Here is a 72,089-nt window from a genome sequence, read left to right on the forward strand (position 1 = left end):
TTGGACACCTATCACTTAGTGTTCATGAATTGATTCTCATGAATCAATCCGATTTTACTCTGTAGTTGTGTGATATGATCTTACTTTTTCCATCGTATTGAGTACTATATTCTCTAAGATTAACTCGAGATTTATCTCCGATAGGTAAGATATAAAAAGTAATCACAGAGCTCTTCATCTAATTCTTTGTGATTCCACAATAACTTCTTCTACTACCATATAGTTACGTTATTATGAGGTGATTGATATTTCTAGGCTGTTCTTCGGGAATATAAGACCAGATTATCAATTGGTTCTTGTTCCCCTTGATTTATCAAAAGACGAAACAACAACTTCATAGGTACTTCTGTGGGAGACAAATTTATTTATCAGAATAGACTTATCTGTGGGAGACAGATTTGTTTATAAGTCATCGACTTTGGGTCGTAGAAACTCTTAGTTGTGGGTGAGATCAGCTAAGGGAAACAAGTGCGTAGAGTCCTGCTGGGATTCAGAGGCGTAAGGAACACGACGGTACCTTAATAGGTGTGAGACTTGGTTAGGGATCAACTACATTCTAGTCTGATGTTAACTTGTAGTGGGCTAGTGTCTGTAGCGGCTTAATACAGTGTGGTGTTCAAATCTGGACTAGGTCCCGGGGTTTTTCTGCATTTTTCGGTTTCCTCGTTAACAAAACTTCTGGTGTCTGTGTTATTTCTTTTCCGCATTATGTTTTTTTATATAATTTAAATATCACAGGTTGTGCATAGTTCAATCAATTGGTAAATCGAACCTTTGGTTATTGATATAAATCGATTGACTCTTGGGCATTGGTGTTTGGTACCGTCCAAGTTATTTCTCATATCAATCGGGCTCACAGATTTCTATCTGTTCGATTGCAGATTGTATTGAGAAATTAAGATATAACTCTTTGATATATTTCTTGATTGAGCTTTCTTTATAAGTTGGTGCTCTCGGAATTATGTTGGAGTTAGTCCATATAGATTGCCGAACGAATTATTGGGTGTGGTTGTTATACCCCCGTTTTTTCAGAAAATATATTGTACGGAATCAAAATCATGATTCAAGTTTTATCATTCGAAAATAGCCTGGAACAGTGATATGTGTCATTGATGTTATTCGGGAGTGTTTTGAATCGATTTAGAGAGAAATATAGAACTATTATAGATTCGGATACAAGACAATGTTATCAGTCTTACAAACTGGGAAACTGTTATAAGTCTGAAGTCGTATTACATATACTCGTACACGTAGCGGAGTAGCTATATATCGACTTTCATATTAGTGGTAAGCATATTATGCACACCATGTAAAAATCTGTTCAACTCGTGAACCAGATCGGTACGGATACTCGTATGAAAACCATTTAGGAACTGTGGTCATTGAAACGAGTAAGTATCCAAACCAGTACACGTAACAAAATAGTTATGTGCTCCCGAACTCGGTTGTGTATCCAAACTGGTACACGTACCAAAATAATTCTGTGGACTCCATAATCAGTCATAGTCTTCAGGTTTCCAAACCGATAGGCATACCTAAATAGTTCTGTTAACTCCGGAACTTGGTTTGGCTTGTTAGCTTACAAACCGGTACATGTACTGTGACTGAACCGACTCACGAACGACAATGGTAATTGTACTTTGTACACCTACTAACCATGTCAATTATTTTCAAGTGCAATTAAATTATTTCTACGAGATAATTAGCATCTGATCAATTCTCTAAAGCACTAGACTTATTTGATCACATGATTGTGACTCAAGGTTAATGTCTTACGTGTTTATGAAAATGAATGTTAAGCTTTTAAGTTCAAATCGTCTAGTTTCGGCTAACCACCTTGAACATAGTCTTTATACACGGTTAGGTTATAGTTTCACCTAACCAGAGTGTATATCTTGTTTATGTAAATCAGATTCAAAGATTCATCTAACAGTGGATATTGTTTGTTTGGTTCCAAAGCTATATTAGCTTAAACCTAAAGAAACATATGCTTTGAATGTCTATAAAAGGGGAACTTCAAGCAACTGGGATTTTGAATCCCGACACTACTTTGGTGTGTCCTAGTTGTTACTAGAGTCGTCCTCTTCCTAACCCTTTTAGGGTTTAGCGACTACAAAGACTTCATAGGGATTCGTGAAGCCAGGTCCAGTTATCTTTCCTTGATAACTCGAGTATCCTGATCTTGATCGATTGTTGAGATGCTCATTCGATCAAGATAGATAGGAATCATTAAAGTTCTCTTCGTCTCAAACTTTGTTGATTCCACAAATTTTATACTTGTGAGGTGAATAATAATCTAGGCTGCACTCCGGGTTGCATAAGTCCGGATTTTGAGGTTAGCTATCGATTTCCATATCACCTTGATCGAAATCTTTTTGATTGTAAAGGAAATCATATATATAGGATTAATCAGTGGGAGGCAGATTGATTCAAAGTAATTGAATTGAAGCAGCTCTTAGTTGGCGTGACGTCAGCTAAGGGAATCAATTGCGCGGAGTACTGCTGGGATTCAAGAGGCTAAGGAGCGCGACTGTGCCTTAATCAGTGAGAGACTCGATTAGGGATCAACTACATTCTACTCCGAAGTTAATTGGTAGTTGGCTAGTGTCTATAGCGGCTTAATACAGTTTGGTGTTCACGCTGGACTAGGTCCCAAAGTTTTTCTGCATTTGCGTTTTTCTTGTTAACAAAATTTCTGGTGTCTGTGTTATTTCTTTTTCTGCATTATATTGTTTATTTTTATAATTGAATCATCACATGTTGTGCGTTAATCAATCATAGTAGATACATCTGACCTAGTTTGTTAGATACGACTTGATTAATTCTTGGACATTGGTCTTTGGTACCGTCCAAGTAATCTCTTTGTGATTAGGTTCACAGATTTGATTATGTAAACGTTCTAATCGCAAAAGAGATATATAACTCTAGATACTATTCCTTGATTGAGTTTAACTCTCCGAGTTATATTGAGTTTGTCCATACAGGTTGCTTAAGAAAAAAATTGGTGGTATATTTTGGTACCAAGCATTTTCACCATGTGATATTCTTGCGAATTGTTTGGAAGACCTATCTACATTGGGTTACCATTAGCTGGTATTACTTGGTAAAAGAAACAATATTGTATTTGGGATACGAATTTTAGTTTGTATATTAGTGAAGTAAGGACTGACATAGTGACATTATATTATTCCAAACAAAAGGAAACCATTTGGTTATCAATCGTCATCAGTTGGATCATGTTGTTCCTTGTTTTTAATCTTCACATCTCCATCTTCACCACGATTCCTTCTGTACTTTTTCTTAGGTGTGGCATCATTCTCTAGTCTGTTACCAGTACATGGCACAGATGAACTTTTAGATGCTTTAAACAACCCAATTCACCAAATAACAAGAGCTGTAGTGGAAAACAGTAACATGAAAGCAAATTATGACATCCACATGCAATACATAGAAAATCCACTTGTCAGTAATTTGCAAATTCACTGGTTTGACTTCAACATGATCCTGATCCATGTTTTCAGTCTGCATCACCTCCATGACCCCTTCTATTTTTTCCCTTGGGCGTAGCATCTTCTAGCCCAAACAACCTGATTTTACAGATAAGCAAGAACTGTCGTTAAAAAAAAAGGTAACAGAAAAGGCCTTTTATGACGTGCTCATGCGAACAAACAAAAAAGGTAAACCAAAGCAGATCAGGTCTCACTTATCACTACGTTGCTCCTCAGGTGCAACTCCTAAGCAACCTTGTTCCATGTTTTTAGTCTTTGCCACATCTTACACCCCGATTCCTTCTGTTATTCGTCTTGGGCTTAACATCGCTTTCTAGCGTGATATCACTAGATGGCATAGATGAATCTTTAGATGGACTGATATACAAATAAAAAGAGCTAATGTGAAAACAACAGCAAAGTAGAAAACACATATTTATGACTTGTGAAACAAACAAAAAAGGTACTATAAACAGCTTAGGTCTCGCAGATCATGATCCGTCTGTTCAGTCTTTGCATCCCCATCTTCATCATGGCTCCTTTTTCTTTTCTTTTTTTACTTAACATTGCTTTCTTGCCCAATATCAGTACATGGCATAGAGGAACATTTAGGTGGTTCAGATGTCCTGATTTTACAAACAAAAACGACAAGGAAAAGGTGTATTTACACTACTAATACTTGAGAAAACTTTCATGGAGACGGGAGACTTATCATTTGTAATGTACTAATGTGCAGTTTTTGTTTTCCATAAGAAAAATAGAAATGCATAAGAAGTATCTCACTGTTCTTCTTTGCTGACTTGATAATGGCTATCCTGGTTCAATATTTGTAACGTGTCAGGCTCACTGCTGCCACTCCCTTTCTTGCTTTACTTAGCTAATTGCATCTGAGGATTACAGTTAGCTTCTTCTTTGCTCTCAGTGGTGGCTTTTTTCTTGGATAACTCAGAAATAGGAACAATATAATTCATCTTCACTCCCGGAAACCTCTTGACAACTCAGATGTCGATAATGAAGAGATTGTTGTAAAGGATCTTTTTTTTTCGTGGTAATTGAGGAGACAGATGATGACGAGAAACTTGCAAATAGGAAAGGAAACCGGCAACGTCTTAAGAAAAGTACCAAGCAAGCGACTCAGATATCGATGATGAGGAGATTGTTGTCAAGGGTCATTTTTCTTAACAACAATCTCTTCATCATCGATATCTGAGTCGCTTACTTGGTACTTCGCTTAAGACGTTTGCAGGTTTCTCGTCATCATCCGTCTCCTCAATTACCACTGCATCAAATGAAACATAAGGCAAATAAAATTTGTAATCAGATCATAAAACATATATATTTTTTCGGAAAATAAAAATTATAACCCGAAGACACACATTCTTATTCGGTTTTTGCAAGGAAAAGTAATAAACATCAGCTGATGAAGGAAGCACCTCAAATAACCTAACTAATGCACGAAAACATATCCTTGATATGCTACCTAAAATACCTACCCAAAATCAAAGGTTATGAGAAAGTATACGCAATATAAGAAAAATGATCACTTGTGAATATATGACTGAGTCATGATTGAACATGCTTAAAAAAAAAAGAAGTCAAATGGCTTTAAAGTTTCATTTTTTTATAAAACTGCAGTGTGTTCATATGTCTGTGTTAGGATTGTTCCTATTCTAACTGGGTGAGGGTAGCACAAGGATACCTATGGACGGTCTTATGAAAAGCGCATCATATAGCAATTCAAACACTATGTAGAACTCATTATACACAGCATTTATTCACAACTGTACTATCAAAGAAACCGAAGAAAGCCCAATTTAAAACCCACAATCCTTTCTAATAGGTTAGTAACATTACGGCCTTTTGATGGTGGCGACATATCAATATCACTATTATCAATAAAGTCATGAAAATCATCTTCCTCTACACTATCAGCAGACTGATCAGCCTCGTTATCAGTTTCAACAATATCTTCCCCATAAGAACCACTTATAAACAAAGGGGTTAAGCCAAACAACAGTTGAAGCAAATAACAAATAACACAAACAAAACATTAACAGAATATATGGTTTATCTATACACTCATGACAAAATGGATATGCATCACTATTGTCACCTTCACTGCTACCACTCCCACAATAGAACCCGAGGGCCAAGAACTGAGAAAGTCACTTCATCTTCTAAGTGTTCACATTAACAAAGAGAAGTGTAGTTCAGTGCAATGTAGGTAATGAAAGTCACAATACGAACATACTAAAACTGGACTTTTGTCACTTACATTGCACTGAACTACACTTCTCTTTGTTAATGTTCCTGCCGTACCCAAAGTTGCCTGCTTAATCAAGTTATAAGTTAAGCGATCAACCAAATAGCTTTGTTTTTCATTGTAAAATTGAATTGCAATGAGACGAACTCAATTGTATATTGGTTCAAAATAAGATAAATTTTGAGCAATAGAATGAAGAAAAAACAATGTATCCTGAGTAATTTTGAATCTTTCCTGGGTGACTATCAAGACGGTGAAGATTTGAAGGGTTTCCGTGGTTTGATTCCAATACCTGAGATAGACAACAAGAGATTCGAATAATCTGCTTATACGTACTTATTACTTACAGGAAACAGAAAAAATAAAAATGAAAATGATCTACAAATTAATTACCCCCAAAAGACATTATTTCTTAAGTTCAGTTCAGAAATCGCCTTCTGTGATGATCGATTGGTTGCAGACTGAAAAAGTCCCAACCTTAGAGACGACTCTTTCTCTCCCGCTGAAACCCTGATTGGACAAGGCGCTGGACTAGTCTTTAAAGACCCAAGAAAAAAAGAAAGCAAGGTTTCCGTCTAAGCGGTGCCTTGGGTACAGGTACAGCTGAAAAATATGAAAACCTGTTTGGCATACTCAAAAACGCGTACAAGACAATTTTCCTATCTAGGTGGGTTTATAAGGGGTATCCTAATAATGGGTAGATTACTAAGTTATTCTTAATTAATTTAAATTACTTTGAGAAAAATATGGTTTGGTCTTTTTTAGGTGGTCTCATGTCTATTTGGTCCTTTCAAAAATCACCTTTTCCATTTGGTCCATAATTATTTAAAAATATTAAAATATCTAAATTACCCTTTCTCTCTCTTATTTTCTTTCCTCCTCACGTGAATCATTTTTCTGGTTTTCTCTGTCTTTTTTATTTTCTCTACTAATTTCTCTCTCCTCTTAACCTTAATAGATAAAAGTTTAAAAATTAAATATCTCTCAAAATATAAGTCAAAAATTAATAAATTTTATATATTCGGAAAGCCCCCGACGATAGCTTTCCAACGAGTACCATTGTCGCTATGTTTCAGAGTTTTTAATTTTTTTCGGTATAATAATAGTTCATATTCGAGAATGAACACTATTTTATAACATGGTAGTTCATTCTAGTTCTAGCAGTTCATTTCGTAGAATGAACTCGTATACACTAGCAATTTATTTTGTAGAATAAACTCATAGTAATTGTTCAATTTGAAGAATGAAGTCGCAATGGTAGTTCATTATTATAGTTCATACTGAAGAATGAGCTCGTGATAAATGATCTTAATTTCGAATGAACTCATAATAGTTGTTCGTATTGTAGGATTGATAATTCATGTTGTAAAATGAACTCGTAATAATAATTAAGAACGGTAGTTTATATTGTAGAATGAACTCGTAATAGTTGTTCATTATGGTATAAAATGAACTCGTAAACGGTAGTTCATATTGTAGAATGAACCTGTGATAGGTGTTCATATTGTATAATGAACTCGTAATAGTAGTTCATTATACCAGTTCATTTTGTAGAATGATGTCGTAAGGTAGTTCATTTTGTAGAATGAACTCGTATGTTATTTAATCCAATGAGTTCACTTTTTGGAATGATCTAACTAGCATGATAGTTCATTAAAGTAGTTGATTTTGTAGAATGAACTCGTATAATAGTTCATTAAAGTAGTTCATTTTGTAGAATGAACTCGTATAATAATTCATTTTAGGAAAATGTACAAAACAGTCCTAGTATTAGGAACCGATTCACAAAAGCATCCTACTGTTACAAACTATTAACAAAATGATCATACTTCCGTTAAAAAGGGAGTTAAGTGGTGACTCACAGTTAAATATGTTAATGAAATTACCTATATGTCCTTCATATTATCCTTCCACACACATTTTTAACTTTTGCCTTCATTATAATTTTTTTTGACGGTGGTGTTATTTGTTGGTGGTGGTGGTGCCACTTACATATCGTTACACGGCATTCAGTATCGTAAAACCACATTCAGGTTCGTTACACCGCATTCAGGATCGTTACACCTCATTCACCCAAAGGGTTCACCGCTTCCCCTCTGGGGTTTAACAGGTATTCTTAAGCTTCCACCACCACCACCACCGCTTCATCACCACCACTTCAACCAATTAGTTAACTAGGAAGGGTATTTTGAGGGAGGTATATTTGGAAAAGATAACACCGTTTAATTCAAAAGTGTCAAATCGGATGGAAAAAGACCATTTTGTAAATGGATTACAAAAGTATGATCATTTTGTGACCGAAATACAAAAAGTATGACCATTCTGTAATTGACTTTTCATTTTATAGCTAAAAAATAAGGCAAAAACTAAAAGCTCCGAAACATAGCGACAATGGTACTCGTTGGAAAGCTATCGTCGAGGGCTTTCCGAATATATAAAATTTATCATTTTTGGACATATGGTTCAAAAGATATTTAAGTTTTAAGTTTTAATTTATTTATTTTTATTAAGAGCGAGAAAAAAGAGAAAAAAAGGTTATTTTTGCCACTATCAAAGGACCGTGACATCATTAATGACGTCATCCCGCGTGGGTATTGTCCACCCTAGGACCAAACAATAATTTTTTGGACCAAATAACAATTTATACTTTTAAAAAGGACCAAACAGACAGTTGACTGGGTCAACTGGACCAAACTAACTCTAATATATTATTCTTATGACCAATCGTTATTTTATTTCCTGCTTACTTAAATACTTTTAGCCTAAATTTAAAAATCTTAACTAACCAAAATCCAAAATCATTTTCGTTCATAACCTAATTTAATCATTAATCAATTTTTTTTTGATTTTATTTTTCGTCGATGATTAATTGTTGATTTATAAATCTTTGATATTGGAAACCATAAGTATAAATGAGGGAAAAATCAGAAAATAATTCTTCTTGGAGATAGACTGAAGGAAGATTATAAGACTAATTTGTTGCGGTTAAAGAGTGATAGAAACTGTCTCAAGGTTTGAGAAAAGCGATCCAGGAGAGCTCTAAGGAGAAAGGAATTGAACTTGTATAGAAACAAATAGAGAAAATAACTTTGACCCAGTAAACGAGTAAACTAATCGTAACCTGTCTCCAGAAAAAGATGACGATCAAACTGATTGATCTTGTTAAAACAAGACGACCACAAACCTTACCATAATAAACCTCCAAAAAAGACCCCTTTGAAAAATAGCCTCTGATGGTGATAATTCATAATTGTCGATCCAGCAGAAACCTAAAGGAAATTCAATCAAACTAAGGTAACATTATAAGCCCAATCTCTCGCGAAAAAAAGCAAATCAAAACGATCTTTACAAACCCAACCAATCACTAAGAAAAACAAACCAGACAACCCCAAGAAGCACAAAGTTCTTCTTGGGAAAAAACAATATTTGAGAGCACTCTCTCTCATCCTTTTAAATAGTTATTTGAAATTACACTTTGCAGTTGATTATTGTTTGAGTTTGATTATGGTGTTAGAATTAGAGTAGAAATTCATTTTCTCTTTTAAGGTTTGGAGAAGAAGAAGAAGAAGTAGAGGGAAAAAAAAGAAAAAACTAGGGTTTGTGATTTTCTTAGCAAAAATGAAACTTTATAGTGATGATGAAGACTCTAGTAGTGATTAAAAAGTGGGTGCATCAGATAATCTTGATTTCGATCCTACCGATTTGGATTATTTGTTGAATGAAGAAGAGCATGTCAATCAAAGCATGCTTGGGGATATTATTGTAGCACAAGAACAATATCGTCGGAAAGCATAAGGTGATAATGCTTCCAATGGGAAGGTATGCGTTCTAGCAATGTACAAACATGTATTTTCAATCTCCCAAAAAAGGAAAAAAAAATGAAAATGTTAACCCAGAATCGGTTTATTCGATGGAACCACATAAACCGATTCTATGTAAAATCCCCAAATTGGGAACAACAATTGGTCGTTGGTCATCACCATACAAACCGATTGTAGTACACTTGTGCGATTGGTAGGTGACAAAAATCGGTTTTTGTTGGTGATGTACATATTCGGATTCCTTCACTAGGATATTCACGTAAAGTACACAAAATATGTAATCGGATTATTTACGTATATATGTAATCTGATTGTGAAGACGAAATGTTTCAGTAAAATGAGGACATAAATCGGATTACATCTTACGCAATGTGAACCGATTGTGAACTTTGGGAATTTTCCTCTGAAATCATCAAGTCCTTAATCGGTTTGTATAATTGTACATATAAACCGATTCTTAGCAATCAGTTTACTCGACTGTGACACATAAACCAATTCTGAAGATCAGTTGTCATATATCGATTGTTAACTTGTCGATATATGTTGTACATTGTTGCGGTGTTCGATGAAGATCAGCTGAACCCATATCTTTGTTGGGTCCTGATACCTCTTCCCGTTATCACACTGATTTGGGATGGAAAGATAGGAACGATGCGAAGCAAAGGTTTGTGGACAAGGGAATCGAGATCAAATGTGCATTATTTTTAGGTTGTCATTCAAGTTGTGATCGTTTGGAACTTGTGTGCGAGAGAGTTGGAAAGCAGGAAAGTCACTGCGCAAAGGACAGACCGTACGTCAAGAAGACGACTAGGAAATACATGACTAAATCAAAGAAGTCTGGATGCTCGTTCAAGATTATAGTCAGTAGACCCAACAATGTACACAAGCTCTATAAAGTGATGAATGGTTGTCATGATCATGATGATCAGGAATCTCTTATTGGACACGCTGTCGTTTGTGGGTTGAAACCACATCAATTGGAAACGGTAAGGTCAATGAAAGCGTGTAAACCAAGTGATATCCTAAGGAAGATTAAGGAGGAGTATAAGAATAATTTGTCCATCTTTGAGGCAAATTTACGCGGCAAGAGCAGCCTTTAGAATGAGGGAATGGGATGATAGAGCGGTTATGGAACAATCTTAGTGGTTAGCCGATTAACACGGATACACAATGAGGAAGCAAGTATTGGGAGGAAAAGTGACTCGTATTTTCTTGGCGCATCCGGAGATGATCAAGTTGGCTCAATGCTTCTATCAAGTTTTGATAATAGACTGTAGTACAAGGCCAACAAATACAACATGACGTTGTTAAACATTGCTTGTCACACTTCCGATAAGCAAACTTTCACGGTGGTATGGGGGTTTATGGATCGGGAGAATGACGTGAGTTTTACTTGGATGCTAGATACCTTGAAGGAGATATACCGTGGTGATCAAACTTCAAGGATCATAGTAACGGATAAGGACCAAGCACTAATGAATGTCATAGGGGTAGTTTTCCCGGATGCTAAGCATTTTCTTTGCACATGGAACATATAATGCAATATTAGAAGTAATTGTAGGGGTCATATCCAAAATCCAAAGCCACAAAAAGGTACCGCTCGTGAGAAGGCCGAAGATGAGCGTCTTCAAAAACTAACTCCGGAACAATGAGGAGAGGAGAAGAATAAAAACAAAAAAAAATATGAAGAGAATGGGTTACTATGAAAGGATTTTCAATATCATTCAATGTCCTTGGACGGTCCGAATCTTATTTGGAGAGTTTTATTGGGCTATGGAAGAAGGATTATGTGCGGTTTATTGCATGAAGAAATTATTGGATCCGTACAAAGAACAATTTGTGTATGCGTACACGTACTAACATAGGCAGTACCAGAATGAGGCGACAAGTATCGCGGAAGGATCTCATGGACGTTTGAAGAGCTTGCTCCGAGGGAGCCAAACCAGTGTGGTTACAGTACAAGAAGACAACCATGAATACACCAAGGATGATATCGTCAAGATAACTACGCAAATGGAAAAGAGTAGGATGAAAATCATCACAAGCTACAAGGATTACCATTGGTTGATTAAAGGTTTAAATTGCAGGGTGTCTCACTGCACAATCATTTCTATGATGAAGGATTACAAATATTATGTGGATAGCGAGATGGGGAGAAGAAATATTGTATCTTCATGTATGACGATGACGGCCTTGGGATTTCCGTGTCATCACATGATTGCGAATTATGAACAAGGAATTTCGTTTGATATCATTGATCCATTTTGGAAGCAACTAAGTTTCAAACCACCCCCAACAGAAGCTCCACTCGAATCCTTTGTGGACACGAATATTGGAAGAGAAATAATCGAGAAATTCGCAAAGAATGATGGTTTGGCACAACAAGTTTTGATGCACGACTTGAAACTCGCCGCTAAACCCCATACGGTACCGGTTGGAAAACCAACAGTGCTACCGCCGACGGGTTAGACAACCTACAAATATGGATAGGAATGAAAAAAATGAAAGAGTTTAAGGTGGAAATAAGTATCCAAAGAAACCCGGCGATGAGTAACAAAGGAAACCTTTCTCAACATGAGTATGGAGACGCTAAATATGAAGAGGTGTCGGTTCCAAAGAAAGGGGGTCGACCAAAGAAGGGGTGAAAGTCGGACAAGTAGCGCACAAGTCAAGACAAATGATCCAATCTTTCCTTCTCAAATGGAGCATGAAGAGGCACCGGCTAAGAGGAAAAAGGTTCAACCAAAGTAGGGAGAAAGCGGGACAAGTAGCACACATATTGTCCTTTCAAATGATCCAATCGCTCCTTCACAACATGGGGATCCAATCGATCCTTCTCAAGAAAGTCAAGCGCCTACAATACACGAGGATCCAAACGATCTCATCGTTCATTCTCAAGAGAGACAACCGAGTACAACACGAGTGTTAAGGATACATGCATGGAAAGTACAAGTAAGATAAATGGGTTTTATGGTGACTCGAAGGGACGCTCTTGGTGATGGGAGAAAGCCAAGGGATGAACGTGGTAGACCCCACCGAACGTGTTACACCGTATTCGAGGAGTATTATTCAAAACTTTCTGAAATCATTAAGCCCTACGTGTTATCTACCGACGACGTGGATATGGATAAGAATTTTAGTTATCACGTTGCGTCGGAACAAATGGGCCATATAAGTTTGGCGGACGATGAGAACCTAAACCCAATGCCAATATTTTAGAAAGATGATGGTCTTACGCATACAAGATGACAAGGAAATTTACATTTCAATGATGAAGGAGGGAACAAGAAAAGACAAAGAAGTGAAATTTTATGAAATGGTTGCTACTGTATAAGGGCCAAAGGGGAATGGACCAATTACCCGAGATTATTGGATGAGCATGCCTTTATGTGGTCATCTCTTGGCAGAAACGTGGGTTGCATTGTTCATCTATTTGGTCAGGGAACATATTTTACATACGCACCAAAATACACTATTTGGGATGAATCGCTTAAGGATCGAAGAATTATTTTATTCAACCATAATAAAATACATTATATCGGTCTTAGGTTACGTAGAGATTATCCATTACCACAGGTGTGTAGGTTTCATGATGACTCAGAGGTCACCAAGGAATGGCTGAAAAAATACGAGCCCTACATGAAGCGATGGAAAGAGTTGGTGGATCCGGATCAAGTGAAGGGTCTCCAAGTGTGCGAATAAGTATTTTCCTTTTGTAAACAACATGAACTATCAGATGCTTATATTTATCGCTTTTGTATATTGCATGTTGTAAATTGAACCAAGCTTAATGAATGAAAATGATTTGTATTTTTTGGTCACGTTTAATTCATGAAATTTGTAATACAATCGGTCTGCTTATATGTCATTAAAGTTCGATTCTGAAGCTCGTATGCTGCATCTTTTTCAGAATCAGTTTGTATAGCATGCACTAAAACCCGATTCTGAATTCAATCGGGAATCGGCTTACGCTGTTGTCTCTATAAACCGATTCTGAAGAAATCGTTCCTGGGATTTCATTCAGAATCTATCTAGGTAGTTGAAAATGTCATCCGATTTTGGCTTAAATAAGTTACAGAAAAATATCCAACTTTTAATTCTACAATCGGATTACATATACTCTAACATGCTCCGGTTGTGGTCAATTTATACTTTGCAAAAACTCTTAACTTACTACATTGCGACGATAAACTAACACGGTACGAGACTACCACATTGATCTTGTAATTGCACAAAACGAAATTTCTCTATTTATTAGTGCGAGATTCAACTATCAAAGCGGCTTCGAAATGATAAAAAGGCTCTCATCTCCATTTGGTATAAGCATCTTGTGCTGCAAACCTGTCGCCTCTGTGCCTAGCGAGAAAATCGTTGTACTTGCAAAACAATTTCTTAACGTGAATTGTCCTCTAAAAAACGTAATCGGGTCGATAATGATAGCGTGGTTTCTTATACTTACCGTCCATCTTTGGAACGAAAGGACCCGCCGCAAATTGTTAGAGCACTGCTCGGTCGAACTCGCAAGTGATGTTATCTCAAGCTTGTTTGTCAAGTTTAGTTTATCAAAACTATATACTCGATTTCTAGTCTACTTATAGCTATGTCTCGGCTTAGGGTAGAAGCGTGTAGTTGAACATTAGACTTCACGGCGTTCACCAATTGAAGAAGAAGATTTACTGAAGAGCTTAAAGGAACTCCATCAACAAAAGGTACGTGGAGACTAAAACTTATCTATCACTTAGAAGTCTATTATATTCTATCTTCTAAAGAGACTAAGTCGTATATCTATATAGACTTTTACATTATACACATTTGAAATTTCGAGCGAGTTTATCTCCGTTATATATATCTCAAAATACATGTTGGAAGCTTTCTAGCGTTATCTAAACTTCATCATCTACTTGACGAGTTTAGTTGTAGAATATTTATTTGTTGGAAACTAAATATTAAGTCAAGATGATCATGTGAAAATTACCTTGAACATATTACATGATTTTTGTGTGAGACAATCATTTGATGTTAACTTGGGAAGTTTCGTATTGATCGATTAATCACTTGAAAATTACTTGCAGCTAGTGGTATGTGTAAGATAAGTTTCGTATTGATCGATTAATCACTTGAAAATTACTTGCAGCTAGTGGTATGTGTAAGATCACTATTGTCATCTTCTAAGGATGTTTCAATGATTAAATGAGAGTTTTAGAACTACTACCAATATCTGGATATAACACAGCATGCGTGCCTTGTATGTGAACTGTGAATACTAGTTCAGGTGTGGAACTCTTGTTTGCAAACGGGTTTAACTGTCAAAGGTCCGAAACTGTTGTTTGCGAATAGTGTTTGCGAACGACTAGACTAGGCTTAAGTCTGGAATTGTGGTTCGTGTACTCTGTTTGCGAACACAGTGGTTCGGTTCTAAAATCGGTAAGTATGACAATTCATACTCATGAACTCTGGTTCATTTACGAACTAACGTCCCTGTAACTTTAACGAAATAAGGTATGTGAACTTGTTTTGAAAACCGTGGCATTATGTTCATGAATTGGTTCTTGTATAAGTACTTTGTACAACTACAAACCAAACCGAATATGTTTCAAATTGTTCATGGATATTTCTATGAGATAGTGAACATTTGAACAACTCTCTTAAAGCACATTTAGATTCATTTGATTAACTATCATAATTGATTTATCATCATGTTTGATCTAGAAGTGTTAAATAAATATGGCTAAACTGTAAGTGTTCATGTGGCTAACTTCGATTAACTGTTATTAAGCCAACGGTTATACACGTTTAGGTAAGGTTCATCCATATCTAAATATAAGTATATTTCATTTGTGTGTATCAAGCTAATACCATCTAACGGTGGAGATTGATTACTTATTTTCTAAGCAGACTTAGCTTGAATCTTAAATCAGGAGTTCATTTAACGGTGAATATCAATTGCTTTGTTACTAAGCTATCTTATCTTTGATTGTAAGCAACCCTGATTTGAAAGACTATATAAGGGAGAACTATAGCATCTGGGGAATCTAATCCCGACACTCTCGTGTGTCCTACTTGCAAACTAGATTCGATTCTCCATTAACCTAGGTTTTCCAAAACCATTATTAGGTTAACGACTTGAAGACTTCATTTGGGATTCGTGAAGCCAGATCCAACTATTTTCTTTGTAGTTGTGTATTCTGATCTTACTTTTTCTATCGTGTTGAGTTTAATCTTCTCTAAGATTTTCTCGAAACTTATCTCCGATAGGTAAGATATAAAAATTAATCATAACAGTTCTTCGTCTCAGACTCTTGTGATTCCGCAATAACTTCTTTTGTTAATAATTTAGGTTATTGTGAGGTGACTAAATATCACAGGTTGTGTGTAGTTCAATCATAGTTGATATATCTGACCATGTTTGTTGGATAAGACTTGATTGGCACTCAGACATTGGTCTTTGGTACCATCCGAGTCATTCTCTTAACAATCAGTCTCACTGATTTTTATCTAGTTGATTTACTGATTGTGTTAAGAAGAAGATAAAGCTTTTTGATATCTTTTTTGATTGAGTCTCGCTTTTAAGTTGATGCTCTCGGAATTATATTGGAGTTTAGTCCATACAGATTGTCGAACGAAATATTGGGTGTGGTTGTTATACCCCCGCGTTTTCAATTGGTATCAAAGCAGACAAACACGTTAAGACCTCATGAGCATGTGTTTATAGCAAAAATCTGACTATATGGACAGAAGTGTTATCTCTATAAACGTACCGCCAGTCTTGGATGGCTCGAATTATTTATGGTGAAAAATTGTTATGCGTGCATTTCTACAAGCGCGTGATTTTCAATCATGAGTTCGTGTTGTAAGTGGACAAGATCCTCCAATGGTTACAGTAGACGATGTAACTGTTGCAAAGGATATAGGTAGATATAGTGAAACCGAGATTAGTGCTGCGAAGCAAAATTCAGACGGGTTAAACGCTATTATCCATGCCATTACCCCAGATCTTCAGCACTATGTGACTACGTGCACTAGGTATAAAGATGCTTGGGATATCTTAGCAACCGTATTTGAAGGGAATACCTCTGAGAAAGAATCTAGGCTTCAAAACCTAAATTTTGACTGGGAAAACCTTTGTATGGCTGATGATGATTCATTTGATGAGTTTAGCCACAAAGTATCTGAAATTGTTAATGCATAATTTGCATTGGGTAAGACTATTCCTGAAAAGGACATTGTGATGAAAATTCTCAGATCTCTACCAGTTAGATACGATTCTAAGAAACATGACATCGTTGAGGGAAATAACCTTGAAACACTTTCCAGGAATACTCTTGTTGGAAAGTTAAAGATATTTGATCATGAACATATATCCAAAGCTGGAAAGGATATTGCGTTCAAAGCACAAAAGAACACTAATCTACTTGATAAAAGTAAAAGTGTTGGCAACTCTGTGAATGGTCCTATTTAGACTGAATCATCAGATGAAGATCTTGACAACTCAGTTTCTCTGATCACAAGACAGTTTAGAGATCTTCTTTTGAAGAGAATTAAACGCTTCTTTAGAGACAAACCTAGATCACCAGTTAAGCCTCATGACCGTGTTCCTCCTAAAAACAGGGATACTGTCGACACTGATGATGAGGATATGCCACAGTGCTTCAAGTGTAAAGGTTTTGGTCATTTTTCTAATGAGTGTCCAAATCATAGAAAATACACTGGCAACAAAGATCTTGCTGCAACTCTTGATGAAACATCTGATCACTATGATTTTACAGAAGATGAAAAATCAAGTGTAGCACTCCTTGGTGAAAATATTAATTTTGATAATTCTAGCAATACTCATATCGACCTTGACATTTTTCCTGGAAATACATCATCGACTACATTAGAGGGTGAAATGGATTTTTCTCTGTCTAATGAATACTCTACCTCTTATGTTTCAGGTACATCGCTTTGTCTAGTGGCATGTTCGGCCATGGTTCCTGAACCATCCTCCACATTGACATGTCCTTACTGTACTTTTAAGGGTCGTGAACTCTATAAGTGTTTCAAGTACAAACATAAAGTAAGGTATGTCAACAAACTGCAACGGAGAGACAATCGATTAGCAAACAAACTCAAACTTGTTATTAAATCAAATTCATCTGAGGTATGTAAATTTAACTCCTCTCCTAAGAAGTTGATTTCTAAGGAAAAGGTTAGATTACTACAGAAAGGAACTAGGTCTAAACGACCTATAAAGAGGGATGTTGATAATTCCGTGCAGGAACCTTGTGGTGAACAGATTATTGTTCACCCTAACACAGTCTTACTGTGTTGAAAGTATGTCTTGTCTCATGTGCCCGTATATTGAAAAGAGACAAGAGTTGTGCACAATCGGGCTCTAGGGTCAGAAACTATTCTAGTTTGTATCTTGAATATTATTACTTGAATTTTCATATGTTCTATTCATATTTTTATAAAATTCAAGTAACGGTATTGAAAAGATTTCATCCTATTTAAATAAAAAGGCTAAAATCGACATTTCACCCTATATATTGTAAATGATCTTGTTCGATCTACTGCAATTATGTTCTAGATTGATTGGTCGTCTTTGTATGCAACTGTAATTTTGTTGTTGTAAGATGACTTTTGTTATGTGACGATGTACAACATATGTAACTTTCGTCCACACATCTAATTTACATGTGTAACTTTTCTCTGCACGTCCAATTAGCTTGTGTACTTGATTCCGGGTTTTTCCAGGTCCGAGTTTGTTTATTTTTTTCAATGGTGAAATTATCCTTTGGCCCTTTTTTAGGTGGTCCCAAGACAGTTTGGTCCAGCGGGAAAAGGCGTTTCCTATTTGGTCCATAATTATTTGAAAATATAAAATGGACAAAATTACCCTTCCATTTTATTTTAGCATTAGTTTCCGTAATTTCTTTATTTCCTTAATTATTTGAGTTCATTCTATTTGATGAACTATCAGGTGTTTGGTAATGCTTTTGGTAGATTCGAGTCATTCACCACAAAAAAATCATTACTATGAACAAAAAATAGAGTTCATTCTTCAAATGAACACCCAGTTAAAGTTTATTATTATGAACAAAAATTAGAGTTCATTCGTCAAAATGAACACCTATCAAAAACAAACTATTTCAAACCTAGAACAGGGTTCATTCTTTAAAATGAACACTCAATCAAGAGTTCATAATTTCAAATGAACACCCAGTCAAAGTTCATTATTCTGAACAAAAATCAGAGTTCATTATTCCAAATGAACACCCAATCAAAGTTCATTATTAACAAGTATCAGAGTTCATTTGTCAAAATGAACACCTATCAAAAGCAAACTAATTCAAACCTAAAACAGGGTTCATTCTTTAAAATGAACACACACAAAAAAACAGAGTTCATTCTTTCAAATGAACACCTACACTAGTAGAAAAGTGACATTTAGTAACAGTTCAAACTTTTATAAAGTAACAGTTCGTAAAATGAATGTTACTAAATGTTAGATAGTTAAATAACAGTAACACTTTTCGTAAGAACTGTTACATAATGTCATCCAGGTTGTATACTGTAACTGTTTTTATAGTAAGTGTTACTATATACCCATGTTACTGTAACATATTTCGTATGTCGACATTTCCATTACAGTTCTTTAAACCAACTGTTATTATATACCTTTGTTACCGTAACATATTTAATATGTCACCGTAGTTGGCATTATCGTAACGTTTTTTAAACTAAATGTTACTATATATCTATGTTACTGCAACATGTTTAATATGTTACCATAGTTGACATTATCGTGACATTTATGTAAATCATTTATTTGTATAACTAGTTTTTGGGTATCCGGTTCAAAAAAATAACTACTTATGGAAATTTAACATATTGATTAATTTCTAAGCACGAGAGCTAGCCACGGCTCATATTGATGGTAACCTAAGGTTTGAGAAAAAATCGAATATAATACAAAATAATAAACAAGTTGTAAAAATATGTAGGAATATTAAAAATATAAATTGTGTTGTAGTTGCGTGGTGTGACGACGAAGGTGGTGGAGGTATAGTTTACTGTCTAATGAGAGTAAATATTTTATTTGGATAACATTAAACAAAAGGAAAACATGGAAGAGTGATTCAAGGGTTATAATTAATGCAATAGGTCTCAAGGTCGAATCTTGTGAAGTGTACTTTTATAGAATTTATATTTCATGTCCAAGAAGACCAACTCATGGTAGTGGACGCGGCGGACATGGTGGTGACGGTTGTGGAGATGCTAGTGTTGATGGTTGTGGCAGTGCTGGTGGTGGAGGTAGTGGTGGCGCTAGTGGAGGAGGTGATGGTAGTCAGTAAAAACTGTCAGTTTTTATGGCAGTTTCAATAAAAACTGTTACGGTTACTCAAACAATAGCAACAGTTTGTTCCCAAACATGTTACAATAAACTGCTAACGGTAACTGTTTTATGTAAAATAGTTACAGTAGAAATTATTCAGTAACATATATTTTATAAAGTGTTACTGAAAACTACCAACAGTAATAGTTTTAGAATTTATGAGTCATTTTTCAATAGCCTTTCCGTAACAGGTTTTATAAACTTTCCGTAACAGGGGCTTTAGTAACACCGCAGAAAAACTAAAATTGTTCCGGAAATAATACAGTAACAGTTTTTAACTGTTACGGATCATCATTTTTCTACTAGTGCTAACAATTCAAGATCTAAAACAGATTTTATTCTTTAACATGAACACACAAAAAAAATCTATAAAAATTGAAAAGTTCATTTGAAAGCAAAGAACAAATATCAGAGAAACGTAAATTTTCATCATCTTCAACAACAACAACAACAAAAAAGAAAAAATATTCGTCATCTTCATCATAGATCTACTTTATCTTCTTCTTCATCTTCATAAAAAAACCTTAAAAAATGGAAGAAGAAGAAGAAGAATTGTTTTCACCATCATCCTCACCATCATCGTCATCTTCGTCTTCATCATCATCTTCTTCATCAACAAAAGAGGGAAGAAGAAAAAAGAGAGAAAAAGTAAATCCGGAAGAAAAGAAAAAAAATAAAAGAGAAAAAACAAATCTAAAAATGATTTCATTCTCTCTTAATAATTGAGTATATATATGGTCCAAAAAGGTATTTTTTCCACTACTAAAAGACAATTACATCATCCATAATGTCATCCCGCGTGGGTATTGTCCACCCTAGGACCAAACAATAATTTCTGGGACCAAATAGTAATATACATTTAAAAAAGGACCAAATAGACAGTTGACTAGGTCAATAGGACCAAACTCATTATATTATATTATTCTTAGGACTATATAGTAGTTTCTACTTTTTTCAATTATCATGTGTAAATTTCGTCTGCACATCTAATTAGGATGTGTAACTGTCATCTAAACATCCAATTAGCATGTATAACTCGCATTGCACATCTATATAGCTCGTGTACCTGATTCCGAATTTTTCCAACTTTGAGTGTGTTTTTTCTGTTTATCAAATTGAATTGAGCTATTCAGATTTTTTCTTCATTGAAATCACCTATTAAAAAAAAAGGATCTAAAAACAACAACAATCCTCTAGTATCAAAAATCAACCCTACAAAATCAAACAAATTGATGAACCTACAACAAACCACAACAACAACAATAGAAACAAACAATAATATCATAAAAGTACCTGGATTGATTCGAAGAAAATCATGTTGTTATTCTTCTCAATAAAATCATTAAACTTCATGAAATCTATCAGGAAACATACAAGTTTTCATTAGTTGAAATTAAATCGAAAATTAAGAATAGATGAAATTTAATTCAAATCAATGAGTAGTAGATCATGGTGATTCGTTGATATCAAATCTCAAATTAGTTTTTAGATCGTATCTAGAATATGAGATTTACGATGATTTTGACGAAGGACAAATCTGAAACTTTTGTTCATGATTCTTCAAATTTTTTTGCAATGAAACAGACAGTGTGAGTAGATGATTGTAAATCTAAGCTTTGAGTTCGATTCAGATAAGCTAATTGAATTTTTTTTTAAAGATTAGGTTTTCAAAACCCTAAAATACTTTTATGAATTTTGTTTTCGAAATCGATAAAGTATAATCTCTATGCAGAAGAATCATGACAAAAAGGAAGACGGAACTTATCTTTATGCGTTGACCTGACAATGCAAAGAAAACAAATAAAATGAGGAAGATGTTCAGATTTTTTGCTAAAATAACATATATATAGCGGGGCTAATTTTGGTATTTAAAATTTTGATGACGTCAACGATCTAGGAAAATTCAAAAATAAGCTCCAAAATTGAAAATTTTGGGCCTAAGAGTAACAAGGTTTTAAAAGCACAGTGTCAGGAGTGAAAGATCCATTTTGTGGGGTTTTGTTGTTTAAGACTCGTATATCATGGGGTTTACAATAGTTTCCGCTTTTTTTTTTAGGAATCGGTTCTAGTTCTATATACAGTTAAACCTCGATAAATGAATGACCTCGGGACCAAGAAAGAATATTCGTTTAGCGGGGTTATTCATTTATCAATAAATGAATATTTATTCATTTAGACAATATTTTCTTAATTAAGAAGTTAAATTGTATAAGAGAAGATGTACGAATGTAGCTAGAGGGGAAAAACAATTGCAAAATATTTCCGTCATTGTAAGATTTTGTTCGAAGATATAGATGTTCCCGAACTAGAAAATGGCCAATTAGAAGAAGATATCCAAGGATTAACTGGTGTCATTTTTTATTTACGTTATAGAAATTTGATGGACGTCGAACACGTTTTCAACTATCCTAACGAGAATGATGCAGTTATGGAATATCCAACAGACGGAGAAATTGTTGAGTCAATAATGAATGACGAAAATGATATTGAACCAGATGATAGTAGCATCGTACCAAATGTTTCATCTCAAGATGCCTTTCAAGCGATGGTCACTTTAAAAAATTACTTGATACAACTAGAGAAAAATATTCCAGAAATTGTGCAAGCATTGCATAAAATTAAGGATGTGATGCATTTTGGTTTGGGTGAAAAAAAAATCATTTAACCATATATGAATTTTTTTGAGTTTATTTCTACATATATTTTTATTTAAAATTTACTAATTATGTATTTTGTTATATATATATATATGTATATTATGGAAATTTAGTGATTATTTATTTATATTTTTATACGGCCTTTAAGGATTCAATTATTTTTATTCATTAATGCATTAAGCGAGGTTATTCATTTATCACTTTGGCCCAAATCGAGATCAGAGAAAATTATTCATTTGGCGAGGTTATTCATTTATCGAACATTCGTTTATCAAGGTTTGACTGTAGCTTATTATCCGAACCAGAACAGAGTGCTTACGCCCCTTGTTTTCACCGGGGGTTTGCCTCCTCTTTTTTTTTTTTTCCTTCTTCATTTGTGTGCCCATATAAAGAGAAAATGCTCTGCATTTTACTTTTTTTCCCGATTACTTTCTTTTACTGCATGAAAGTTGTGTTTGAAGGGTAAATACCTACTTTTGTCTTAGTACTTAGTTGCTTCCAGTGAAGGCAAGCATATATCACCTAAACTTCTTAATATAAAAACTTCATGGTGATTTCTCGTTCTTTCAGACTATATACTAGTACAGAGTTGATGCTGCATAAACTTGCTTCAGTTTTATCTTTGATTATATATCAAACTAAAAGTAGGAAAAACAAACACCAACTACAAGTTAACTCCAATAATATAAAAGATACAAAAGTTGCTTGACCGTTATGACTAACGGATCGATGACGTTGCTGTCTTCCAAACAATGTAACGTTACATATCACAATCCCTTGTTAGCTAAGTCTACCATTACTAAGGTTATAATGGCCATGCTGCTCTTGTTGCTGTTGTTGATAGTGATATGAAATTGAGTTACTAGTTTCACCACCTTCTCTTCCGCGTCTGTATTCTTCATCTATCTCCTCTTTTGCCGACTTTGAAATTTCTCCAAGTTGACGATGATGATCCAGTGGCCTTTGAGACGATACAAACTGTCCTGCTTGGTCACAGTAGCCGCCCGATGAGGAAGGAGATGTTGTCGGTACAACAGAAGGTAGCTTTGAGAGTAGTGCTTGTAAAGCACTCATCGAAGGAGTTATCTTCAATGGCGGAGTATTACTCATGAAATGATCATGATTGTTATGAAAATATTCCATTGGTGTTGGATGAGGAGAAAGATAAGGCCAAGTGTTTGGTGCACCATATGGAATCGGTAAAGATGATGATGGATGTGGTAAGAGTACACCAGGAATGCTCTCGAGATAACAAAACTTCTTCCTTAAAAGAATAATGTAGTTTGGGTCTTCCATAACCTTAATCAATTCAAATTTCAGACATTAGAATAAGATAAAATAATAAGTTTCCAACTATGGAGAGACGGAGAGAGAGAGACCTTATGAACAGCACCTAACTGCACAACACCTTCTCTAACAGCAATCAAAGCAATAGTCTACGTACGCAAGATTTTGAGTAGCAAAATTTTAGAAGAGGAATTTCAAATATAGTAATATATTATTACAAAATAAAGTAGAAGTGATAGCTAGATTATGTACTACCTTTATACCAGATTGAAACTGAGCTTCCCATGTCCTTGGAAACTGAAAATTTTCAATAAAAAGGCAAGCATATATATATTTCATCAGCAAGACAAGTGAAACAGCAACTGCCTACCTAGCTACCTAGAGAGAGGGAGAAAACTAGTCATGACTTACAGAGTCTCCAGTGTTGTGCCATGCAGACATGTAATTGATTTCTTGTTCACTTGGATCCTTATATATCCATTTATGGTTACGATCTGCAGCTACTTTCCCAATCAATCTGCCGAAATTTAACAGAACCCAAATAAAATTGTTTGCTACGTTTGAAACTCATGATCTCATTTTGGAAAAAAAAAAGCTAGTACACACAATTACCCTTCTCCATAGTTGTAAATTTCATGGGACATCTTAAAGAACAGCTCAGGTTGTAAGCCTTTAAAGGGCTGAAATTCACAGTTGCCGTTATATGCCGACGAATCACCCGAATCGGCTTCGGCCATTGAAGCTGCAAAATTGCAGAATCCGTCTTCCCATACTAATATCCTATTATATATTAATTTGGACATTAATAAATAAAGTTCACAATCATATAGAAAAAGTTTGAGGGTTTACAATCATATAAATATACTTGTAAAAAGGACTACAAAATATTTTAAAAAAACATAAAATGATTAGAGTACTAGTAGTGTTGGAATAAACTAGTACCAGTTTCTTCTGTTTCCTCTAGACCTGTCATAAGCTCCTTCTTGCAAATCCCATCTGTTTTAAGAAGATTAAAAGAAAGTATTAAAAAAATTAAACTCCAACCTTTAAATTCATGCATATGAGGGACTTATTATATATTCATTGATTCTGTTTCATGTTTTGTCTATATAAAATGTTTATGTTCTTTTTTTAACTCACTTTGGTGGTGGGAAGTTTCTAGGTAAGATTCTCCAAAAGACAGCATAAACCCATTGAGAACTTTCATGAATGCATAAACTTCTTAGTGTGTGTTGAAGAAGATGAGTTACTGCTAATGGGTTTATCTGTTCTTCCATCTCACTATCTCTTTGGAGGAGATAAAAAATATTATGACCCAATTACCATCTATGTCTTCTTATTCTACTACTGCATTTATAGTTCCATCTCTCTCTCCCTCGCTCTCTCTGAGTATGCAGAACAGTATTTAATCATGCTTTAAATTTTACAATTATACCTCCTGAGTCCTGAGATACCATTTTTTTTTTCTTCTCCTGTTCCCAAGTAGGGTCTTTTCCCCACCACTCAGAACTGTCCATCTCTCGCTGTTTTTCCTCTTTCTTCATTATCCCATGTTTTAGCTATAAAACCTTGTCATTCTACATCTTCATCATATATAGTCATATTGCATTCTGATTATAATGATCGTATCAAAAATGCATTAAGGTTGATTAGTTTGGTTTAATGGTTAACTGTATACATATATATATATATATATATATATATATATATATATGTATATGCATGCAGCATGCATATGATTAAAACAGTGTCATACTGTTACACACGTACACACGAAAACAGTGACGCATATACATGCATGATACAACATACAAGTACAAATACTAAGCAATAGACATTAATAAAGACCTCATCTCTCCTGTACTTGTTATACTCATAGAAAAAGGAGACTAGACAGGGTCCAGAGGCAAGTAAGTGTTAGAAAAAACGGCCTTCTTATACCAAATTTGCATGGACTATGTTTTGATCTCTAGACCTATTGCCCACTACTTGTTTTTTCATTTGAATAGATAAAATAATAGTCCCACATAGACTAAAATCTAAAGAGTTTTAGACTTAAATACCATAGAATTGGCTAAAAGGGCATGGCCCTTGGGTCATTAGACTTTTGTGTGAGGGGGGAAGGCCTAGACTAGGGCAAGGTTGCCTTTCCCGTACGCGCGGTGCTTCGCACAGAAGCACGCACGCCGCCGGATCTTCTTCTTTGTCTACACATGTTTGTCCTGGCTTTCTTGTCTGTACGTATTTGTTTTGGCAACACTGTTTTTAACCAAACATTACCAGTATTTCTGTCTTACGCATGGTTTTGTTGCATGCATTTTTCCTCTCGTTTGTAACGTCTTAAACACTATATAAGGGAGGAGTCTTGAGCTCTTTTGACACACAACAGAGAAACATCTCTTCTTCTGCTCTCCCTCTGCTTTCAGAAAATAATTTTTTATTTCTAGTTTCTCTGTTTTTAGCTTTTGCTAACACTGCCAAGTTCTAAGGGTACTCTCTTTGTATGCTACATTGAGGGGTACTATCAGTAGTTGTATCCTTGAGGTGACTCGCCAACTGCTATAGCATCTCAGCGGAGTAGCAGGCGATATTGCCTTTAGGACAGCGTATCGTATACGTGCCTCTACATTTTCTGTGCATCTTCAGCAACCTCGGTTTGAGCTAAGTATCTTCTTCTCAGTTACATTATTAGTTCTTTATCCAACAATCTAAAGGCAATATACTCTTTACTATATTTTTTGTAATAACATGGGAAAGAGTACTGTAGACAAACCCCCAAAGTTTAGTGGCAAAGACTTTAAACGATGGCAGTCCAAAATGTCATTCTTCTTAAAAGACCAAAGGCTAGATGAAGTTGCCTTAGAAAGACCCTCAAGAAGGCTTCATGACCGTGGCTATGAAGATAGACTGGATAAGTGGACTAGGAAGAATTACATGTGCAAAAACCACATTCTTAACTGTCTGGATGACTCCTTGTACGACTTTTATAATGCAAAAGAGAATTTTACTGCTTTTGATTTATGGGAAGCCCTAGAAGAAAAATATCTTGCAGAGGCTGCTGGAAGCAAGAAGTTCTTGGTAGCTAGGTTCCTGGAATATAAGATGACTGATGAAAAGCCTGTTGTAGAACAATTCGTCGAACTCCAGCTACTCATCAACGAAATTCTTGCTGAAGGAATGCATATTGATGAATCTCTACAAGTATCCGCAGTAATTGAAAAGCTACCACCCTCATGGAACGAGTACAAGAGGAGGCTGCGACACAAGAATCGCGAAATCACCATGGTGGAGCTGGGGAAAAAGATCCAGGTGGAGGAACTTCTGTGCTGCAAGGACAAAAGCCTGATGCTGAGCAAAGACATGTCCAACAAAGCTCATGTCCTGGACGATAATGCTGCGTCAAAGAAAAGGCACGGAGAATCCAGCAAAAATGGTAAACGTAACAAACAACGTAACTCCAAAGGTAACCATCTTAAGCCAAAGGGTGGTGTCTCCAAAAACACCATCAAAGGCGACTGCTATAACTGTGGGAAAACTGGTCATATGGCCAAAGATTGTAGGGCACCTAAAAAGACCAAAAATGATCCTAAACAGAAAAATAAGGCAAACGTAGTAGATGATTCTGGATATTTTACTGGCATGGTGTCTGAAGTCAACCTTGTCTCTAATGTGACCAATGTGAGAGACTGGTGGCTTGATTCTGGAGCCACCAGGCATGTCTGTAATTCAGAAATGCTTTCTCCTCCTATAACAAAGTAGGAGACGATGAGAAATTGTTTATGGGAAACTCTTCTACCTCTAAAGTGGTAGGAAAAGGCAAGGTTGAATTGAAACTCACTTCAGGAAAAACTCTCGCATTGAATGACGTGTATCACGTCCCGGACATATGCAAGAATCTTATCTCAGAAACCATCTTACTTGGGAAAGGTTTTAAATTTGTAGCTGAGTCTAACAAGTTGTAATCTCTAAGGGTGGTGACTTCGTAGGAAAAGGATATGTCACTGAAACATGATTAAGCTTAGTGTACTTTCTTTGAACTTGAATGACAATGCATCTTCTTCTGCTTATGTTTGTGACTCCTCACATGTTTGGCATGATAGACTAGGACATGTTAATTTCAAATCCATTGAAAGACTTGCTAAATTAGGATGCATTCCTAAAATAAACTTTGACAGAGGTCATAAATGTGAAATTTGTGTTGAATCTAAATATGCAAGAAAACCCTTAACAAAAGGTTGAACGTAGTACAACTCCCCTAGAACTAATCCACTCGGATTTGGGAGATTTGAAATCAACACCAACTAGAGGAGGTAAAAAATGGTACATCACTTTTATAGATGATCACTCAAGATACTGTCAGGTTTATCTTCTTAGAAGTAAAGATGAAGCCTTAGACGCTTTCAAATTATATAAACTTGAAGTAGAAAACCAAAGAGGTGTTACTATTAAAACTCTTAGGTCGGACCGAGGCGGTGAGTATGTGATACCTATAGGAGAATTCTGCAAACTTAATGGCATCATTCATGAAACTACTGCACCTTCTTCACCTGAGTCGAATGGAGTAGCTGAAAGGAAAAACCGAACACTCATAGATATGGTGAACGCTATGTTAGCTAGTTCAGGGCTACCTTCGAACCTGTGGGGGAAGCAATTCTCTCTGCATGCTATATCTTGAACCGAGTTCCATTTAAAAATCCGACAAAACTCCATATGAGTTATGGAAAGGAAGACAACCGTCCTATGCATACTTTAAAGTGTGGGGGTGTTTGGCCAAGGTGGCCACTCCTCGTTCCAAGAAAACCAAAATAGGACCTAAAACTGTAGATTGTGTTTTCCTAGGATATCCTGAGCACACTAGTGCTTATAGGTTCATGGTAATTGGTGAGAACACCATAATGGAATCCAGAGATGCAGTGTTTTTCGAACACATTTTCCCTTTAGGGTCTGGACCTCATAAAAGGGTCCGCGATGATCTCTCAGATGTTCCTTCGACTAGTCAACCCCCGTCTCTAGATGCTGAAACCGAACCTAGAAGAAGTAAGAGGGTCAGAACCGAGAAATTTTGGTCCAGATTTTGTGACTCTTACGGTAGAGTCTGAACCCCAAACTTATAAGGAAGCTATGACTCTCCGGAAGCTCCCTTCTGGGAAGAAGCTTCAAATAATGAGTGGGATTCCATTCAACAAAATGAAACTTGGGACCTTGTAGACTTACCTCCTGGTAGTAAAACCATAGGTTGCAAGTGGGTCTTCAAAAGGAAACTTAGAACAGATGGAACTATAGAAAAACACAAAGCTAGGTTGGTAGCTAAGGGGTATAGACAACAGGAAGGATTAGATTTCTTTGATACCTATTCACCGGTCACAAGAATCACTTCTATCCGGATGCTGATTGCTATTGTCTATTTATGATTTGCATATACATCAGATGGATGTTAAAACTGCTTTTTTATATGGTGAATTGAATGAAGAAATTTATATGGACCAACCTGAAGGTTTTGTTGTGAAAGGTTATGAAGATAAAGTATGCAAACTGAAAAAATCTTTGTATGGTTTAAAACAAGCACCTAAACAGTGGCATGAAAAATTTAATCATGTAATGATATCTAATGGCTTCAAGGTTAATGAATCTGATAAATGTGTTTACATTAAATCTGTGGATGATTCTCATGTTATTGTGTGCCTATATGTTGATGATATGCTCATATTAGGTAGTAACCTTGATAGTATTAATACCACTAAAAGCATGCTTAACGAAAACTTTGACATGAAAGACTTAGGCCCTGCTGATGTAATCTTAGGGATGAAAATCAGAAAGATGTCTGATGGATATAGTCTTAGTCAATCTCATTATGTTGAAACTGTTCTTAAGAGATTTAATCATGAAAATGCTAAACCTGCAACTACTCCTTATGATCCCAATTGTAAATTGAAAAAGAACAAGGGTGAGGGTATTTATCAACTTGAGTATTCTCGTGTTATTGGCAGTCTTATGTATTTAATGAACTGTACAAGACCTGATATTGCCTACACTGTGAGTAGATTAAGCAGGTACACTTGCAACCCTGGGCAGGATCACTGGAATGCTCTCTACAGAGTTCTAAGGTACCTGAGAGGAACTTCAAACTATTGCTTAAGTTTTGGGAAGTATCCTGCTGTGCTAAGGGTACTGTGATGCTAACTGGATATCAGACTCAGATGAGTGCAAATCCACTAGTGGGTACATCTTCACACTTGGTGGTGCGTCTGTGTCATGGAAGTCTTCCAAACAGACATGTATGCTCGATCCACCATGGAGTCTGAGTTTATAGCCTTGGAGAAAGCTGGGGAGGAAGCTGAATGGATACGAGGTTTCCTGGGAGGAATTCCACTCTGGCCCAAGCCTGTGTCTTCGATCGCAATCCACTGTGACAGTCAAGCTGCTATTGGATGCGCAAAGAATAGTGTATACAACGGAAATCTATACATCTTCAAAGAAGACACAAGACAGTGAAACAACTACTCTCTACTGGTATCATCTCTATAGACTTTGTGAGGTCTAAAGAGAATATTGCAGATCCTTTGACGAAAGGGTTATCTAGAGAGGTAGTTAGATCCACATCGAAGGGGATGGGACTCAAGCTCATAGAATAAATCGCCATGAAGGACACTCAACCTTGTGAATGGAGCTCCAAGAAAGGTTCAATGAGATAACTAATTTTTGGTGATGTCAAGAGAGCACTATCTTTGTCCCTCCCTATGGTGTAACCGTATGATAGTGCTGCCTGCATGTTTTAGGATGATCTGTCAAGATCTTAATGAGTTCCATGACTTTGCTTAAAGCGGAGTGTGGCAGGACACTCTTAATGGACTCACCTATGTGGATGTTGGAAGTGGGGCCGCTTCCTATGAGAATTTGAGCTTTTTCTCTAGAGACATTCATTAAGTCCGGGATTTAGCCCACGGCCAAAACGGGCACAACGGCAAGAGCTTGGCAGCTTTCTTTTTCTTTGAGACATCAAAGTGTGGTTGTTATTTCTGAATTGCACTCACTGTTGGCGGTTCAAGACATTGTGTTCACCGTAACAACAAGCAGTTCCGGTAACCTCTCACTAAGTTAAGGTTCAATCTCTGGGACACCTTAGCCTAATATTGATGTATTATGTTTTCTCGTATTTCGTCGATATATTTTATCATTCATGTGGGGGATTGTTAGAAAAAACGGCTTTGTTATACCAAATTTGCATGGACTATGTTTTGATCTCTAGACCTATTGCCCACTACTTGTTTTTTCATTTGAATAGATAAAACAATAGTCCCACATAGACTAAAATCTAAAGAGTTTTAGACTTAAATACCATAGAATTGGCTAAAAGGGCATGGCCCTTGGGTCATTAGACTTTTGTGTGAGGGGGGAAGGCCTAGACTAGGGCAAGGTTGCCTTTCCCGTACGCGCGGTGCTTCGCACAGAAGCACGCACGCCGCCGCCGTCCGTCCGGTCGGTCGGGCTCGGGTGCGGGTGCGGGTGCATTAGATCCTATCTTTTTGCTAAAACTTTTGGTACGTGTTTTACACACATGTAGAAGAATCTTCTTCTTTGTCTGCACATGTTTGTCTTGGCTTTCTTGTCTGTACGTGTTTGTCTTGCCTTCCTTGTCTGCACATGTTTGTCCTGGCTTTCTTGTCTGTACGTATTTGTTTTGGCAACACTGTTTTTAACCAACACACTGCTCTAAGCCTGACAAAAGCAACACTGTTTTTAACCAAACATTACCAGTATTTCTGTCTTACACATGGTTTTGTTGCATGCATTTTTCCTCTCGTTTGTAACGTCTTAAACACTATATAAGGGAGGAGTCTTGAGCTCTTTTGACACACAACAGAGAAACGTCTCTTCTTCTGCTCTCCCTCTGCTTTCAGAAAATAATTTTTTATTTCTAGTTTCTCTGTTTTTAGCTTTTGCTAACACTGCCAAGTTCTAAGGGTACTCTCTTTGTATGCTACATTGAGGGGTACTATCAGTAGTTGTATCCTGGAGGTGACTCGCCAACTGCTATAGCATCTCAGCGGAGTAGCAGGCGATATTTCCTTTGGGACAGCGTATCGTATACGTGCCTCTACATTTTCTGTGCATCTTCAGCAACCTCGGTTTGAGCTAAGTATCTTCTTCTCAGTTACATTATTAGTTCTTTATCCAACAGTAAGATACCTCCATTTGTGGACCATGTATTAGATGATGATGACCAAAGGGAGCTTTCAGATATAGCTAAAGATCTAGCTAGGGCATTCAATTGAATTTTTTCCCTTCCCCCCTGACACCCAAGAAAGGTAGTTTGCCAGACCCTTTACAGGGAGTAGTAGTCACTCTTTGACTATCCATCACCTCCTTTAAGTGGTAATCTCACGTGGCAGCAACCAAATTTTCCGATTGCACATTTTATTGGAATTTCATTTATTTGACTGGGACTGGGAGTATTCCACCGTGCCGGTAACATCGTCAGAAGTTTCACCTTCCATGCATGCCTATTTCAGTGCTCCATGCTGAAAACATCATTTTTCTAGTGGTTGGTTACAAAGATATAGATTTGAAGTCAGATAGTCACTGTTAAACATACTCGAGCAAGCGGTCCAATTTAAGAGACCCTTTAGAGACCTGACTGAGATGCTAAGTATGTAGAATTTATGCATAATTGCGTACCTTTCATGTAAATGGTAGCTTCAGCAAAAAAAGCAGTGCATATTTATTACACCAAATAATAGAAGAAACAAGAAAAGAACAAATTAACCCGTCTTTAATTTCAAGTATAGAGGAAATGCGTGTGAAGTTTCTGCCTGTAGTTATAACCCATCAGAATGAAAATTGAATACAGATAATTGTTGTTTTCCTTTAAGCAGAATGTAGTTAACTGCTTTCATTTCAAACATTTTTCCTTTGAAAAGAAAAAAAAAGGAAGCTACGCGTTATCGGTATCACACGGTGAAGTAGTACTAGTTTCTTTTAAAAAAAGAAAACAAGAAAAACATTTGGCAGTAGGTAGTACCAGATTTTTCTTCGAAGATAACAAGATACCACCTTATCTAGACTGGGATGTCTTCATCCCAGACTGGGATATACATTTCTTGTCTACATCTTTTTTTTCTTTTTCTTCAGAGTTTTTATTTCCAGGTCATGCCTTTCGATATGGATATACATTTCTAGCTGCTTAATTAGCATCCATGTCTATATCGGGATTAAAGGGAGTATGTCGGTACCGAAGCATATGTGATGATCGTTTTTTAAGCTATATGTGATGAATTACATACTGTCCAATTGAGTGAAATGAATAGTGGAGACTGGTAAGAAATGGAGACAGTCTGATATGGTAGTGATGTAAGCAAGAGAGTTTATTGGATTCTTGCATAATTATTTGGAATTATTTGATGGGTTAAGTGAAGATAAAATTGGGGGTTGGCAATAGCTTTGTTTGTTTTCATTTTAATCTTTTGTTTTATTTTTGTTTGGAAAATGGGTATCAAAATTGGGGATGTGGGAAAGGGTATGGCAGAAGGGTCCGTAGGAAGGGGTTTTGTTCAGAGTCAAGATAACAGGGTGTGGACTCTGGAGTCTGGACAGCTCCCATCCCTTTCTTCATGTTAGGAAACAAAAACAATCGAATCTCTGCCCTCTCTACCCTTATTCTCATCCTTGCCCAAGTTCCATTATTTCATCACAAACAATTCATTGATTCAAATTCATGAAAATTTTCACATATCAGTGTGTAAGTTCGGATGCTAACAAAGATTGAACAATATATACTAGTGCATGACTTCAGCAATGCTCACTACAACTTTTCTTTTCTTTTTCAGTTCTGTATCTTTAAATAATAACCATGGAATGTTCCATCAACTATTCATACTGTAATAAGTATACTGTACCTGTTATGATTTGATTAGTTAGATTGAATTTTACCGTTGAAGAATCTATGTTGAGACATTGAAACTTGAAAAGAGGATTTTGTTTTTGTTAATAGGTGATCAAGTGCCTAAATTTCAGTGTTGCTAAGGTTTTGAAATGTACTCATTTTCTATGATAAACAAATGTTTTGCTGTAAGGATATCTGGATTCTGATTGTATTACGAGTTTTTATTAAAGAAAGAACCACACATTTTCCAACAACTTTATACGGAGGTAGGTTCTATTGTACCGCAAATTAAAGCACACCTTTGTTTACTTTTACTCCCTACTAGTGTAAGGATAAAAAAATTGAAAACTGAAGTATGCCTATCTAAGATTCTAAATGAACAAGAAAAAGAAAACAGATTGTTGAAGATGAATTTTCATGCAAGAATCACTTTGCCGATTAACAGCTCTTTCAGTAGCATTACTGCTCCAGTAATGGTAAAGAAACATAATCCTGAAAATGCAGTGTCATAAACCCCATGGCAACAAGGGAGAGAAGTGGACTGAGTAATTCAAATATGGGTCATTGATAATAAATGATGAGATGTTTGAATATTTAGCCACAATGGGTCACTGTCTTCACTTGACTAATTTTAACTTATTTAACTTAATGGAGATCTGATCATGATGGTGCTAGCTAAATACCATGAATCCAACCCTGTTTACCATATTGAGAGAGATGTAGGGTAAGGAAAAAAATGGCATCATGTAAGTGCATTTTTTGATCAGGGTACAATTTTCAAATGCCTAACAGCACATTCTACATGATCAATTGATCATGCTTAGTTTCATGCATAAGGAAAACATGGGTCTCTCTCAATCTCTCACTCAATCTTTCTCCATCAGAGAAAAACAGTGATGACTTTGGAGCAGGAAAACGATGGAATCCAGGCTCCTAATTTTTATCTCAAAGTTGCTATTGAATAACTGGAAACAGACGCACAAAATCATCACGTGAAGTCTAATAAGTTTTGCTAGTCACAATCTTTGAATTGTAAAAAGCTCAAGAAAACAAAAGAGAAAAAAACATTATCACATCCTTTTCTTTACCATTCTTTGCTGTAAAACAAGTTCTCTTTTGAAAATTTCAGGGATTCATAGTCTTCCTTTACAATACCTACTATCTACTAACCAACAAAGAGATAAAATGCATGCCTGTGAATTCCATCCATCAAACCGTCCCATATATATGGGACCACCGACCGCGCACCAAGTACTACGCAGCTAATCCCTGTAAATCATTACCCTAATAAGATTGTACATGAACAATTAATCGATCAGTCGGTATCTATAGTACATTGTACTGGTTGATAAGGAGAGATGCGTGGTCAAACTTCCTATCGATCTATTCGATTCCCTTTGTTTTTCGACAACATATAGTATTATTAATTATCAGTTTTATCTTTTCAATCTGTAATGAACTAATCTAGACCAAGAAAGAAGAACATGAATAGACCAATATTTTTGGATCTTCATTCATTTTATCTCATTATGCTAGTACTTTTATGTACAAAAGATTCTTTTATTCATACTAAGTTCTTAATTCTTAGTGTACATACTACACAAGTACAAGCATGAATTCTTTTCTATCTAATATGGAAAAACATGTTACATGCTAAATATCAAGTATAGTGGATGTTAATTGTTCATTAGAGTAAATCAAGAACATCAAAAAAATTAACGTGACTACTCGAATTTAACCTAAAGGAATCCAAATTCATTCCCTTCCATGTGATAAAAGCTAACTAGAAGATGAAAATCAGACACTTACCTGAAACAACGCTCTACAAATGGTTTACCCCAGTAAACTTTGATCAATTTGCTTATCAATTCTCAGTCCGAATAAGCTCATTCATCCTACAACAAGATACAGAGAAAGTACAGCCTGATTTTGGCTTAATTTTCGTTTAGCCATTGATACACAACTTAAGTCTTTGTTAAGTGGCCTTATATAAGAGATTAAAAAGCATTCGATAATGAACTATAATTAGGTAGGGTTTTCATTATTTGATTAAACATGGGGTTAGCTAGATGTCCCTTTTTGAAGGCACTAGGCACTGCCAAAATGACTAGCAATCATAGACTGATGGAATAAGCATCTAAGTTGCTTTACACAAGTGAGAAATAGTGGGGGCAATTGTAGTAAGGCAAGAAAGATTTTTGTGGGAGGCAATGAAAGGATAGAGACATGTGAATCAGTTAGCACATAAAAAAGCTTCAAAAGCTTTGTACCTTTGTTTTGGGTGACAAAATTCAAACTCTCTCTCTCTCTCTCTCTCTCTCTATCATCCTGAAGCTTTATGGGATCCAGAAGTGTGACCTAACTAGGGCTGAACATATCAATCAACATCCTGTACCCTCTCCTCGGTCTTCTCCTAACTACCAACCCCATTTTTCATCAAAATGAAGTATTTCTTATCATGGGAGTTATTTCTTTTATACCTTCCAGCTTCTATAAAAATGAATAGTATTCTCCTTTCACGACACTTATCATAATCAACAAATTAAGATGCAGTTACTTTACCATTTTGCTAGATAATGTACTAGAGAGACATCTACTTATCTGTTTCTTCCCATGAATAACTAGAATCATGACCATTTGATGCGTTATATTAAATTGGAGGACCTAAAAATTTATCAACATGGCATGACACTTGAACTCTTCCTCTTAAATCTACAGTATTTTTAATCAGTAGGGTATTCAAATGACGGAAAATCGTTACTTAGTGAGCTGTATTCCCTTGATCCTTGTGTTACGTCCGCAGATTTTTTGAACCGGACATTTATATCCCTCACAAGAGAATTCTCGATGCATTATTGTGAAAACAAATCAAACCCTAATCTAGCAGTATTCATGCATACAGATTTGGCGTGGCCAACACAGCCGTGTATGAGTTGGTAAAGGCCCCACTTGATGTTTACATATTCTTGATGTTTCACCATCCAAGAACTGTAGTTAGTACCAGATATTACTGTAACAAAAAATCTTTCTCTCAACTTTTAAGGTGATAGAAAGAGACTTATTTTGTCACAAGACCAACATGTGACTTACACATGTTAGTTTGAAACCTAAACCACTAGCAACAGTAATTGTTTGGTATCCTCAATTTGTAGAATCAAACTCACCATGGCACCATCTGACAGCATTTTGGCAAGTAAAAAGATGAAGAAATTTACATGCAGAACCTAAAATTCCTCAATTGTCTACAACCAATAAAGCTTCCTTCAAACTCCAACATTTGCCTTAGATCCAGAGATGACGACCACTATATCGCATCAAAATCACTACTATTTTATTCTGGTAACACAATGAATGCCCATAGCCCTCATTCAGTCATACAAAGAGGCATGCTTTTAGGATGGATAGTATATAAGGTGCAACCTAAAAAGATGAGTGATAGAGTATCTCTTATCTGACCTAAAGATCATGTAATTGTGAAAAATATCATCAAGAAACCCATAGCTCTACTAGTTTGTCATCACATCTCATGTATAGTGACAACCCATAACAATTAACCGTGTCATTTCAACACCATAAGCAAACAGAGAACCAGATACGAAACTATTGATCATACAGATATACCATGCAGCATCTTATCCCTAATGTTCATCAGTACGTTGGACTATAGGTTAAACAGAGACTAAATTGGTAATGCAGGTAATCTCGATGTATAGAAGGAGGTCAACACATACACAGATGAAATACATTATACATGACAAAGCAAAGCAAAGAATATCATCAACTTCCTTTATTAATAAGCAGAAAAAGAGTACAGGTTAGTTACTCACTGATCAAAAAAACGGAGTTAGTTACTCATTCTTATACATTCCTCAGATCTTTGCATCCTTCTCTGAGTACATTTTCCTCTGAGAACAACGAGGTAAGAATGTGGATAGTATGAAGACGATGAAGTGATACAATAACCAAGTAATCCTACTGAAAGAGTTTATAAGTATCACCTATAGTGAAACAAGCAAAAGGAAGGTCATTGAGAAGCCTTGCTTCGCGGTTTTAATCCCTTTTGGGGAAATTGTAAATACTCTCCCCGTAATAGTAAGCAGACCCAACCATAAGAGCAACTGTAGCACCTTGAATAACAACACGAGCTCTCATTAGCTTCTGACCCATCTCAGAATTCCCTTTTTTAAAACTAATTAAACCAGCTGTAAGAACCCCAGCAGTTATAAAGGCACCTGAAATATTTCAATCAACAAAAGAACTAAATCAGAGGTTATATGAAAGATATAAAACTGAGGCTCGAATTAACCTACAAAAAATCAAAAAATATATGACCAAATGAGAATTTCAGGGTAAAAAACAGTTAAAACAAAAGAGTAAGGAACAAAACAAATGTGGATTTTCCCAAACTTGAGAACATCTCAAGTAATTAGTTATGGATTTCAATAAGAAAGAACTCCATCAACGCAGATGAATGGCATGTAAAAGTGTGAAAATCAATTCACTACAGCTCCGGATAGTGTTGATTTGTTATCCCTCAAAAAGCTAACAAACACATCCAACAACCAAACGTTCACTTAAAACTTCTTCTATGATTTCTGCTCATACATATCCATTCAGGTGAATATGACTATTAATGGACAATCTAAATAAAAGTGCTGCTGATGGTTTACCCTACCAAAGCATAAGCAAAATGCCATTTTTGTGAGTTGATAATTGATACTGATAATTCTGAAGTGATAATTTATTAAAGTTACTCTAGTTTTAGATCAACCTTAGATGATCAGAATCTTACAATTCATGTGACTCCCAAGTCTAATTCACATCCAGAAAGCTTGATATCCAGCACTAACATACGATATGCAGCTTATGTAAATGTCACACAACACAGACACTTTCTGTGGCTTAATATCCACATGGCTTAAACGTGATAGGAATCAGGTCCAAAGAAGTGTATCATATTATCATCCAACCGAAAAATAAATTCTACAGGCATAAAGTGCAAAACACTCCATGAATTCCATTTTTCGACTTCTTTTACCATGCATGAAGTGCTACTACTCCTATTGATAGGACATATATACTTATTAGTAGATACCCTAGTTTGAGTACCGAAAAAGAAAAACTGTAATGATAGGCTATCACTATTTCAATGTTCTAAAATCTTCCCTGCTTTGGATAGAATACAAAACCCTAACATATCCACTGCAAGGGGAGATCATAGGACCTTGAAATTCAATCCTAACCAACTCACAACTAAGATCTATCTTGGTTAAAGTATAATTTTAGTTTAAGTTTTATCAGTTCTATATATGAACAAAATAAAAAGCAATACATAAAAAAATCAAAATGATGCAAAATGGTATCTTAATCCACTATTATCAATCGGTTTCATTGTTCATATGCTGTTGAGAATAAAACCCTAAATTAAACCCTAAGTGAGGAAATCGTAGTAAAAGTATGTACGAGTTATTACAACGACCAAATTTGATAGAATAAATCATACATACCTAAGGGGACGAAGGGATTTTTTACCCTTTTCTTCTGTTCAAATAGTTCTTCTAGATCAGGTTCAGCAGTACCCATATTTTCCGGTGAAATCAGAAAAGAAAATGAAAAATCCCAGGAAGTTATCGAGATAGCTGAGAAACAAAATCGTGTGAGAGACAATCGCGTACCTTTGGGTTTATGTTAGCGTCGTTAGATGATGACACCACCTTTTCTCTTTTCTCGCAGAACTGGTACCTTTTCTCTTTTAATTAAGGGCACCCTCAGTTAGAGTGAAGCTGCTATATACCCCCGTTTTTCTACCCCACATTTAAGGCTGCACAGGAACCGGATCGGAACCGGTGAACCGCATCAGAACCGGGAAAAAAATAACCAGAACCGGACTGGAACCAGCGGACGATGAGGTACAGGGAACGGGAATGGATTTCAGAACCGGTGTAAAGATGGGTACAGGGAATGGTTCTACCCTATTCCCGGCCTGTATCGATGTCTAATAGCCGTAGATCTTTTGATTAGAAATCATCATGGCCATCGATTTTAGGTATCTATCTACGAATATCGACTATCACTCATTCATTTTTCTTCTTTTTTTCTCAGAACTGCAAAATCATCCTTCACTTTTTCTTCTTCTTCTTCTTCACCATCTCTGACTCTGAGTCTGTATCAGATTCACCGACACCACCTTATTCTTCACCACCACCACCATCATCAATTACCAACAACAATTCCACGACAGGTAATTCATTAATCTGATTTTGGATAATTTTAAATTTGTTTGATTAACTTAGGGTTCTTAAAAATTGATTGCATGTTTAATTAATCTGTTTAATTGCATGTTTGAATCTGATTTAGGGTTTTATTTGAGATCAATTTGTTTGATTGTATCTAAATTCTTGTCTGATTTTTCATAATCATGGATGCTTACTGTGACAAATTTGTGTATGAGATAATTGCAGAGATTGGGTACTGTTTCGATTTTCTATTTGTGTATGCAAATGTGTCTTTGTTAGGTAAAAAGGGTGATAGTCGTGTTGTTAGCCAGCTGTTTGATAAAAGGCCTCAATAAAGCAGTATTTTCTGGACTAAATTGATTTTTCAACTGCCATGACAAAGAGAAACTGGCAGTGAACTAGATCTGTTTGCTCAGTTGCTTGCTGATTTTAGATTTTTTTTTTTTTGTTAGAATATTTAGTTCTGGTTCTTTCATTCTTAACGCGTGTTCAATTTCAGTGGAAAATATGTTTATCATGAGCTTATTAGAGAGCATGGGTTTGAGTCAGGTTCTTTGGCTCTAGTCTAGAATTGCAGGCTTGCAGCATATTTTGTGTACTTTGTTTCTGTTTTTGCATTTTAGTATAATGAGTTATGCTTTCAATGGCAACATGCTAATAACTTGAGTTGCTAAATGGGACATCCATGGGAACACTTTGAGAAACTTGATTTCTACAAGAGTAAAGTGTAGGCACTGCTCAAAGGTATATGTTGCTGATGCTAAGCGAAATGGGACAACTGATACGAGATTTCATATAAAACAACGCCCAATCCTTCGAGTAATGAAGCGTAGACTCAACCACAAATGGAAAGATGACTTAAAGGGAGCTTGATATTCATTGTCGCAGTCTCGCATACTTATGGAATGCAAGTGGAAGTGGTGTAAAATTGTGGAGTTGTTACTGTTATTTAGTATTGAACTTTATTGTTTTTTAATGTTGAACTTGCATCTTAAGTACTTCAACAAAGGAATGAATCTGTTTGGTAACCACTCTAAAATAACAATGCAATTATCTAGTTTCCCACCACCGGTACTCGTATCCCACAAAAGTTTTTAAACGAGAGGTCATAAGAGATTTCGCCTAATTAGGGTACTTTCCTCTCCGGATAGATGGCTCCACCAGAAACAACACGAATGAAATTTGCCCGGCTCTTAGGATAATTTGCAAGAAATGCAAACTCAAGTATTTATAGACCGAGGTTGTTTGCACAACAAGGAAATTTCGAACCGAAAATATTCTTAAGATATTCATTAAAGTACCTAATTTTAATTTTCCTATTTCCAATTAAATGGCAAACCATATTTCCGAAATCTCTCTTAGAAAACTTCTATTATTAGCTTTGCACATTAAATAATAACCTTTTCCAGAGGATATGCTTTAATTGCTGGTAATTAAAACATATATATTTGAAAATCATAATTAAATGCTTTTTAATATTTCGGATTGAGATCACCTTGAGCATCAAGGAATATCTTTGAAAAATTAATGATAAGAGTTATGTACATGTTCAAATAATGTATGTCATAGCATTGCTCGGTCGAACTCACAAGTGTTGTTATCTCAAGCTTGTTGTCGAAATTATATATTGATTTCTAGTTTACAAATAGTTAAGTCTCGGATTAGGATAGAAGTGTAGTTGAGAAACGGACATCACGGCAGTCATCATTGCGTTCTACCGTTTGAAGGCGAGGATCTACCGAAGATTGGGAGAACTTCTTAAACGAAAGGTAGGTGAAGACTGAACCACCTATTCTCAAGTTATATTCATATTTTTATCTATGAGACGTTGTCGCATAACTAATTATACTATCTTAAGCATATCAAGAACTTTGAGTCAAGTTTATCTTGGTAATTAGTTCTTGAAAATATATGACTAAGCTTAATGAACATTTATTCATACTTGGTGAATTTCGGTTAAGAACAATTTATTGTTCATAATCTAAATTTTGATTTAAGATTATTATTCGAAAAATATCCTGGAACAAGGATATGTGCCATTGATGTTATTTTGGAATGTTTTGAATTGACTTAGAGAGAAATATAGAACTACTGAAAATCTGGATACAGGATAGTATGCATACCGGTTTCACAAACTGGGAAACCTGTTATTAGTCTGGAGTCGTATTACATGTACCAGTACACGTACCGGCGTAGCTATAGTTCGTCAACGACTTAGTGGTACACATACTCAGTATCCATACCACAAAAAGTCTGTGAACTCGTGAATCTGGAATGGTAAGCATACCTAGTATCCATACCGAAAAAGAACTGTTGGTTATGAAAACAGTGTGGTATCCATACCCGGTACGCAAACTGGAAAAGTTTTGTATGTTCCAGAACTTATATTTGTCTTAAGGGTACATTTACCATGACAAATATAGTCACGAACAAGGTTGAAGTACACGTACTTACCCTGTCGAATAGTTTCAGATGCACATAAAATTATTTATGTGGGATAATTAGCATTTGGATAAATCTCTAAGAACACTATATAGACATGATTGATCACATTATAACCTATCATTGTGACTCAAACTTAAAAGTCTTAAGTGTTTATGAAAATGATTAAGCTTATAGTTCAATCGGCTAGTTTCGGCTAACCGTTTATCAACAATGTCTTTGTACACGGTTCGGCTACAGTTCATCCTAACTAGAGTGTATATCTTGATATGTCAATCACATTTCAAAGATTTATCTAACAGTGGATATTGTTTGCTTGGTTTCTAAACTATCTTAGCTTAAACTTAAAGCAACCTATACTTTGAAGTCTATAAAAGGGGAACCTCAAGCAACTGGGATCTTTGAATCCCGACACTATCTTCGTGTGTCCTAGTTGTAAACTAGAGTCTTTCTCTTCCTAAAACCTTTCACGGTTTAGCGACTAAAATGACTTCATATGGATTCGTGAATCCAGGTGCAACTATCGTTTATCTTGATAGTTCGAGTATCCTGATCTTGTTTGATTGTTGAGCTTGCTCCATAAATAAAGATAGATAGAAATCACAAAGTTCTCTTCGTCTCAGACTTTGTTGATTCCACAAGTTTAATACTTGTGAGGTAAATAATAATCTAGGCTGCTCTTCAGGAAACATAAGTCCGGATTTTGAGGTTAGCTAGACTTTGTCTATTGCTATGGATTTCCAGTCTCACCTTGATCAACGATCAAAATGGAAATCACCATATAGTCTTATTTGTGAGAGGCAGATTGGTTAAAAGTCTTCAATTGAGTTGAAGCAACTCTTAGGCTGTAAAGGACGTCAGGTAAGGGAATTAATTGCGCGGAGTCCTGCTGGGATTCAAGAGGCGTAAGGAACGCAACTGTAACTTAATTGTTGTGAGGGTTTAATTCGGTCTCAACTACATTCCAGTTTGTAGGTAATTGGTAGTAGGATAATGTCTGTAGCGGCTTAATACAGTTTGGTGTTCAATCTGGATTAGGTCCCTGGTTTTTTCTGCATCTTCGGCTTCCTCATTAACAAGATTTTTGGTGTTTGTGTTTTTTTTCCGCATTATATTGTTTGTCTTTATAATTGAAATATCACATGTTGTATGTTGATCAAATAAAGTAGATACATTCATCCTCGTTTATTGGATACAACTTGATTGATTCTTGGATATTAATGATCTTTAGAATCGTCCAAGTACTCTCACACGTAAATCAGGTTCACGAACTTGTCTCTGAAAACTTTCTGATTGTGAGAGAAAGAAATATAACTTTAAATAGTATTCCTTGATTGAGATTCATTAAGTTGAACTTTCAAAATTGTATTTAAGTTTGTGCATACAGGTTGCCTAAGAAAAAGTTGGTGGTGTATTTTGGTACCCCCACATTTTCAATTGGTATCATAACAGGAAAACACGTTTAAGACCTAATAAGTTTGTGTTTGAAGCAATCTGACTATATGGACGAATGTATTATCTCGAATAATATATCACCAGTTCAGAATCAACAAGATGATTATGATCAAAGTTTGGATCCGACACCTGATGAAAATGTCACATCTAGACCAACATCTAAACATCCTATGGATGTGGAAATTGTTGATAACTGGGAAACACGCCTAGAAGAACAATTGGATGAAATTTCTGATGAAAGTGACACAGATATTGATAGAGATGTATTTCAAAGTATGTTAAGTTGTTGAAACCGGTTGAAAAGTTGATGAGTTCTTGTGTCATTCCTTTTCTGACCCATCTCTGTCGAAAAAACAAGAAATTGAGAAGAATTTACTCAGGTATTTATGGTTGGAATTCCATTAATGATCCGATCCTCAAAGATCGTGAGAATGACCTAAGGAAAAAGTCACTTGAATGTGATAATTTTCATAGAGTTTCTATAAGTTGGAAGAAAAACTTGCAGCATTTGAAGCAAGGATTAACTTCCAACAATTATGTTTTTATGACAGAGAAAGCGCTTGTCTCGCTCGAAAAAAATTCCTTGAGGCTGATTTAATTGTTGCTCTTGTAAAATCAAGAAGTTGGAAGAGAACTTGAAAAAGTTCAATACTAGATCAAGAAAATTAACCACTGTGTTAGGAGCAAGTAAAAATCATCTTGATACACAAGGATTGGTCTATAAGGGAATATATGCTCCAAATATTAGCAAAGAGGTAAAATTTGTCAAGGCTAGTGATTCTTCTCAACCAAAGGTTTCCACTGATGGAAAAAGTGAAATACCTACACCGACAGTTAAGGTTCAAAAGAGAAAATTATATCAACCTCCAAATCCAGCACACACGAATCCAGGTAAGAACATTCCTTGTGTTTGCTATTATTGCTGAAATAAAGGTCACCTGCAAAGGAGATGTCGTTTTCGTATAAGGAATGAGAAACTTCGCCATGTTCTTGTTTGGGCATCATAAAACCTAGATCATATGTTAAGGATAATCTCCTTGACATTATGGGTTGTCAACGTCCAATTGTTAGGTAAAGGAATCAATGATGTGATAAACTTAGATTTGCCTATAAACGTCATATGAAGGCTTTTCACAATTATAATGATTATCAAAAGGATAACTTTGTGAAGACGAAGACAAGATCCGATGCTCCCAATTGGAGAAAGACTAACTTGCAAAAGAATAGACAATCCAATTCTCTTCCGAGAAATCTTGAAGATATTAATGGGAAGAAGGTTCTGATTGTTCCTAAATGCACTCAGAAGTGGATACCAAAGAAATTCAATGATGCATTGAGTGTAAAAAGGAATGATCTCCCGGAAAATTCCATGATTATGGAAAAGGCAAAATCCATGATTTTGGAAGTTTAGAATTTCTTGGAAAAAATGGATTTAGATATGAATTGGTCTAAAAGTGATTTCCTTCATGATAATCCAAAAGTGAAACACAAGAATTGGTGGAAGAAGAAACGAAACAAGCCAAAAACTATAGATGGTGAAAAATCCATAGATGCGAATTTTTTTGTTTCAATCACATGTGGTGAGCAAGACATTGTTCACCCAACACAACTTGATTGTGTTGAAAGTGCATCCTCACCGAGAATGCCCTATTATGAATACGGTGATGGAAGCAACGGAATTGGGGCACACATACTTTTCTGGGCAAGATATTGAACATAAAGTCGTGGGATTCACCATTGGATTCTCCCAAAAAGGTATGTCTATAAACCTAAGAAAGTTTTATGATTTCATATGCTTGATGACATAATCTATTGATATCAAAAACGTTTTTGTTTGTGTACTCTTATTTTTTTCGCCATTAGCTAAGAGTTAATAGTTTGTAGGTGAAGTATTAATTATAGACAAACCAGTGCGGCTAATGATCCATGTACCTTGTCTATCGTTCATGATTACCTAACTTGATTTGTGTTTAAGATTCTTAAATATTAAGGTTTGAAGAAACAAACATTGCCGATGACTTGATATTTTTGGTGAATTGCAAAGAATAAATTTCGAGTTCAAGCTTATCTTGTTTAAAATCTTGAAATACAAGCAATTGTTGTTCATATTCACAAATATAGTGAAGAACAATTTATTGTTTACAAACTAAGTTTTAGGTCAAGATTAATCATTTGAAAATATCCCGAGAGGCGAGAGATGATATTCGTCATGGATTTCTTTTGGGAATGTTTCAAATCGATTAAAGATAGTCTACAGAACTACTACCGAAATACTGGAACAGGGACGGTACACGTACCCAGTACGCATGCCAATGTAACTTTAGAGTTTCATACCAGTGGTCCACGTACGCGTACCAAGAAAGTTTTGAGTTCTTGAATTGTTTTGTGGTACACTTACCCAGTACATATACTAAAACTCCCCAACCTTGAAGTACAGATACCTTGGCAGTTTGAATTCACGAATAGGGTTGGTACACATGTTTGGTATGCATACCATCCCAGCCGAAATTTTTGAGATGCATTCAAACTATTTTACAATATGTTTTGCATTAGAAAAACACTCTCAATCACTTTTAAGACAACTTTGATCATTAAATCACTTGTGATTATGTTTCATAGTTCAAGTCTTGAGTGTTATTGAACATGTTATTGCTTGAATGTTCACGACCTACTTGGATTATGTGTGAACATATGATGCACGATTCTTAATGAGCTATATAGTGTGTGTGTGTGTGTGTGTGTGTGTGTGTGTGTGTGTGTGAGTGTGTGCGTGCGTGTGTGTGTGTGTGATTTTTCCTTCTAAGAGAAAATTAACTTGTATGTTTTTACAAGTTTTTTCTTAGATAAGACGATAGCAATACTTGATTCTCATGGATATTCTTGTGTATTGCTCAATATCTTATGAGATATATGTGTAATTTGTGTTTTGTGAATTGAACTGATATCTTATATATTGTTAGAGCATAGCTCGGTCAACCTCGCATTTGTTGCTATCTCAAGCATGTTTGTCAATGTTAGTGATCAAACCTATGAGTCTTGATTTCTAGCCTACATAGCTAAGTCTCGGACAATGATAGAAAAGTGTAGTTGAGCTCAAGGACTTCATGGCGATTCATCATACAACGATGAAGATATATACAAGAAACCGTGGAACTTCATCAACAAAAAGGTATGTGGAGACTTGAACTTATCTATCACTCAAAAGTCTATCTACTCTATCTCCTACTTCTTTGAGACAAAAGTCGTATGCTATATAAACTAGATCATACACATTTGACATTTCGAGCTGAGCATTCATTGCTTATCTTTTATCTCGAAATCGTTTGTTGGTAAAGTGTTTCGCTTTGATCAAGTTTATCTTCACCTAGTGACGAAAGTCATGAAAAATTTCAATCACTTTGAGAATTGCTCTGACGTGAATCGGTCTGTGAATAACGGCTACATAGCGTCCTCTGAGAATGCCTCAATGATTGAAATGAGAGTTTAGATTACATAACCATGTATTCCTTGAACCGAAGTTTTCGAACTTTGTTGATCAAGAGAAATCGGGAGGATTGTGGAATTGGCTTGCCAAGTCCGCGAACCCAGTCCGCAGACTCAGTCCGCGAACTGTCGGAAGTTCTAGACCGAGAATTTCTGCTGGATTTTCCAAAACTCGTTTGTGTGCTAAGTCCGCGAACCCAGTCCGCAAACTGGCGGAAGTTCTCTTTTCGAGAATTTCTGCTGAGTTTGGAAAACTCAACCGATTAACTTAAGTCCGCGAACTTGTTTGTGAACTTAGATGGTGAAAAAACGTTTTATGATTTCATATGCTTGATGACATAATCTATTGATATCAAAAACGTTTTATGATTTCATATAAACCTAAGAAAGTTTTATGATTTCATATGCTTGATGACATAATCTATTGATATCAAAAACGTTTTTGTTTGTGTACTCTTATTTTTTTCGCCATTAGCTAAGAGTTAATAGTTTGTAGGTGAAGTATTAATTATAGACAAACCAGTGCGGCTAATGATCCATGTACCTTGTCTATCGTTCATGATTACCTAACTTGATTTGTGTTTAAGATTCTTAAATATTAAGGTTTGAAGAAACAAACATTGCCGATGACTTGATATTTTTGGTGAATTGCAAAGAATAAATTTCGAGTTCAAGCTTATCTTGTTTAAAATCTTGAAATACAAGCAATTGTTGTTCATATTCACAAATATAGTGAAGAACAATTTATTGTTTACAAACTAAGTTTTAGGTCAAGATTAATCATTTGAAAATATCCCGAGAGGCGAGAGATGATATTCGTCATGGATTTCTTTTGGGAATGTTTCAAATCGATTAAAGATAGTCTACAGAACTACTACCGAAATACTGGAACAGGGACGGTACACGTACCCAGTACGCATGCCAATGTAACTTTAGAGTTTCATACCAGTGGTCCACGTACGCGTACCAAGAAAGTTTTGAGTTCTTGAATTGTTTTGTGGTACACTTACCCAGTACATATACTAAAACTCCCCAACCTTGAAGTACAGATACCTTGGCAGTTTGAATTCACGAATAGGGTTGGTACACATGTTTGGTATGCATACCATCCCAGCCGAAATTTTTGAGATGCATTCAAACTATTTTACAATATGTTTTGCATTAGAAAAACACTCTCAATCACTTTTAAGACAACTTTGATCATTAAATCACTTGTGATTATGTTTCATAGTTCAAGTCTTGAGTGTTATTGAACATGTTATTGCTTGAATGTTCACGACCTACTTGGATTATGTGTGAACATATGATGCACGATTCTTAATGAGCTATATAGTGTGTGTGTGTGTGTGTGTGTGTGTGTGTGTGTGTGTGTGTGTGAGTGTGTGCGTGCGTGTGTGTGTGTGTGATTTTTCCTTCTAAGAGAAAATTAACTTGTATGTTTTTACAAGTTTTTTCTTAGATAAGACGATAGCAATACTTGATTCTCATGGATATTCTTGTGTATTGCTCAATATCTTATGAGATATATGTGTAATTTGTGTTTTGTGAATTGAACTGATATCTTATATATTGTTAGAGCATAGCTCGGTCAACCTCGCATTTGTTGCTATCTCAAGCATGTTTGTCAATGTTAGTGATCAAACCTATGAGTCTTGATTTCTAGCCTACATAGCTAAGTCTCGGACAATGATAGAAAAGTGTAGTTGAGCTCAAGGACTTCATGGCGATTCATCATACAACGATGAAGATATATACAAGAAACCGTGGAACTTCATCAACAAAAAGGTATGTGGAGACTTGAACTTATCTATCACTCAAAAGTCTATCTACTCTATCTCCTACTTCTTTGAGACAAAAGTCGTATGCTATATAAACTAGATCATACACATTTGACATTTCGAGCTGAGCATTCATTGCTTATCTTTTATCTCGAAATCGTTTGTTGGTAAAGTGTTTCGCTTTGATCAAGTTTATCTTCACCTAGTGACGAAAGTCATGAAAAATTTCAATCACTTTGAGAATTGCTCTGACGTGAATCGGTCTGTGAATAACGGCTACATAGCGTCCTCTGAGAATGCCTCAATGATTGAAATGAGAGTTTAGATTACATAACCATGTATTCCTTGAACCGAAGTTTTCGAACTTTGTTGATCAAGAGAAATCGGGAGGATTGTGGAATTGGCTTGCCAAGTCCGCGAACCCAGTCTGCAGACTCAGTCCGCGAACTGTCGGAAGTTCTAGACCGAGAATTTCTGCTGGATTTTCCAAAACTCGTTTGTGTGCTAAGTCCGCGAACCCAGTCCGCAAACTGGCGGAAGTTCTCTTTTCGAGAATTTCTGCTGAGTTTGGAAAACTCAACCGATTAACTTAAGTCCGCGAACTTGTTTGTGAACTTAAGAGGTTATAATCTAAAGATGTGCTCTGAACATGAAACATTAATTTACTAAGGAATTCTTTATGCAAACCGTGACTATAATGTTCATGAGCCGATTCAATCGAATTGAATCATCTTTGTTTCAATTGTGTCTTGTGTAGTTACATAAGATCTCATAGCAATTGAACAACTCTTTAACTAGTTCATTTGAGTCAATTGAACTAGTTATGGTTAAGAAGAACAAGGTTAATATGAAATGCTCATATGGTTAACCTTTTGGGTTACTATGTTGAACCAACATACACGTACTCGTTTGGGCATGGTTTTCACAAACCCAGTAAACGTCTACCCAAGTGTGTGTGACAAGCTAAGTTTTCGATCTAACGGTTGAGAAATATTAGCTTGAATCTAAATCAGGTTTTCATCTAACGGTGAATAAGGATTACTTTGTACCTAAGGCAAAACCCTGATTTGAAGGCTATATAAAGGAGACATCTAGCATTGTGCAAAACTAATCCCCACACGTTTGTGTGCTACTAGTGCGCCCGCTAGAGTCGATCTCCATTAACCTTTGATTTTCTTCTCTAAAATTAGGTTAACGACTTAAAGACTTCATTGGGATTGTGAAGCCAGACCGATACTACTTTATCGTAGTTGTGTGATCTGATCTTGCATCTTCTATCGTACGAGTACAATCGATTGATTGACTTGAGATCGTGAGAGTTCTCCGATAGGCAAGATAAATAAGTCACAAACATCTTCGTCTCACTGTTTGTGATTCCTCGACAATCCGCTTGTGTATTCAGGAAGGATTGTAGAGAGGTGATTGATTAATCTAGGTTGTTCTTCGGGAATATAAGACCGGATTATCAATTGGTTCCTGTTCACCTTGATTTTATATATTAAGACGGAACAAAACCTAGGGTTTATCTGCGGGAGACATATTTATCCTTTGATAGACTTTTCTGTGTGAGACAGATCTGTTTATTATCAAGTCTGTGATTTTGGGTTGCAGCAACTCTTGGTTGTGGGTGAGATCAGCTAAGGGAATCAAGTGCGTAATATCCTGCTTGGATCAGAGGCATAGGAGTACAACTGTACCTTGGATCGGTGGGAGACTGATTGGGGTTCAACTATAGTCCAGTCCGAAGTTAGCTTGGAGTAGGCTAGTGTCTGTAGCGGCTTAATACAGTGTGTATTCAATCTGTACTAGGTCCCAGGGTTTTTGTGCATTTGCGGTTTCCTCGTTAACAAAATTTATGGTGTCTGTGTATTTCTTTTCCGCATTATATTTTTGTTATATAATTGAAATAATACAGGTTGTGCGTTAAAGATCATCAATTGGAAATCCGACCTTTGGTTGTTGATTGATATTGATTGATCCTTGGACATTGGTCTTTGGCACCGTCCAAGTTATCTCTCTTTGATAAAGACTCGCAGGTTTCCATTTGCTTGAGTAAAGATCAAATCGAGAGATTGAGATATAAACTATTTGATATATCTTTTTATTGATTGAGTCTAACTTTCTAGTTGATTCTCATAAAAAGTATATTGGAGTTTGTCCATACAGATTGCTAAGCGAAATATTGGGTGGTGTTGTTAGACCCCCGCTTTTTCATATATACTCAAAAGTGAAATCTATTAAGTTCTATGAACTAAAAGTGGAATAAACTTTGTGAGAATTTTTCACAGTATTGATTTACTCATGGTCACACTTTTTTGTTATTGCTGCACTATATATTTCGTAAGAATTTCTTATGTTGAGTCATACCGATTAAATTATCTCCTTGTTCGTAACTGGCGTCTAGATTAATTTAAGTCGATGTTCAGGATACAAATCCATGTGATTTGTGAATGTCCGACAAAATCCTTCTTTTTCATAAAAGTAAGGCCAATCATGTTGTTCTTTTAGGAATGATATCAAATGGGGGAGAGTTCTTAAATGAACTTGTGCTTAATTCCTATATCTTTGTAGGGTGTGTTGATGTGGAATTTAAACAAGATGCTTGTATCTTAAATCTCCTAGATGAGCGCTAAGTATTTCATACTATGTGATATCATCTAAATAAAGTTGATATAAGGAGTTACATATTGATTATGTTATTATGTACTTCCTTAAAACTTGAAGTATCTTTTGGTTGAATTCATTACGATCCCATGATATTCATATCGTTGCCAATTTTTATTGACAAAAATGGGGAAAATTAATTAGTAGTTTCACACTACATACATATGGTTTACGGATTATTATGTAAGTGGGAGTGAATCAATATCTATATGTTTCACCTATTATGCAAAAGATATAAGTATTGATGAAGGGGAAGAAATATATCACCGTACTATTACTTCAAAGTTGTGATACAATTGAAATTTGGAGAAGATAATAATACTATGTTTCTGTATAACGATGATTAAGAATATTTATTTTCAAAGTTGTTATCGCTACGGATCTTCAACAACAACGATGTTGAGTTGAACACGTTCAAAATCATTGCAACTTGAAGTAGCAAAGAATTCAAGGAGTTGAAGAAACCGAGGAAATCAAGCATGATGGATTCAAGGAGTTTTTAAAGCTTTATTCTTTATCCATATGTATTGATAGTTTTGTCACTAAAATTGACAAATGGGGAGATTATTAGAGCATTGATCGGTCGAACTCAAAAGTGTTGCTATCTCAAGCTTGTTGTCAAAAATATATCTTGATTTCTAGTCTACAATTAGTTAAGTCTCGGATTAGGATAGAAGTGTAGTTAAGAAACGAACATCACATCAGTCATCGTTGCGTTCTACCGTTTAAAGGCGAAGACCCACCAAAGATTTTGGAGAACTTCTTCAACAAAAGGTAAGTGAAGACTGAAACACCTATTTATCAAGTTATATTCATCCTTCTATCTATGAGACATTTTCGCATAAATAATTAGAATATCGTAAGCATATCAAGAATATCGAGTCAAGTTTATCTTGGTAATTAGTTCTCGATATATGTATAACTAAGCTTAATGAACATTTGTTCACACTTGATGAATTTCGGTTAAGAATAATTTATTGTTCATAATCTAAATTGTGATTCAAGATTATCATTCAAAAAAAGCTTGGAACAATGATATGTGTCATTGATGTTATTTGGGAATGTTTCGAATTGATTTAGAGAGAAATATACTACTGAAATCTGGATACAGGACAGTATGCATACCAATTTCACAAACTGGGAAAATTGTTATAGGTCCGGAGCCGTAGTACATGTACCAGTATCCATACCCCAAAAGTATGTGAACTCGTGAACTTGGAATGGTAACAAAAGTTGATTATGAAACCGGTGTGGTATCCATACCCGGTACGTAAACCGGAAAAGTTATGTATGTTCCGGAACTTATATTTGTCTTAAGGCTACACATACCTGGTACATGTACCATGAAAAATATAGTCACGACCAAGGTTGAAGTACACGTACCTTCTACACGTACTTACCCTGTCGAATAATTTCAGATGCACATAAAATTATTTTTGTGAGCATTTGAATAAATGTCTAAGAATAGTATATAGATATGATTAATCTTATTATAACCTATAGTTGTGGCTCAAACTTAAAAGTCTTAAGTGTTTATGAAAATGATTAAGCTTATAGTTCAATCGGCTAGTTTCGTCTAACCGTTTATGAACAATGTCTTTGTACATGGTTCAGTTAGGTTCATCCTAACCAGAGTGTATATCTTGATATGTCGATCACATTTCAAAGATTTATCTGACGGTGGATATTGTTTGCTTGGTTCCAAAGCTATCTTAGCTTAAACCTAAAGCAACCTATACTTCAAAAGTCTATAAAAGGGAACTGAAAAAGCGTGGGTATAACAACCACACTCAATAATTCGTTCGGAAATATGTATGGACTAACTCCAATATAATTCCGAGAGCACCAACTTAAAAAGCGAGCTCAATCATGAAATATACCAAAGAGTTATATCTCAATTTCTCAATACAATTTGCAATCGAACAAATAAAAATCTGTAAGCCCGATTGATATGAGAAATAACTTGGACGGTACCAAAGACCAATGCCCAAGTGCCAATCAATTACTATCCAACAATCAAGGTCAGATTTACCAATTGATTGAACTACGCACAACCTGTGACATTTCAATTATATAAACTAATATAATGCGGAAAAGAAATAACACAGACACCAGAAGTTTTGTTAACGAGGAAACCGCAAATGTAGAAAAACCCTGGGACCTAGTCCAGATTTGAACACCATACTGTATTAAGCCGCTGCAGACACTATCCTACTACAAGTTAACTTCAGACTGGAATGTAGTTGAGACCTAACCAAGTCTCACACCGATTAAGAACTGTAGATGGTGGATTTTCGACAAAGGGTAGAATTGTAAAACTATTCTCCAGATTCGGCAACCGGATGAGTATTGAGACTCATGTATCTCATTAAAGCATGAAAGCTCATGTCATAAATCTCTGACTGAGAAGGCTGTCTCTAAGAGTACGTATAGATGTGTAGTCTCTCAGCTGAGTCCACGACACATCTCATGAATACTGAGCAATTTCAGTAATTACTTCGGATCCGGCAATCGGATGAGTATCGAGACTCATGTATCTGTGCATGAAAGCTCATGCCACATCTGATGGAGAAAGTTTCTCAGAGAAGATGAAGATGTGCAGTCTCTCAGCTAAGGCCACAACACATCTCATACTGTATAAAATCGAAAGATTGGGCGGCTCCTAGACAGCATGTCTGCTAGTATAGAGCGACAACGTCTTCGGGATGTAACCAGATTTTGCCCGACTATGCAAGAGGAATATGACACTCCAGCAAGTTCATATTGCTCAACCCTCAGATAATTAATGCTCCTAGACAGGAATCCCTTCTAGTACAGATCCAACAATTAATTATCTTAAATTGTCTGAATATCCAACAATATTCTATGATACATCGTCTGAATATCCAGCAATATTCTACGAGTCGTCAATTAATCGCCTGAATATTCAGCAATATTCTACGATTCCTCGTTATATTTCGTTACTTCAACTTGTGGTTCTTCCCAGCAGAATTCCACAGGTTAGTAATAAATATTCAACGAAACAGGCATCTGGGCATCGAATAAGCCCTGACAAAATGGTGCAAGTGTAATTAGCAGATAATACACAGACCAGCATTTTGAATGCACGAACGGTCATTTTAAAAATACGAACGAACGAGGAACATATGCAAAATAGGAAGGGAAAACAATAATAATAAAATATTAAACAAAAGCGCCAGGGGACTAGGCTCACCAGCCGGCCAGTCATGCCGTGACTAGTCCCGCGCCCAATTTTATATTTTACCATATTTTTACTATTTTCACGATCTCATGAAAATCCTCTCGTTCGAGCAAATTTCCTTTATTTCAAAGAAATTATCTAAATCACATGATTTTATCAAAAATAATAAAATTAGGGAAAGGTATTGCGGGACCGAGCACCAGCCGGCCATGTCTTGGTCGTGGCCGGTCCCACACCTCACCTCTCTATTATATTATTATTTCTCTCAAATTATGAAAATTCCTTGATTTTATGAATTTTCCTTAAAATCATGAAAATTACCTAATTTCATGTATTTTTTTATCTAAATCACATGATTTTATCAAAAATAATAAAATTAGGGAAAGGTGTCGCGGGACCGCCGGCCAGCCGGTCATGCCTTGGCCGTGGCCGGTCCCACACCTCACGTCCCATTATTTTATTATTCCTTCTCAAATTATGAAAATTCCTTGATTTTATGAATTTTCCCTAAAATTACCTAATTTCATGTATTTTCTCTAAAATCATGGAAAATATTAAAAAAATTAGGAAAACTTGTGGGACCGGGCTCTAGCTGGCCGGCCATGCCCTAGCCGGTCCCACACGCCTATTATTTTATTATTATTTGGTGTTTGGTTTCCTGATTTCATGAAAACTCCCTGATTTCAACAAAATATCATGGTTTTCAACAAATCCCTTTGATTTTATGAAAAATTATCTAAAATCATCAAAATTACATAAAATTGGGAAGAGTGCCTTGGGGCCCGCGCCCATTGGCCGGCCGACCATGCCACGGCCATTGCCGGTCCCACACTCCCATTCCCTATTTTATATTTTAATTTATGTCTCTCATCTCATGGAAGTTCCCTAATTTCGCCAAACTCTCCAGTTTCATGGAATTTCCCTTAAATCAGAGAAAAATACATAAAATCACATAAAACTGGGAAAAGCATGTGGGACCGCGTGTCAGCCGGCTGGCCATGCCCTAGCCGTGGCCAGTCCCACACCTTGTGATTCCTTGTTTATTTATTATTTTCATCATCTCATGCATTTTTGCCTGTTTCAGCAAAACCATGGATTTTGTATATTTTTTCCAAATGTTGCTCAAACGTGCATCATAAAATATCAAAATTCTCAGGACTGAAGCACGAACACTATAGTGACACGGGCACATCCTCTTGACTGACCAAGGGTGACCCTGAGGCTTGCAAACAGCTGGTCCCGCATGTTTTAATGATTTTAACCTAATTTGCTCAGTTGCTCATATTAGGTTCGAACTCTTTCCAAAGAATTGGAAGTTCGCTCAAACGACCATCTACTGGTCCCACGACCATCAAGAGCCGGTCTCATGACCTCTTGGTCGGCCCCTCATATTTTCTATATCAGGTTTTATGATTTGTTGCTCACACGAGCATTATTTCAGTAAATGATTAAACCAGCATTTAATCATTCTTTCACCAACTGGTCCTCAAGAGACTTTGGTATTTTTTGCTCATTCGAGCATCTGGGTTTTATATGGTGAACCCGTCATCCCATGTAGAGGTCCCGTGTTGATTTGCAATAAATCATCATTTCGGTAAAATTAGGGTTTTGAATCCAGAGCTCTGCAGAAACGTGATTATGTGCAGATTCGAACACTCTGACAATTTTATGTTGATTCCATGTTATATATTAATATGTATTTTGCTCGACCCAGCAATCAGTAACTTAAATTAATATTTTATTTGGTCCAACTACCAACAATTCATCAAAAGAACAATATTTGCTCGAACTAGCAGTATTCGCTCGAAACGGCAATATTTATTCAATTAGCAATATTCGCTCAGACTAGCAATATTTGCTCAAATCAAAGAATATTGGTTCAACTACCAATATTCAACAATTTAACAGTTTTGCTCGTCTTATGTTATAATGATACCTCGTCTCAGCAGACACATTAAATTCATGAGTTTCGAAACATTTGCTAATCATGTTCAACTCAGCGCTACACGGACTCATCGTCCTATAAAGTCAGCAACTGACTCCACAATCACGGGATTTCAATCGTGTCACATGAGGGGATATTAACTAGGGTTTTGGCCCACGACGAGAATGTGAGCAAGTCGTGCAATCAGTTGGAAGAGTCAGCAAAGTAGTGGGTGGAAAGTTAACCAAGTCTCCGCACGATGAGTAATTGGTTTACACGATTTCCCCATTTCCCACAATCTGATTCCAGCAACTGTCACACTTCATGGGATCATGGTGTTTTCAACTCCGGCATTATAAAATGCCTCTGAATCCTGCTTGAAGAAAAGAGGTTTTTCGAACAATCGAACAACATTCTCCAAAACGAGCAATTTCTCATCAAAGTTCATACAGAAAATCTTTCGTCTACACGAACTCACAGAAATTACTCTCAATTGAGCAAAAATTCAATCATCAGAGCATTTTCACGCTGAATTCACAACACACCTACAATCTCAGATCACCATTGATCTCACGCATTTCTCAGCTTCCCTCCTACAGATCAACCCATCCTATATTGTGACCGAATTGACTCTGGAACGACTATTGTTCTTGGTTTAGTACGGGGTCTTACATATTGATCTCTCGAACTTAAAGCACTCCCTTCTTGCAGTGCATTTGTGTGAGGTTCAACATTTCGCTCGGTTCAAGGAGTCTCCACACGGTCGACTCTTCAATTCTGTAAAAACCAGCAAATCGTTTTTCCCACATTCACAGGTACAGTCACGTTCCTTACGCCTCTTGAACCACGCAGGATTATGCACACTTGATTCCCTTAGCTGATCTCACCCACAACTAAGAGTTCCTACGAGGCTACGACCCAAAGTCGAAGACTTATAAACAAATTTGTCTCCCAAAAATAAGTCTATTCTGATAGATAAATCTGTCTCTCACAAAAGTACCTATGAAGTTTTTGTTCCGTCTTTTGATAAATCAAGGTAAACAAGAACCAATTGATAATCTGATCTTATACTTCCGAAGAGCAGCCTAGAAATATCAATCACCTCACAATAACTTAACTATATGGTAGTAGAAGAAGTTATTGTGAAATCACAAAGAATGAGACGAAGAGCTTTGTGATTGCTTTTTATATCTTACCTATCTGAGATAAATCTCGAGCAAATCTTAGAGAAACTCAATACGATAGAACAAGTAAGATCAGAACACACAACTACAGAGAAAATAGTTGGGCCTGGCTTCACGAATCTTAAATGAAGTTTTCAAGTCGTTAACCAATAACCTATAATGGTTTTGGAAAAACCCAGGTTAAAGGAGAATCGACTCTAGTCGCAACTAGGACGTGAAAGTGTCGGTATTAGGTTTTGCAGTTGCTAGAGTTCTCCCTTATATATTCTTTCAAATCAGGGTTTGCTTTCAATCAAAGCTAAGATAACTTAGTAACAAAGCATTCAATATTCACTGTTAGATGAAAACCTGATTTAAGATTCAAGCGAAGTGTGCTTAAAATCAAAGCAATATCTCTACATCGTTATATGGTCTTAGCTTGTTACACACAAATGAAATATACCTTCATTTAGATATGAGTAACCGTACATAAACGTGTATATTGATTTGGCTCAATAATAGTTAACCGAAGTTAGCCATATGAACACTTTTGTCTTAAGCACATTCATCTAACACATCTAGATCAACTATGATGATCAATCAATCATGAAAGATAATCAAATGAATCTAATTGTGTTTCAAATAGAGTTGTTCAATTGTTCACTATTTCACAGAAATATATATGAACCAATTGAATAAAAATCAGATTGATTCATGAGAATCAATTCATGAACATTAAGCCACGGTTTGCAAAGATTGCATTCCTTAATTTATAAATGTATTTGTTCATGAGTATGAAAAACATACTTAACCGATTTTAGAACTTTAACCACTAAGTTTGCAACACAGGTACGCAAACTATAGCTTTCGGACTCTGGTCTTGTCCGGCAGTTTGCAAACGGGTATGCATACTGCTGTCCCGGACCTTAACTCAGGTAGAACCGTTCATTGAAAATCGAGTGAATCAAAATCGATTTTGATTCCATTGTGTCTTGTATACTTCTATGAGATCTAAGCAATTGAAAAACTCTCGAACGAGGTTCATTTGTGTCATTTGAACTAGTTATGTTAAAGATGAATAAGGTTGATATGAAAGTGCTCATATGGCTAACCATTGGTTAACTATTGTTGAACCGACTAAGTGTACACGTTTAGGTACAGTTAGTCAAACCTAAATGAGGATAAATTTCATTTATGTATAACAATCTAAGTTCGATCTAACGGTTGAAATATATTAGCTTAAATCTAATCAGGTTTTCATTAAACAGTGAATATTAGATGCTTTGTTACCAAGGTTACTCAGATTGCAAACCCTGATTTGAAATCTATATAAAGGAGAACTCTAGCAACAGGGAAACCTAATCCCCACACCTCTTGTGTAATACTAGTTGCATAAGCTAGAGTCGATTCTCCTTTAACCTTAGGTTTTCACGAAACCCTGTAGGTTAACGACTTAAAGACTTCATTGGGATTGTGAAGCCAGACCCAACTATTTTCTCTGTAGTTGCGTGTTCTGATCTTGTTGTTTTCTATTGTGATTGAGTACTATCTTCTATAAGATTTGCTCGAGGTTTTATCTCCGATAGGAAAGATTGAAAAGTAGTCACAAACACCTTCGTCTCATCATTTGTGATTCCGCAATATCTTGTTTCGCTTCTATACGATTAAGATTATTCTGAGGTGATTGATAATACTAGGCTATTCTTCGAGAATATAAGTCCGGTTTATCAATTGGTTCATGTGCAACTTTGAAATTCAAATGTGCACTACGGAGAAGACACCTGTGTTGTTTATTAACATGCGTCAGAAAGTCGTATAGGACTCGAGCAAGGGTGAAGCTGAAACTTGCCAACATGAAAATGAAAATTCAGCAGTGGTTGATCTTCAGTACTGGTAGTCTGCTAAACCCAAACATTTATGTTGTGATAAACTTATTTGTAGGGTGTATCAACTAATAAGGGGCTGTTGTGAGTCATATGGTAGGACAGTTGGAATTATTAGTGATGGGGTAGTTCTTAATGGGTCTACACCAAAATCATTTTCCTTTGTAGTAGACTGTTGTTTCTTTTCTCTCAATATCGACATCGGCGTCCATATGAAAGAATTTGAGCAACTCAATATTGAAGTATGGGTTATGGCCGAGTGTTTCCTTCCTTGCCAGTTTTTGGGAGATAAAGAAATGTTGGAGATGCTATATCATCTCATTCAATCCAAGGTCAAGGTTGATGTGGCAAGAGGTATGAACGAGTCCAAACCTAGTCGAAGGTTATGTTGTTACTGAACCTGTTGGTAGGCTTTTAAAGGATGTAAGAAATAAGAGCAAGAGGAAGCCTACATGTTATAACCGCAAGTGCACGGTGTCGGTTGTAGCTTGTGCAAATACGGGTCGAATCCACAGGGACTAGGGTGTGAAAGTTGAAGTTTCCTAAGATAAAGTTATCTAAACTAGTAACTAAGTGGCAGTGAGATAGTGAACCAAGGAATAACTGTGAAACAATGGCATTGAGCCAAAGGCAGTGAACTAGTGTAGTGAAAAAAGGAAGATGAAAGTAAACAGTTGTGGGAACACTACTAGGGTTTTTAAACAAGACACTCACAGGACATGAAAATGCAATTCTAGGTTGAGTTGAAGACCTTGAGCATATATTAGAATGGGAGGAAAATCAACTTGCTCACTGATATGCCCCTAGTATTGACTGTCTTTTGACAGCACAGTCAATCACAGGCATACCAGAGCACTGATTACTTTCCATTGCTCAAGCAAAACAGGCATCAAGATAACTATCCTAGCAATACATCATTCAACAGTGCACTATAATGAGACTATCCTAAGAACAAATCATAAGAACAAAACATAACATAAACATGAACAGGAGCTTGATATAAATTGTAACAATCACACACTCAAATTAAATACATGTTGGAGTTCAGAACAGCTAAAATTAACAATGCATTTGAATTGAGAATCATGGAATTGAAAAGATTGATAACCCTCAAAGCTAACAGTTCATGGAAATAACAAAACTAAAAAAAAAACTTAAACTATTCTACTGATGCTCTGGCTAATCCAGGCATAGCCCATTACAACACCCAAAGACCCCTATTTATACATACAATGGAAATCCCAAAAAATCCCCAATTAACAGCAAAATTAGGGTTTGTAAAAAAATACAGTTAAACCAAAAATTGGTTCACCTAACCTATTGATAACAACCCAATCAACCAACCCATGCTTCAATTAGACGTACAATCATGTTCCCCCAATTATCCCCAAATTATGAAATTAGGGTTTATAAGAAATAGAAATTAGGTTTACCTAATCACTGCAAACTCTTGATAGCTCTTACCCATGCTTCCTTACTGTCTTCTGATGCTTCCCACGCCTCCAATTGATCTATATCATCAACTAATTTACCAATTTTTCACACGTTAGGGTTTTGAGAAAAACGTGTATAAAAATGGGAAATTAGGTGGCTAGATAGGTTGTAATGATGGTAGTGGAGATGGGTTATGGTGTTTGGTTGATTTAAGAGGAGATGGTGGTGGTTGAGGTGGTGGTTGAGCGGGGCAGGGTAAGGTGGTGTTGCAGAGGGTGAGGGAGAAGATGGAGTCGATGGGGTTTGAGGAAGGGGTTGTTTGTTTTGCGGGTATAGGTATTTGGTTGTTTGGGTGTTGAGCAGACCCATCAAATCTCGATGTTTTGTGAGGGGAATCCGTAGGATGATAGGATGAGGGAAAGATCCAACGATGTGATGTAAATGGATGTGGAGCGACCGTTGGATATGTAATACATCAAAACTGACGGTCCAAGATGGAGTTAGGTGTTGTAGTGTTTGACAGGAGCTTCAGACTTCGATGCACGACGATGAAGCGACCGTAGGATGCTGAGATGATCCAATCTGACGGCTGAAGATGAATGCAAGTATGGATATTGGTAATGGGTTTGGGAGAGGGTTTTGGGCCTTGGGTATGCCAAGCCCATATCTTGTTTAAGAACAATTCTTCCTCTTCAAGCCCACTTCTAGCCTTTTGGTCTTGTGCACAACATTCTTCGCGGCTTCCTTGTGTAATTCCTCCCGGCTTTTCACTATTTTTCTGCTCTTTTCGCTCCGCTATTCATCCAAACTTTATTTATTATCTAAAAATGCAAAATTAGTTAATAAAAATATTTATTCTTGAAAACAAAGAAAATACAGAATATGGGATAAAATGTAGAATTAATGCACAAAAGATGAGTTAAATGCCAAGAAAAATATATAGAAATATGCACTTTTTAGCACTCATCAAATACCCCCAAACCTGAATTTTACTTGTCCTCAAGTAAAACAAAACTAAGGAAATCCTACCTATACCATTGTCGCTGGTCTCTCGAATGCATTTAGCGTATGCACTAAGCCTTTTAAACCACTAAGTGTCCCTAGTGGACGAGTGAAGTCTCGTGAAGGTTTGCTTAGAACGTACCTACAAAGTTCTAGGTCAAAATATAAGCTCAGATTCCATCAAATGTGACATGTGCAAGTCAGTTTAAGCTCACAGCAAAATGGAGATGTCAATCTAGCTATCAAAGACACAATCCTAGCACTGATAACAAAAAAGACATGTGATAAGAGTGTAAAGTGTATCTACACATGTGTCTAGAATGACCTGAAGTTATGACTACTAATCACCAAGAGATAGTTTTTAGGCTAAGAACCGAATTCTAAGCCAAGCTAGCTGTCCGGCTTTACGAGAATTGTGAATGTTCACCCAATGAGTTGGTGATATTTCAGTTTACCCGCGTTATACATCGATGACTGCACCCTCCTTGCTTATTACAAGACTATTTACAACACAAAGATGACTCTTTACATGACTCTTATTTACATTGATTACTCTCTTTTATTTTTGGAACAAGAGAGAATTATTGTCTTTAACATGACAAAACATGGAATAAATACTTGATTTTTTTTTATTTTTTTGATATAAATTTTTTTTTTGGTAAGAAATAACTTTGATCTTTACAACATAGTGACACTTTTGATACATGAACAAAAAGAAAAACATAATTACATGACATTTTGCAAGAGGTGGCCCTTATCGAATGCATCCGGTCAAATTCTATGGTTGCTTTTCTTAACGTATCCTCCAACTTCTATCCCAGCCAACCAAAGAACAAGCTAGTCAAGTCTCATTCAGTATTCTAAAGTGATTGGCAATCTAACTTCCTATCAAACACCTTGAAGATCGAGGCTATACATGTATTGGTAGATCGTGCGCGTGCAAGTTTCTTATCACATGTGAAATGTGCTAGAATCAGGGTGCCTAAATATCTAGACTAAGACTCCTAAAATTTACATATTTGCACAAGAGTCAACATTTCAAGGTAAATGAGCTCCATTTTTATGATTTTTTTTTTTTTTTTTTCAAATTTTTTTTTTTTGGAATTTTTAATTTTTTCAAAAAAAAGGAGTTCTTGTTTTCAATTATGGCATATTATCGTGGTATCTACTCTATACCCCCAAACCTAAACTAAACATTGTCCTCAATGTTTAAAAATATGGAAAGAATTAAAATGCAACATATGGAAAGGGACATGCTGAGTAGAGTAAAAGGAGAGAGAATACCCGATTTCGGCGAAAGCAGAATTAAAACTCCGTTATCCAAGGCAAAACTCCAACATATTCGGAGTCACAATGGATGATCACAAAATATATACAAAAGAAAATTTAACTAACACATTATCTACAAGAAAATTTGGTTTTTAATGGGATTGGACTTTTTGGGAAAAATTTGGTTTTGTCGGGAGACATTTGGTTTTGGCGGGAGACATTTGGAAACTTTTGGTTTTTTTAAAGGGAGCAAAGAGCTTTGTGTTTCTTGGGAATTTTGGAAAAGAAATTTGGTTTTTTATGGGATGAGGAAAAATTTTGGTTTTTAAAGGGAGCAAAGCCTTTTGGTTTTTAATGGGTTAAAGAAAAAACTTTTGGTTTAAATGGGATAAAAGGCCAAGCCCACTGTTGGGTTTTGCGAATCCCAGCTACGTTTTTTTTTTTTTTTTAAAACAGGCCCACTGTTGGTGACTGGTGAGTAAAGCTCACTGTTGGTTTTTGGAATTTTGAAATTTTGGCCCACTTGAACTTTGGTTCAGGCCCACAGTTCAGAAACAAGCCCAGGTAACAATTTGAAATTTGGGCTCTTAAATAGCCAAAGGTCGAGGCCCAACTAGGCTTTGAAAACGTTTGCTGTCTTTGGGTCAAGCCCACAGTGTAAATGTTTAGTTTTCAAATGGATGTTAAGCCCACAGTCCCAGAAATTTAGTTGGGCTTTGGCTAGCTACTAACTAAAATATGAGGCCCAACTGGGCTTTCAAAAGTTCAGTTTTCTTTAATTCAAACAACAAGCCCAAATCAATCTAAAACCACAAGCCCACAAGAAATTAAACAAACAAGCCCACAAGAAATTAATTACAAACCCAACATAAAAATGGAAAAAATTATTACAAGCCCACAAATTAAAAATGGAAGCCCACAGGTTGGGTTCTCTTAATGGGTTTAGGCTTACTTGCTTAAGCACAGCCCAACTGCTCAGTTTGGTTGCAAAAGCCCAGTTGGGCTTTGGATCATCCTAAGCTTTGGCTTCAATACTCAAGGCCCAGTTGGGATTGGCTTATGAATGGCAGCAGCACCACTTCAGGCTTAGCAGCAGGAGAAGCAGCTCAGCAGCAGCCTTGGCAGCAGCAGAGGCTGGCAGCAACAACAGGAAGAGCACCAGAGGCTCAGCACCAGCAGCAGCAAGCGCAGCAGAGAAGCAGCAAGCGCAGCAGAGCAGCACAGCAGTAGTTGGCAACAGCAGCAGCAACAGGCAGCAGCAGCAACACAGTTCAGCAGCACCAGAAGATGGTACCTGGTGAACTCAACAACATTCAAAACAGTAAGTCAAAGCAGTAAATCAAAGATGCAGGAATGCGATATAAAAATGATGTAAATGCAATATGCAAGATATGCAAGTTACAACTAATACTAACAACAGATGCAGTTGGGGATAAGATGCAAGAAAAACTTCAACAACACAGCACCAAGTCCCCGGCAGCCGCGCCAAAAACTTGGTAGGCTTTTAAAGGATGTAAGAAATAAGAGCAAGAGGAAGCCTACATGTTATAACCGCAAGTGCACGGTGTCGGTTGTAGCTTGTGCAAATACGGGTCGAATCCACAGGGACTAGGGTGTGAAAGTTGAAGTTTCCTAAGCTAAAGTTATTTAAACTAGTAACTAAGTGGCAGTGAGATAGTGAACCAAGGAATAACTGTGAAACAATGGCATTGAGCCAAAGGCAGTGAACTAGTGTAGTGAAAAAAGGAAGATGAAAGTAAACAGTTGTGGGAACACTACTAGGGTTTTTAAACAAGACACTCACAGGACATGAAAATACAATTCTAGGTTGAGTTGAAGACCTTGAGCATATATTAGAATGGGAGGAAAATCAGCTTGCTCACTGATATGCCCCTAGTATTGACTGTCTTTTGACAGCACAGTCAATCACAGGCATACCAGAGCAGTGATTACTTCCCATTACTCAAGCAAAACAGGCATCAAGATAACTATCCTAGCAATACATCATTCAACAGTGCACTAGAATGAGACTATCCTAAGAACAAATCATAAGAACAAAACATAACATAAACATGAACATGAGCTTGATATAAATTGTAACAATCACACTCTCAAATTAAATACATGTTGGAGTTCAGAACAGCTAAAATTAACAATGCATTTGAATTGAGAATCATGGAATTGAAAAGATTGATAACCCTCAAAGCTAACAGTTCATGGAAATAACAAAACTAAAAAAAAACTTAAACTATTATACTGATGCTCTGGCTAATCCAGGCATAGCCCATTACAACACCCAAAGACCCCTATTTATGCATACAATGGAAAACCAAAAAAATCCCCAATTAACAGCAAAATTAGGGTTTGTAAAAAAATACAATTAAACCAAAAATTGGTTCACCTAACCTACTGATAACAACCCAATCAACCAACCCATGCTTCAATTAGACGTACAATCATGTTCCCCCAATTATCCCCAATTTAAATTAGGGTTTATAAGAAATAGAAATTAGGTTTACCTAATCACTGCAAACTCTTGATAGCTCTCACCCATGCTTCCTTACTGTCTTCTGATGCTTCCCACGCCTCCAATTGATCTATATCATCAACTAATTTACCAATTTTTCACACGTTAGGGTTTTGAGAAAAACGTGTATAAAAATGGGAAATTAGGTGGCTAGATAGGTTGTAATGATGGTAGTGGAGATGGGTTATGGTGTTTGGTTGATTTGAGAGGAGATGGTGGTGGTTGAGGTGGTGGTTGAGCGGGGCAGGGTAAGGTGGTGTTGTAGAGGGTGAGGGAGAAGATGGAGTCGATGGGGTTTGAGGAAGGGGTTGTTTGTTTTGCGGGTATAGGTATTTGGTTGTTTGGGTGTTGAGCAGACCCATCAAATCTCGATGTTTTGTGAGGGGAATCCGTAGGATGATAGGATGAGGGAAAGATCCAACGATGTGATGTAAATGGATGTGGAGCGACCGTTGGATATGTAATACATCAAAACTGACGGTCCAAGATGGAGTTAGGTGTTGTAGTGTTTGACAGGAGCTTCAGACTTCGATGCACGACGATGAAGCGACCGTAGGATGCTGAGATGATCCAATCTGACGGCTGAAGATGAATGCGGGTATGGATATTGGTAATGGGTTTGGGTGAGGGTTTTGGGCCTTGGGTATGCCAAGCCCATATCTTGTTTAAGAACAATTCTTCCTCTTCAAGCCCACTTCTAGCCTTTTGGTCTTGTGCACAACATTCTTCGCGGCTTCCTTGTGTAATTCCTCCCGGCTTTTCACTACTTTTCTGCTCTTTTCGCTCCGCTATTCATCCAAACTTTATTTATTACCTAAAAATGCAAAATTAGTTAATACAAATATTTATTCTTGAAAACAAAGAAAATACAGAATATGGGATAAAATGTAAAATTAATGCACAAAAGATGAGTTAAATGCCAAGAAAAATATATAGAAATATGCACTTTTTAGCACTTATCACCTGTTTCACCTGGGAATGTAAACAGAAGAAGGCTAGGTTTTCCAGTTGCTTTTGGGATTTATTCAAAAGGGGAAATCATAGAGGTTGCATATCATGCTTTAACAGAAGAGCCTGTTGTGAAGCAAAGAGAAATTATAAAGCATGACAAGTTGAGTTATACTGAAAGGTGGTGGATATCAGTTCTCACTGAAATCGTTGGTAGGTCTTTGCATTTCGATTTTACATCCTTGAGGACAGGGATGCTTAGAAGGAGAAGGTATTGTCATGTAACGATCCTAAGGAGAGGTGCCCCATATCAGATCTCGGGAAGTCGTTATCCTTTTGTGGGTGAAATAGTTGTTAGTAGTAATTAATTATAGATTAGTTAGTTTAATTAATAGTTAATGCCAGTTATTATGGGTGATTGTGATATAACCACCTGAAGTTGTCCTAGCCGTAGATGTTAGGTTAGATAGGAATGGCTTTATAAGCTGAACTTCTGTATTGAGAAACTTATGAAAAAGAGATAAGAAAAAGTGAGTTGTCCTCTCAGGAATGAGGCAGCGAGTTGTTCTCTCAGGAATGAGACAATTTTTGATTTATTGTTTGGGTTTTTATATCAATTTTGTTTATCAGCATAAGTCTAGATCCAATATCGTTGTTGTACATCTCAGTACATAACACTTGTTTCGTAATTGAAAGGAAATCAATAGGCGTTTTGGTCCAATTTTCATTGAAGATATATTGGATCACCAATTCGAACCTAGGTAATAACTTTGGAAGAACCGATCTTGACTTATGTTGAGAGTCTTGGTGGAACCGATCCTTACCTATATTGGGATACTTGGTAGAACCGATCCTATCCATTGTTGGGAGTCATGATAGAACCGATCCCCTCCTATATTTGGAGACTTGGTAGAACCGATATCAACCTATGTTAGGAGTGGTAGAACCGGTCCCAAGAGCAAAACCAAACCTTCATATTCACATATTACTTTAAGGTTTTGCGTGAGTTTGAAATTAGGGTTTGCTAAATAGGAAAGTTCTAGATGTCGACATAATTTGGACATGAGCAAAAATCTTATCTTTTATTGTCCAAATGTATTCCTTGATAGTCAAGGTGATCCCAATCCAAAATATTGAGAATCTTTTAATTATGATTTTTGATTATATGCTTTTGATTTTCCAGCAAACCAAAACATATGTCTTGGAAAGTTATATTAGTTAAGTGCTAAAATAATATTAAATATTTTCTAATGAGAGATTTCGGAATTACAGGTTGGATATTAGTTGGAAATAGGAAAACCGAAATTAGGTATTTATTGCATACCTTGAGAATATTTTCGGTTTTGGAATTTCCTTGTTGCACAAACAACCTTGGTCTATAAATAGTTAAGTTTTAATTTCTTGCAAACTATCTTAAGAGCCATGCAAACTTAATTTTGTTGTTTCTGGTGGAGCCGACTATCCGAAGAGGAAAGTACCCTAATTAGGCAAAATCTCTTACGTCCGCTCGTTTAAAGAATTCCATGGGATCAAGAAGCTTTGTTAGTACCGTTGGTGGGAAACTAGAATTTGCATTGTTATTTTAGTTTTTGATTATTGATTTGATTAACTAACGGTTGTTGAATCTTTGATTGCACCTGGTTTGATTATTCCATGATCCTTGTCTTCTGATATAAGGTCACTCAAACTAGATCAAAAATTTAAAGTTTCTACAGATCTAAGTAATTTGATTTGTAAGATAGATTCATTGATTTGCTAGTGTTAACAGACTCCTTTCTGTGCGACAAATCAATAGAGGAATCAAGTTTCTTTTTGCAGGTTGTGAAAAAGTGGGGGTCTAACAACCTCACCCAATATTTCACTTAGCAATCTGTATGGACTAACCCCAATATACTTTCAAGAGAATCAACTAGATAGTCATAATCAATCTTAAGAAAAGTATATCAAGGAGTTATATCTCAATTTCTTGATTCAATACTTACTCAAGCAAATAGAAATATGCGAGTCTAATTGAATACAAGAGAAATCACTTGAACGGTACCAAAGACCAATGTTCAAGGATCAATCAATTTCAATCAACAACCAAAGGTTGGATTTACCAATTGATCGATACAACGCACAACCTGTGATATTTCAATTATATAACAAAATATAATGCGGAAAAGAAATAACACAGACACCATAAGTTTTGTTGACGAGGAAATCGCAAATGCAGAAAAACCCCGGGGCCTAGTCCAGATTGAACACACACTGTATTAAATCGCTACAGACACTAGCCTACTACAAACTAACTTAGGTCTGAACTGTAGTTGAACCCCAATCAATCTCACACTGATCCAAGGTATAGTTGCACTCCTTAATTCTATGATCCCATCAGGATACTACGCACTTGATTCCCTTAGCTGATATCACCCACAACTAAGAGTTGCTACGACCCAAAGTCAAAGATTTTAATAAACAAATCTGTATCACAAAGAAAAGTCTACAGGAATAGATAAATTTGTCTCCCACATAAATACCTACGAGTTTTGTTCCGTCTTTTGATAAATCAAGGTGAACAGGAACCAATTGATATACTGGACTTATATTCCCGAAGAACAGCCTAGAAATATCAATCACCTCACAATAATCTTAATCGACTAGCGAAACAAGATATTTTGGAATCACAAACGATGAGATAAAGATGTTTGTGACTAATTTTCTATCTTGCCTATCGGAGAAATTAATCTCGAGCCAAATTTCAATTGTACTCAATACGATAGAAACAACAATATCATATCACGTAAATACAGAGAAAATAGTTGGGTCTGGCTTCACAATCCCAATGAAGTCTTGAAGTCGTTAACCTACAGGGTCCCGGTAGAAACCTAATGTTAAAGGAGAATCGACTCTAGCTTATACAACTAGTATCACACAGGAGGTGTGGGGATTATGTTTCCCAGGTTCTAGAATTCTCCTTTATATAGTCTTCAAATCAGGGTTTGCAATCAATGCTACCTTGGTAACAAAGCATTCAATATTTACCGTTAGATGAAAACCTGATTAGATTCAAGATAATATATTTCAACCGTTAGATAGAATCTTAGCTTGTTATACACAAATGAAATGCACGTTTATTTAGGTTTGTGTAACCGTACCTAAACGTGTACACCTAGTTAGTTCAACAATAGTTAACCAATAGTTAGCCATATGAGCACTTTCATATCAACCTTATTCATCTTCACCATAACTAGTTAAAATGACTCATATGAACTAGTTAGAGAGTTGTTCAATTTCTTAGATCTCATAGAAGTATATAAGACACAATCGAAACAAAAACGATTTTGATTCACTCGAATCGATTCATGAACATTATAGCCACGGTTTGCAAATATGCATTCCTTACTTTATATAAGTCTTAGTTCACGAATAAACCGTTTTTAGAAAATAACCCACTCAAGTATGCATACGGTACGCATACTTAAGTACCGTGATTGAGTTTGTTTTCAGTTCACAAACTCCAGCAGAAATTTACGGGATGTGAACTTCCGGCAGTACGCGTACGGGTACGCGGACTTAGCTTCCGGACATCCTGAACCAGTAAAGTACGCATACTTTAGTTCAAGGATTTTGGACTTGCACAAGTATGAGTTCACATACAATGTTTATATCCATTCAAGGTTATATATTCTAAACTCTCATTTCAATCATTGAAACATTCTTAGAGTATGTTAAAAGAGGTTATTCACACACTATTTTTCATCAAAACGATTTTCAATATATTGAAATAATCAAGATGACTTTCGTCACTTGTAAAGATGAACTTGGCCAAAGAGAAAGCTTACACACACATATTTCGAGAAATAGATAAGCGAGATAAACTCAGCTCGAAATAGAAAATGTGTATAATCGAAGTATATATAGCAATACGACTTTTGTCTCAAGATAGGAGATAGAGTAGATAAACTTTTGAGTGATAGATAAGTCCAATTCTCCACATACCTTTTAGTCGATGAAGTTCCACCAGTTTCTTGAGTAGTTCTTCGTCTTTGCATGATGAACGTCGTGGATTCTAGAGCTCAACTACACTTTCTATCCTAGTCTGAGACTTAGCTATAAGTAGACTAGAAATCAAGACTTATAGTTTTGGCAACTAAACTTGACAAACAAGCTTGAGATAGAAACGCTTGCGAGTTCGACCGGGCAGTGCTCTGACATGTTGTTACTTTGAAGATTGAAGACTTTGAAGATTTGAAGACTTTATTCTTGTGTTTTGATCTTGGTGTGACTTTCTGTGACTTGATTTTCCGGGATTAAAAGGTTGTTTATTTCGATAAGCACAAGCATTTTGAGTACTACAAGTTGTTTGTGATTTTATCATAAATCTTGTAATCAAGATTATTTCGGTAGTCATTGTCTTGTTTGATTTCGTAACCTAGGATCTTCGGATCTGGTAACATTTCTTAAAAGAGAAGATCCGTGCTTTTATCATATATTTCAATATTGTGATTGGAAAGTGAGTTTGGTTACCAAATAGTTTTGATCCTCTACTGTTTGGAATATGATCCAAAGGAATTTTGTCGTGCCAGTTGAAAGATTGGTAGCAGAAGTTTTGTCAAATATTAAGAAGACCTACTAGATCTTGTCCCAAACGAGAACATTTGTTCTGCTAGGATATCTAGTATTCTAACGTCTATTGAGAACCTTGGTTCTGCTAGATGTTATCAAAACAAGAATATTTCCAAAGCTGAGTAACTATGAATTTATATTACTTGGTATCGTCTGCACGAAGTTGCAGGTTTACTTTTTGTAGCGTCTTAGTTCATTGAGTATTCAAAACTGGACTACGTCCCGTGGGTTTTCAACAAGATTGTAGTTTTACTTGTTATCAAAATTATGGTGTGTGCTTTACTTTATTTATGCATT

The 72,089-nt window shown here is 36.1% G+C and overlaps 2 protein-coding genes and 1 long non-coding RNA gene across 7 annotated transcripts; all 3 read right to left on the minus strand.

Moving 5' to 3' along the window:
* Positions 1–3,121: 3,121 nt before the first annotated feature.
* Positions 3,122–4,612, minus strand: LOC113297934. Its single transcript, XR_003333904.1, has 2 exons — positions 3,704–4,612; positions 3,122–3,587 (listed from the first exon to the last, which is right to left on the minus strand). It is a non-coding gene; the product is annotated as an uncharacterized LOC113297934 (long non-coding RNA).
* An 18,588-nt stretch (positions 4,613–23,200) lies between these two features.
* On the minus strand, positions 23,201–35,817 carry LOC113297931 (protein RICE SALT SENSITIVE 3-like). Of its 5 annotated transcripts, none has more exons than XM_026546540.1 (8): positions 35,584–35,817; positions 32,082–32,413; positions 24,837–24,890; positions 24,507–24,674; positions 24,306–24,411; positions 24,150–24,191; positions 23,987–24,043; positions 23,201–23,906 (listed from the first exon to the last, which is right to left on the minus strand). In XM_026546540.1, the coding sequence occupies exons 2-8, from the start codon at positions 32,096–32,098 to the stop codon at positions 23,388–23,390; spliced, it is 963 nt and encodes a 320-aa protein (XP_026402325.1). In that variant the 5' UTR covers positions 32,099–32,413; positions 35,584–35,817; the 3' UTR covers positions 23,201–23,387. The 5 variants fall into 5 exon arrangements, with proteins under 5 accessions (XP_026402325.1, XP_026402324.1, XP_026402323.1 ...); XM_026546539.1 differs by lacking the exon at positions 32,082–32,413 and adding an exon at positions 34,968–35,043; XM_026546538.1 differs by lacking the exon at positions 32,082–32,413 and adding an exon at positions 34,968–35,058 and having other exon boundaries at positions 35,584–35,816.
* Positions 35,818–37,534: 1,717 nt separating this feature from the next.
* Positions 37,535–39,503, minus strand: LOC113297933 (RING-H2 finger protein ATL48-like). Its single transcript, XM_026546546.1, has 2 exons — positions 39,282–39,503; positions 37,535–38,006 (listed from the first exon to the last, which is right to left on the minus strand). The coding sequence occupies exons 1-2, from the start codon at positions 39,355–39,357 to the stop codon at positions 37,825–37,827; spliced, it is 258 nt and encodes an 85-aa protein (XP_026402331.1). The 5' UTR covers positions 39,358–39,503; the 3' UTR covers positions 37,535–37,824.
* Positions 39,504–72,089: the final 32,586 nt, after the last annotated feature.

This window comes from Papaver somniferum, chromosome 7 (assembly GCF_003573695.1).
Source record: "Papaver somniferum cultivar HN1 chromosome 7, ASM357369v1, whole genome shotgun sequence".
Classification (NCBI taxonomy): domain Eukaryota; kingdom Viridiplantae; phylum Streptophyta; class Magnoliopsida; order Ranunculales; family Papaveraceae; genus Papaver; species Papaver somniferum.

What these genes read in the sequence shown, in the direction of transcription:
- LOC113297933 (XM_026546546.1), bottom strand. Translation starts at nt 39,357, where the DNA reads ATGGGTACTGCTGAACCTGATCTAGAAGAACTATTTGAACAGAAGAAA. An exon ending in AAATCCCTTCGTCCCCTTAG is followed by an intron (nt 38,007 to 39,281) that starts GTATGTATGATT and finishes GAAATATTTCAG; the next exon opens with GTGCCTTTATAACTGCTGGG.
- LOC113297931 (XM_026546536.1), bottom strand. Translation starts at nt 25,171, where the DNA reads ATGGAAGAACAGATAAACCCATTAGCAGTAACTCATCTTCTTCAACAC. An exon ending in ATTTACAACTATGGAGAAGG is followed by an intron (nt 24,412 to 24,506) that starts GTAATTGTGTGT and finishes AAATTTCGGCAG; the next exon opens with ATTGATTGGGAAAGTAGCTG. An exon ending in AGTTAGGTGCTGTTCATAAG is followed by an intron (nt 23,907 to 23,986) that starts GTCTCTCTCTCT and finishes GAATTGATTAAG; the next exon opens with GTTATGGAAGACCCAAACTA.